The sequence below is a fragment of the Balaenoptera musculus genome, chromosome 9 (assembly GCF_009873245.2).
Source record: "Balaenoptera musculus isolate JJ_BM4_2016_0621 chromosome 9, mBalMus1.pri.v3, whole genome shotgun sequence".
Lineage (NCBI taxonomy): Eukaryota > Metazoa > Chordata > Mammalia > Artiodactyla > Balaenopteridae > Balaenoptera > Balaenoptera musculus.
In genome coordinates, this window is record NC_045793.1 from 12709064 (window position 1) to 12781152 (window position 72089).

Here is a 72089-nt window from a genome sequence, read left to right on the forward strand (position 1 = left end):
ACCCTGTGCTGGAGGCTAGAAATCCCAGAATCTGATTTCTCCTTGCGCTCCAAGGTCTCATCCATTTCCAAAAGACAAAAAGGCCATTCCCCACAGAAGCCCGACACTCACTGTGGGATGGGAGAAGGAATAGGTCTTTTTCCAACTGTAGACAGCCTATTGGCTGTTTGCCTGTGATGTCACTGTCTCTGCCCACACCCAGAGCTCCACATCTACAGAGATGGAATCTTTTCTTCCCTTCACAGAGAACCACCAGACGTTGGACTTTCCTGATCAATTCAGATTAGGAAAAACAATTGCTCTTTGAGGTTAATACATGGTATTCCTTTGCGTTCTTTCTGACTCAGACTTAATTTTTCATCCATGACATTTCATGGAAGGCTCTAGAGGGAGACTGCCTGGATTTGAATAGTGGTTCTGTCACTTACTCTCTTGAGCAAGTAGATGAACTGTTTGGGCCTCAATTTTACTATCTGTAATTTGTGCTAATAAAAGTATGTACCTTATAGTGTTGCTGTGGGGATTAAATAACTTTACATGTTAAGTGGTTATAACAATGCCTAGTATACAGTGAAGCCACTTGAGGTTGGGGTACGGGATGGGAAAAATGAGCGGGCTACTCTCTGCTGGTTATAAAGAGAACCCATTCCAAATTGAAAGTCCCTCAGGGGGTTACTTCCTGTGCCCCTTTGTCACACCTTCTTTCTTTCCTCTCAATAATAGCATGAAGTTGATTCCTGTCATTATGATGGCCCACTCAGTGTCAGGGAGGGGACTCTCCCTGGAGAATAGCTCCTTGTGGAACCCAGGGATCACTGTGGAGTCCCCTGATGGAAGATTCTATCCCTGAACCTGTGGAGGTGTGACATTTACAGAAGTGGGCCAATTCTGGAGTTATCTGCACTTAAAACTGGAATCACCAGAATAACAATATTGTTTATTTCCATGCCTCTTTTTCAGCCTTTTCCACAGAGGTCTCTTCATCATCCTCCCATTTTAAGCTGCTTTGCAACAGGGCCTTTGTTTATCTGGGAAGGAGGATGAGACCTGAGACATGAGAGACTTGAGCAAATAAATAATTTGGGTGGGTGAGTAGACGATAGTGGGGCACAAATTCAGGGTCAATTCCATAAAGCATATTTGAATCTTTCATTTATTTATTGAAAAAATATTTATTGAACACTTACTATGTGCCAGACATACCACTAGATGTTAGGATATAAGCATGAACCAAAAACAGGTCTCTGCTCCCATGGAACTTATACTTTTGTATCCAATATATCTTGTACAGCCCAAGATCCTGGGGCTACAATGTAAAAGGATATGAAGTCCAGTCTCTCAAAGGCCATACTTGCCTATGAGGACTCAGACATGACCAAAATGACAAGCCACATGGCAATTACAAAAGCTGGGGTTTCTTTAAATTGGCGTAGGAGCATAAAGGAAGGGAACACCTTATCTTTCTTGGAAGATAGGGACGACTTCACAGAAGTGGTGTGGTTTTAAGTAAGATTTGTAGGAAAAGAAATAATTCTCAGGTAGGCAGAGGGACAACAGATGAAGACTTCTTGTGTCGGGACAGTGGTTAATGGAAGCATAGAAGTCAGCCCCACAGGCGAGAAGAGTAGATCATGGAAGGCAGAGGAAGAGCATGTGCAAAGGCACAGGTAAGAAAGTGCCAGTTCAGTAATGCTGGGAAAACAGCAGGGATGAGGGGATTGAAGATGAGCTAGGTTTCCAGAGTCCAGATCCTGAAATACCTTTAAGCCAGGTTAAGAAATCTAAATTTTACCTTGAATGTGAAGGAGAAGCACGGAGAAATTGTGTGTGTGTGTAGAATGATCAGATCTGAGTATTATGCATATCACTCTAGTGGCTATGAGGAAGAAAAGCTGAAAGAGGCCAAGAGACAGTGAAGAAGGAAAAGAAGGATTCTTAATCCTCCAGCGATCCTGTAAAAACACCTGACGATAGGAGATAGGTCTCCCCGATCTCAGTAAACTGAAATGCAGGAACTTCATCGATCTTTGTTATTGTTGTTGTTGAAATTTAGAGCAACATATTCCCAGTTAAGGGAGTTCTTGTCAACCGCTGATGAGAGTCTTAAGAGGTACCATTTCTTGTATGGTCAGACATAAAGTGATTTTACAGATCCTTGGCAAACAGTTTCTTCAGTCAGGTAACTGTTATTTACGTCCCAGTTCTGGGGACAACAGGTGATTAAGGCACATCTAATTCCTTCTCTCAAGGGACTTGTAATCTAAAAGGGTACCCCGTTTTTTTGTTTTATTTTTTTTTTTAATTTATTTATTTTGGCTGTGGTCGGTCTTCGTTGCTGCGCGTGGGCTTTCTCTAGTTGCGGCGAGTGGGGGCTACTCTTCGTTGCTGTGCACGGGCTCTAGGAGCACGCAGGCTCCGTAGTTGTGGCTCGCGGGCTCTAGGACGCAGGCTCAGTAGTTGGGACGCACGGGCTTAGTTGCTCCGCGGCATGTGGGATCTTCCCGGACCAGGGCTCGAACCCCTGTCCCCTGCATTGGCAGAAGGATTCTTAACCACTGCGCCACCAGGGAAGTCCCGGGTACCCAGTTTAACTGCTGTAATAAGGAAAGAAGGGAGAAATAGGCCGAGTGTAACTGAACATATAATCTTGAACCTCCAACCTATGCTTTGAAATCTCAAAATTTGCTGAAAGGGAAAATTTAAGATCTTTAGTCCCGGACCATTATTCTTTCAACAAGATACAAAAGTTGGAAGAGAACTGGGACAAAGAAGACTGGCAGCTGGAGGAGGTAAGTAAAACAGTATGTGTGTGAGTGTGCATGTTGGGGGGCGGGGGGAGCATCGTTATCTAATTATCATACTATATAAGATAAAATAAAGTTACAGATATAACTGTTAAGACTTGGAAGATAACTAGTATCAAAATAGGAATATGAAAAAAAAATAGGAATATGCAGTAAAACTTACAATTACTAGGGAGGACAAAAGGGATTTAAAAAAAATAATAATTCTAGCAAAAGAAATAGGAACTGGGGTATAGTCTCAAGCTGAGGAGGTTGGGGGATGTCTCTGCTATATGACAATAAGATTCAAACTCAAGCTCCCTATATCATTGATAGTGTGGTATGTTATTCATCTCTTCTACTGGAAGTACAGTAAATATTAGGACTGGATGTTTCCACAGTGAAAGTTATGTTTCCTTGAAAGAGTCCAAATAGGAAAAATGACTTACCATTCACATATTTTAGATGAGGATACTTCATATCTTTCCTCAGTGCCAGATCCTAGAACACTGCCTGGAAACCTGAAGTGATGTACGGTTTACAAGATCTATAAAGGCTGACAAGAAGCTTGCTCTTGGGTCTTTCTTCATTGTGATGGGTGTTTGGTTGTTTCCACCAGCCCTCCAAACTGGCCCTTCGAAGCAAGGGGAAAAGAGTTCTAGGCACTCATACTCCTGCTCCCCCCTCAACATTTCTTTATTTCTGGCACATTCTAGGTCTTTGGCCTCTCTGATGTCCCTGTATACTCCTCTCTTAGCATTTTTTGGAATTAAGCACCATTTCATGGTTTTAAATTACTCTTGCTTGCCCTGGTAGTATCAGGGCTGAATACATCCCCCTAAACCTTAGTTCTTCTCTTTAAGCATCCTTCTTCCTGCGCTGGGTAGGGGGATCTCAGCAGTGACTGGATGTAAAATCTATATCTCACAGCACAAGTGATTAAAGAAAGAGGGAAGAATGACAGGGGTAGAAGTTGTGTTGGGAGTAGGTATGAGAGAGGTTCAGGTCCTACTCAAATGAAGGGGTGCTTGAAGGCAGAGATAAGCCATCTGCCCCTTGTTTCCCAGTTCAAGAATAACTCATGCATGGCTCACCTTTCTGATATAGCTAGGGAAGTCTCTAGAGCAGCTGCTGAGAATTTCTAAATGTCAACATTTGAGGATACAGGAATCATCAGAGAGAATTGTTACACATCTCTATACATTTTTTGTCCAGTAAAAGCAGCCTCTCTCATTTTCCAGTCTTCCTATATAATTCTGCTTAAAAGGACTTATAGGTCAAGGGGTGTAGAGGACTTAAATACACACGCACCGGAACTCAGAAAACATGGTACTTGGAAGAAAATCCTGAAGAGCTACTTGAGACATATTTGAGTCTATTTTCCTTTCTTCTCTTCCTCCCTCCCTCCTGTCCTCCCTTTCTTCTATCTTTTCTTCACTAAGTCAAACATTGTACTCAGTCTAGGGGTATATAATTGGAGGGACATCACTCTCAAATTAAAGAATATGGAATCTTGGGAAGAATGAGTAAGAAAGAATTATGAAAGAATACACGAACTATAGTAGTTTTGGAATGAATAGGAGCTGAGTCTTCACTGTCTGTAGGAGTCAGAAGAGCCTGTATGGACAAGCTAACCTCTGAACTCAGAATGAAAGGATGTTCAAGAGTGAGGCAGGCAGTCGAGTATTGGTCACCCATTTCAGGTAGAGGAGAGAGCGCTGGCAAAGGTACAGCTGTGCCATTTGGCTTGGTCCATTCAGGGAAATACAAAACATTCAGTAGAGCTAGATTCTAAAGTGCTAGAGTGGCTTTGGAAGACCTGGATGTATTTCTAGACAGAGACTTGTTTGTGAAGGGCTTTGTGTGCCAGACTCAATCAGGCTGGTAGGAATGTCCAGGACAGAAGAAAGCAGATGCAGTAAGAGGCTGGTGGAGCAGTGAGAAAGGTGTTGCATTTCTTCTAGGTAACAGGTAATGAGGGCCTGCATGAAACAGAAGCAACGAGGAAGGAAAGGAGCAGCTGAATCAGATAAACTTGTGTATCAGAGACTGTGTCTCTCCCTTTAGGCATGAAGGACGTTTCCCCCCATTGCTAGGAGTGCCGCTGGCTGACGGCCCCCCTTGTGAATTGTCTTGGCTAAAGAGGCACCTCTTCCCCCGAGGGCATGCCCTTTCTCAGGGCCACCGTGTCCAACGACACGGCTGCAGTAAAGTGGGCATGAGACCTGGCCCCCTCACCTCAACTTCGGATGATTGTAAGGGCCATCCCAGCTTCCCAGCACCCTGTGGACTCAGCTTAGGCCTTTGTTGAGGCTGCAAGACAGACCCACTTCCCCTCTGCCTCTTCCGACTTCCTTCTTTTCCCTTCTATCCATGTGGATCATAAGGGCACTTTCTAATAACCTTTCTGTACACTAATGTCCCCTGCAAAGACCATTTACCAGAAAAGCAAATCTATGACAATGTGCAATATAGAAGTAATAGATTTATAAATGGATTTAATGTGAGGACTAATGGAAAAGAGGAACTTACAACCATCATTCAGGTCACTGAGATGGAAACACAGTATATGGGCCAGAATGGATGCAGGTAGGGGTGGCGAGGCAATAAATTCGGCAATAAATCACTTGAGTTTGAATTGTGGAGCATCCAGCTGGAAGTGACCAGTAGAAGCCTGAATTTACCAGTTAGAACTAATGAAAGAAATTGTCATAATCCTGGGTGAGAAGGTTAAGGAAGAATATTTATACTGAGGAAAAAAAGAAGGCAGAAGAAAAGTATAGGGAAATCTCCTAAAAATGTCTAGTACACAAGTAAATGGAACAGTTATGAGCTCATGAGGGAAGAATTATTGTTACAGATGAGACTGCTGATAAAGTGTGCATAGAAAACCTGGCAACAAAACTCCATAGAAAATGGATTTTTTGAAGGGATAGCAGATGAGATAGAACTCATAAAGGAGACAGGAAAAAAAGAAGTATGACTTTTTTCCAATTAGAACAGGTAGAAAATAAAAGAAATTGGGTTCTCTGTATCTGAACTGTCACCAGGTCCTGTGGATTCTTCTGTGGAAATAATCGAGGTTTATGAGTTAAGAAGACAAAGCACATGAGGAAGGCTTCAACCTGATTCTCAGGCAGACTTTTACACCACGCTTGCAGCCCTTGATTAAGTATTTTTGTGTCTAGAGTACACTGGCTCCTAGGAGGGTCCTCCCTGCAGGGCAGTCAGGGTTATTTCCCAATGCCTTGAGAGAAAAGGGAATCTCCAAGCTCCTAGCTTTGGTTCTATGCTGGACAGCAGGCAAATGTTTTGGAATTCAGTGCATCCAGAAAATGAAGCAAGTCTATCTGTTCCTGCAGGTTAAGATTGATCTCGGTAGAGATCCAGGTGTCGGGCCATAGATGAAAGATAACTTTTATAGATCACAGTCTCTGGTACTTGAATTTCACCTTCTGAGTCAGATTTAATGGTGATTAAATTTGCTTAGAATGAAGTTTTAGAAAACAAGGTAGTTTGTTTTTGGTATAAAGGCAACCAACTACAGAGCTAAACAGTAGGACTTGGAAGGACTGGGATGGGACAGGGCTGGCAGGATAAAGGTGACATCAGCAGGAACAGAATGGTCGGGGATGTTGCAAGGTGGGTGGAGACAGAGGCCAAAGGACCATTAAAAGCCACACTGTGGATGCGCGAATAAGAAATGCTTTTATTGCAAATCATGATGGTGTTCCCAAATGCTCAGGTTCATTCTCTTGGGAGGACAGTATTGGGCTAGCCCCACTAGAATAGATAAAGAGCGTCAGTAGGCAGGGGAGGTAGGTTCAGTCTAGCTTGTGGTTTCGGAGTCATCCCATGGCCTGGGGACACTGACCCAGGGTGGCCCTAAGTTCAGACTGAGGCTCACACAGCATAGAACGACCTCTAAGGATCCCACATCCCACATCTAGGAAGACTCTGTGCCCTTATGAGCAAAGTTACCCGTCTTTCTGTGTAGAGAGCAGGTGGCCAGGAAGCACTGTGCAGATACTGCTGGCACAGAAGTAAAGGGCTGTCTGGTTGGGGGTGGCGGGCTCTAGGAAGAGGGAGAACTTCGCCCGCTCCTTACGAGAGACATTGTACCCATCGGAGACATCTCCTTTGTTAATATCATCGACACCGTTGGAGTAGTAGATCAGCCGGAGCCCCAGCCCTGGGTCTTGTCGATACCAGTACATAGACTCATGACCCTTAGTCTGAGAACATTCCAGTACAGTGTTCTTTCCTGTGTTTGCGATCCTATTCCTTGGAGTCTGGGTAATATCAGCATCCATCGAACCTGTGAGGAAACAAGACAAAAACTGGAGACAGAACCTAGGAAGGGTCCTTGCCGCAGTCTTCAGGGAGAAGCTTTGGCCACGACCCGGAAAATTTAAGGCAGGGATTCCCCATGTTTCCTAAACTCACCTGTTCCCAGGAGACAAAAGACCACACAGCAGAGGAGCATGGAGCCCATGGTGACGAGAGGCGGGAAGAAGATGGTCTTAGCTTTGAGTGTTGGGGGAACAGGACACGGAAATAGGAAATTGCAGGGATTCAGTCAGTGATGTCCTCGTCCCTCCCGACTTAGTGGGTTTTGGAGAAAGATGCAGCCACACCCCTTCCCACCACATCCCCCAAGGATCTAACCTTCTTCACTCCCTTACTCCTTAGGCGGGTGGTGCTTTAGCTTAGTGTACATCCATCAGCAGATGCTGAAACCCTTACTCCCTCCTCTTCTCTTCATGCTGCTTCTCTGCCACCTATCAGAGAGCAGTCTCTCTCCCTCTTCTCAGACCTTATCTATTTAAGTCATTCAAGGAAGTATCATCCTCCCAATTGGCTAGGCCACAGAGAAAACTGAGAATCCTCTCAAATAAAAGGAATCTAGTCTCATTGGAAGGTTGTGACACTGTCACATTTCTATTTTTTCTGCACTTATTTATTTTTCTAACTCAGGTCTAGATAAGCTATGCAATTTGCACATATGCACTGCAAAGTTTGAGATTTTTTTAAAAAGAAGGGCAACACTATAACTTTGTTCCAAATTGACACTGTTCTTTAATGGCTGCTGCCTTTTTGGTCAATGTTTTCAGGATGCAGATCTTTACTGAAAGTATTGGCTCATTGCAGGAAGATATTCATTTAATGTGTGTATGGATTTCAAAGAAATACTAACACCTTCACTCATGTCTTGAATTAACTGTAAGTGGTTCCTTAAAGACAGGTAATTTTAGCATAACATAAATTGTTCCTGATTTTAGGAGGAAAGTGTTCAGTATTTCAAGGCAACAAATTACAAATAATAACACAGTTAAACAACAGTGGCATGAAACCCTTTGTGATGTAATAAGGAAACTGTTGTGTGCCACTTGTGCTTGTCCTGGCTCCACCCCATCTGTGGATACACCATGCCATCCCACACCACTCAATCCTGCTGCACCTCACATTGGGAAAGCCTTTTCAAAAATATTTTTCCTTTTGATTATGAAAATTTCTAACATACTCCAAGTAGACGTAATCGTATAATGAGCTTCCACGTCCCCACATTACCTGGCTTCAGTAATTACCAACTCATGGCCTCTCTCGTTTGTCCCCACTTGGCTTCTCTCTCTCCTGTGTTATTTTGCAGAGTTCCTGATTTATTTAGGAGCACCCAAGCGCATTTTCAGCCAGTGCATCATTCCATATGATACAATCCAGTGTTCTCTCCCTTCTCTCTCTTTCTGGTAGAGGTCTCCATTAATCATATCAATAGAACGGTGAATTTATTCCAGTAAATCGCTTATCCTGGGGTTCAATGAACACAAACAGGGTAATTAAAAAAAAGACTATCATCTTGGGTTTGTCCTTAATGGTAAAATATAATTGCACTCATTTGCAATTCTTAAATGTACTGTTTTGCTGCCCCCTGCTGTAGGCAGTGATTTGAGCAGAAGAGAGGTTTGAGAGCTGAATATAACCTATCATTGGGGGGGGCGGGTCACAACAGTCGAGAGAAGAGAGGACTCAGGTCCAGTGGAGTCCTACAGGGGCAGTTTGGAGATGCATGGCAAGGAGAGAAGAAGCAGAAATCATCTGGGAGCAGAATCTATGCCTGAGGAGGAGTGAGAGACTATTATCAGAGGAATGAATGGAAGAGACACCTATTGGATGGGAATGGAATGGAAAAAGACACTTATGTGTGGGCAACCAAGAGGGTCCTTGATGGCATGGACCAATATTCCCCCTACTCTGGGTAGCTCGTATGGCTCTCAAGTCTTTCTTATAACCCACTTTTCCTCTGACTTATCTTCAGACCTCTCAGAGCACAGACCTCTCATTCTCACCCACACGCCGAGTTCTTTGCCAGCTGTGTGCTGTGTATTCATGGATGTGATCCTCTGGACGCTGAAAACACTCTTATTGGGGAATTACTGATCTGTATAACAAACATCCTCTGGCACAAAGGATGCCAAAGGAGAAACGACTTTTTACTACTGGTTACTGCTTTCTGTGTCATAAGAAATTTTTGCCTACCTTCAACTCAAAAAGGTGTTTTCCTCTAGAAGATTTGTAGTTTAGCCTTTACACTTAGGCCTTTCATCCACCTCAAACTGATTTTTGTTTATGATATGAGGTATCAGTAAAGTTCATTTCCTTCCATGTGCTCATCCATTTGTTTCAACTTTATTTGTTGAGAAAATTGCTACCTTAATGCACTGAAATTTTCAATCCATAAACAGATATCTTTTCATTTTCAATATTTTCTTTAGTTTCCCTTTGTGACATTTTGTAGTTTTTCATTGAACATCATTTGCTAAATTTGTTTGTTATTGATACTATCGTATATGGAATTGTTTCCTGAAGGTTATTTTTCTGTTGTTTGCAACTCGTATAAAGACACTTGATTTTTTAATATTGACCTTGTATCTTGTGATCTTTCTAAATTCACTAATTATTTCTAGTTGTGGTTCATTGATTCCTATATAAATAATCATGTAATCTGATAATTTCACCTCTTTTTTTTAAAATATTTAGGACTTTTATTTCATTTTTGCTTGGCCCTATGATACTGGTTAAGACCTCCGGTATAATGCTGAAGAAAAGTAGTGAGAGAAACATCATGCCTTGTTCCCTATTATAGGAGGAAAGTGTCAAATATTCACCATTAAATAGGATGTGAGTTGTAAATTTTTCGCTGATAATCTCTACCAGATTGAAAAAGCTCTCTTCTATTACCAGTTTGCTGTGAGTGTTCATTTTGAAAGAGTACTGGATTTTGTCAAATGTTTTCTCAGCATCTATTGAGATGGTCAAATGATTATTCTTCATTATTTTGCTAATATGATGACCTACATTGATGTTTGAATGCTAACCCATTGTTTCTCTTGCAATAAATCCACTTGGTCGTGATGCATTACCACTATATATGTATAAACACATACACACGTGCATACATACATATACGCATATTCATTTGGATTGGGTTTGTTAATATATTGGGAAGAATTTTTTTCATCTGTGGTCATAAAGGATATTGTTCTGTAATATCTTTGTCAGATTTTGGCATTAGGGTTTTGCTGGCTTTATATAATGAGTTATGAAGTGCTTCTTCCTCTTTTGTCTTCTAAAAAAAATTAGGTAAAGTTGACCTTGTTTTTTTCCTTAAATGTTTGATAGAATTCACCAGTAAAGGAATCTGGATTTGTAGTTCCTTTGAGGGAATGTTTTTGATAAAGAATTCAATTTCCTACATATCAGGTTCTTCATATTTCTAATTTCATGTTGAGTCAGTTTGGTAAATTGTGCTTTTCAAACAATCTCACTTAATCTAAGTTGTAGAATTTTTTGGCATATACTTATTTATGATATTCTATCACTTTAATGTCTGTTGTGTCCATATTTTCTTTTTTCATCATTGATATGGTAAGTTGTGTTTTTTTCCTTTTTGTCTTGATTGTTATGGGCTAAACACTTTTATCAGTTGATCAAATTATGATCATATTTTCCTCTAAATTCTTGAACATATTTTTATAATGGCTCCTTAAAATCCTTGTCTGAAGTTTCCAACATCTGTGTTATTTAGGGTTGGTTTCTATTGCCAGTTTTTTTCTATGTACAACTCATATTTTCCCATTTATTCCCACGTCTAATACTTTTTTTACTGCATGATTCAAATTGCAGATGCTACATTTTTGAGAGTCTAGATTTTTCTTTTGCCTTTATTTAACAAGTGCTGTGATAATTTTCTATAAAAGGCAGTTAATTTATTGGCAGATCGGGTAGATCCCTTTGAGGCTTGTTGAGCTTTGCTGGGGCAGTTCTAGAGTGGCTGTCACTCTAGGACTTGGGTAGCCCTTCTCCCGAGGTGTGACCCCCACCAGGGGTGCCAGGTGTTTTCCCAGGGTGTCAGCGAGGTCTCTCCACTCTGGCTGGTCAGGATCCGTGTCTCCCACGACTGTGTGATGCCAGAATCTCCATTTTTCTCACAGCTCCCCAGCAACTGCTCTCTGCCCGGACTTGGGGGAGGGGCGCGTTCTCTGTTATGCACCTGCTGTTACCATTTGACCGAAGAATAAAGGGGACTCCATGCAATGTTGGGAGCTCTGTTTCTGCCCAGCTCCCTTCTCTACAGCAGCTGACCCTGCAGTATCAGCAGCTTCCACAGCCCCGAGCTCTGGTCTCTCTCCCCGCCTCAGCCAGACCACTATGCTCTGCCTGGTCTCCACGTGCTTGTGCCTCAGTCCAGAAACTGTACTAAGGCAGAGACTTGTATGTTTCCTCTTCTAAGGGATGACCGCCCTCTACGGCCTGCTGTCTAAGGTCTGAAAACTGTTGCTTTAAAACTTTTGTCAGGTTTTATAGTGGCTTAAGGATGTAGGACAAGTAAGTAACAACTATCCATTTTGACCCAAAGCCAAATTCCCAAGTTATCCTTATTATAATTATAGAATTACTATAATGCTTGCTGCTTTTTTAAGGTTCTTGATCTCTATTGTCAAACTGACACCATTACAAGGAGTTTATAAGTGTAACCCTCTGGCTGGGCTCCTGATCAAACTGGATAACATAAGTCATTTTTTTTTAAAAATTGTTTATTTATTTATTTATGGCTGTGTTGGGTCTTCGTTTCTGTGCGAGGGCTTTCTCCAGTTGCGGCAAGCGGGGGCCACTCTTCATCGCGGTGCGCGGGCCTCTCACTATCGCGGCCTCTCTTGTTGCGGAGCACAGGCTCCAGACGCGCAAGCTCAGCAGTTGTGACTCACGGGCCTAGTTGCTCCGCGGCATGTGGGATCTTCCCACACCAGGGCTCGAACCCGTGTCCCCTGCATTGGCAGGCAGATTCTCAACCACTGCGCCACCAGGGAAGCCCTCTTTCATATTTTAATACTTACGTGCAGGTGCATAACTAAACAAAATGGTGTTTACTGTTGCATGCTTTTAAACTTTACATAAACGAGACATTGCTGTACATGTGTTCCCCAATGTAATTTTTCACTCAGATTTGTGAAGTTCAATCATGTTGATGTTTAGTTTTAGTTCATTCATTTTTATTACTGTATAATTTCTTCATAGCCATATACCATCATTTATTTATCTATTTTTCTTTTGATGTACATTTAGGTATTTTTTAGCTGTTTTTTTCTTTTTTTGTTTGTTTTGGCTGTTTCAGGTAACGTTACACTGAATATTCTAATACATGTGTCCTAGTTTTCACATATGAAAGATTTTTCTCAGAGGGTGTAACTGCTAGGTAATGAGTACACACATCTTAAACTTTAATAGAGAATGCCAAATTGTTTTCCAAATTAGATCCACCAACTTACACTCTGTCTAGTGATTCAAGAGAGCTCTTGTTGATATGTTGTCTTTCCTTGTTATAGTCTTTTTTTGCTGTAGTCATTCTTGTGTGCATATATTTCATTGGAGTCTTAATTTACATGTCCCTGATAATAATGAAATTTACCGATGTTTGCATGTTTAATGACCAAATAAATTTCTGCTTTTGTGAGGTGCTTCTCTATGTTTTTTATCCATTTTCTATTGTTATCTTTGTTGTATTAATTTGTAGAAAAATTTACAGTAACTTGTAGGTGTCCTTTATGAATTCTATTCACCAGCCTTTCTTGGATATATAAATATAAATATGGCTATGGATATAAATATAGACATATAAATTATTCTCACTATGCAGCTATTTGTTCACTCTTGCATGGTTAACTGTGATGAATTACGTATCTTAAATTTGATATAGTCATTTCAATCAATTTGTTCATTAATGATTAAGGAGATTACAAATGATTTCCCTGCCTTGAGACCATGAAGATATGCTCCTATCCTAAAAGCTCTGTGATTTTACTACACTTATGCTCTTAATACAGCTGGAATTGATTTTGGCTATTGTGAAATAACTGTCCGGTTTCATTTTCCTTCATACATACAAACCCAATGTTACCATCCCCAATTTGTTGGAAAATCTGTTCTTTGACTTCCAGAGTACCATCTCTGTGTGTATATGTATCACTGTCCCTATGCTAAACTACCTTTATTATTGTGGTTTTATAATAATTCTTGACATTTGTTAGAGATCTCCCACTTGGTTCTTCTACTACAAGAATGTCTTAGCTATTCATTGCCCTTTGCAGCATAACATAAATTTTAGATTTAACCTAGCAAGTTCTATCAAAACCTATTGGGATTTTGATTGGATTCTGTTAAGTGTTTTAAAAACACTGAATCTATCCAACCTAAAACATAGGATCTCTTCACTTATTTAAGCCTTCTGTAATGGCTGTCAATAAGGCTTTATATATATATGTAGATATATTATTTTTTTTCATGGAGGCATTTCATTGCTTTTCTTCAATTTATTCTTAAGTCATGGATATTTGATATCTTTATTTAATTTTCTAAATCTGTTGCTTGTATATAGGTATTTATGTCTGGAATATCATTCATGTATATACTTAAGAACAATATATATAGTTCTGTATATGTATATATATATATATATCCCATGAAATATACCTGGTTGGGAAAAATATTTGTGTACCTAATCACTCCGCCCTTTTTGGCACCATTTATCTCATACATATCCTCAGATTCTTCCTGTGGCATCAGCCATTGGTAGACAGACTCACACTCCATTTACGGAGGCTTCCCATTTCCTGCTTTGGTGGTTCGCTGGAATCTTACCTCTGTCTCATGTCTTTCTAAAGATATCTTGAAGAAACTACAATGTAAAAGCTCTTATTGTCCAGAATAAGCTAATATATTCATACCAGCTTCCCCTTTTCAGACCAGCTACCCAAGAAGTGTTTGTGGCTTTTTCTGTTGGGATTACCGTTTTTTTTTTTTTTTTTTTACAAATAGCAACATTAGACAACCCAAAGCTCGTACTGTACTCTCTCTTAATTCCCTCTTTTTTTTTTTTTACATTCCATACCTTGGTTAATCCCTACACAGTCCACTTCTGTCTTCTTTTATCTCCTTAAAGAACCAGAATACCACAGTCTATATTTCCAACTATATTATCTCTACATAAGTCTATATTTTGGGTGGACTTTTCTGGTCCCGTAGTTTAAGCCTTTATACACTGAGTTCTGCAGAACCTATATCCCTAGCCCAGCTCTATTTACGTCTGTATATACAATTGCCTACTTCCAGTTTTTATCACATTATCCAATAAACAATTCAAACCCTACTATCCCAAATGGGAATTGCTACTGATAACATGGTCCCATTTTATTTGAAGTTGTGGCTTTGTAAGGAACCAAAATCATACAGAGACCATTGAAAAATTATATTGATGGCCTATCTGCTGATGACAACTGAATATTTCTCTCAAGTTTCAGCTCCCTTTCTTGAGCAACAGCTTATAAGACACTTCTTTACTTACATCCATGAAACCGGAAACTCGACCTGTTCAGAAACTCCATCCTGTCAACTCTCTCAAAATTGTTCTATTGGATAAAATTAATATCCGTTGACTATATTTTCTCTTCTATAATTTTTTGCAAAGTATGACCTACTTTAATATGAATGTCCTACTCACAATCAGATGCATTTGGTGAAGCTCAAATTCTCTTAGCTTTCTCTGATCCAACTGGACAGAACTGGCTTGTCTTCCCCAGAGCCCCCAAAGAACTTCTGATTATAGTATTATATGGTATTATGTTGTGATATGATATATGCTATTACAGTGTATTATATTTAAATCCATTATAATTACTTTCTTACTAGTCTGTTAGCTCCTTAGATAAATTATCTGTTTTCTATTCAATTTTTTACCCTTTGTATTTGGAAAGGTAGCGGGACTTAGGAAAATGTCAAGAAAAAATACAGCTAAGTGTACAAGAAGTGATGAAAAACCAGATGCCCGAGGAGCAAAGTGTATCCTCTGGGTCTATTCTCGTGAGTTTTTGTTTTTTTTTTTAATGTATTTATTTTATTTATTTATTTTTGGCTGTGTTGGGTCTTCATTGCTGCACTCAGGCTTTCTCTAGTTGCGGCGAGCGGGGGCTACTCTTCGTTGAGGTGTGCAGGCTTCTCATTGCGGTGACTTCTCTTGTTGTGGAGCACGGGCTCTAGGTGCGTGGGCTTCAGTAGCTGTGGCACGTGGGCTCAGTAGTTGTGGCTCGCGGGCTCTACAGCGCAGGCTCAGTAGTTGTGGCGCAGGGCTTAGCTGCTCCGCGGCATGTGGGATCTTCCCGGACCAGGGCTTGAACCCGTGTCCCCTGCACTGGCAGGCGGATTCTTAACCACTGGGCCACCAGGGAAGCCCCTCTCGTGAGTTCTTGATTAAGAATTCTGGGAGTGCAAGGAAGGGACGTTGTTAACAATTTTAGAGAAAGGCTATGTTGGGAGCTGCAGGGCTGGAGCGGGTTTGTGCACAGGTGTGGTGTGGCCGTGCTCCACTGTGACGCTACCAGCACAGAGGTACAAGGCTGTTTGGTTGGTGTGAGCCGCCTTCACAGTGAGAGGAAACAGCCCCTTCTCCTCTCGAGAGACACTGTAGCCTTCAGATATGTCTCCTCTCTGAACATCCTTTTCAACCGTAGAGTAGTAAATCAGCCTCAGACCCTGCCCTGCATCCTGCCGGTACCAGTACATGGCGTTGTAGCTCAGATCCTGTTTACACTCCAGGGTCACATCCCGTCCAGCCTCAGCGAGCAGGAATCTCATCTGGTAGATTTCAGCATCCATGGGTCCTGTGGGGTAAAGACACAAACGTGCAGAAGGGAGCCTGACACTATCGTGAGAAGAGGGTGCTGGAGTGGGGATCTGCACCTACAGGATCAGATTTTACTGTCTGGGTGTTGGGCTCACCTGCTCCCAGAAGACAAAGGGCCACGTAGCAGAAGGTCCAGCTACCCATGGCAAGGACTAGGTATTTGTAAAAGTCCAGACACAGACTCTGAGAGAGGCCAAGGGAAGGGGCTGTGATCTAGGGCTCCCCCTGGCTCAATATGCAGAATTGGTCATTGCTATAAGGTGACTGACGGTCACGGCTGATTTTGCACATGGGGAACTAAGGCTAAGAAAGGTCAAGACACTTGCATCTTCTCTTCTGCCTAACAGAGCTCTTTATATCCCTTCTAAATGGACAAGTGCCCACATGATGAAGATACTGAATCCTCCATTTCCTGGTCAAAGTCACACTCAGAATGCCATGTGCCTGTGCACTCATTGTGATGAAAACTAGGAAAGGAAATGCCTACAATTTTCAGAGTCTATTGCCTGTCTATCAACTGCTCTGTTTACCACCAAACTGCCAACACAAGAAGAGGTTCAAATGTTGTTTTATAAAATAGAGCCAATTCTCTCTGTCCTCTGTATTTATTACAATTGGTACAGTAGAGATGGTATAGAGGCTACTCCAGCAATTTTAGCAATAACAAAGGGCCCTAAACCCACCCTCCCCCTATGGAGGTGGATTAGAGCAGGGATTTGGGAGACAGCCTCGGCTTGAGTTCTGGCCCTGCCAAGTAGCAGCTGTGTAACCCTGGGCAAGTCTCTTAACCTCCCTTTGATTTGGTTTTCTCATCTGTAAAATGGGTATAATGAGTATCTACTTCAAAAGTTATTGTGAATATTATATAAATATAGAATTTAGAACAGTTCTTAACACAGAAAAAGCACAATATTTGTGTTTGCTATTATTACTTTCTGGACCTGTTATTTAATCCAGAGGATTTAGGAAGTTAATACTATGTCAAGGGAATTCAGATATTTACTGACATAGGATTGTGCAAGCTAAAAAAATTATCATTCCCCAGCACTGAACTGAAACTTATACAATGAGTTGTGATGTTCATTGCATAACATCATTTCTTCTCAAGAATCTTAGATAAATAAAAATACAATCATAGATTATTTCTCATCACCTGTTGTTATGTTGGTAGAAAAATGTTTTATTTTTATTTCTGGGGTCATCTGTAATAAAAGACACTTTTATGATGAAACTTGGTTGGAGTCTGGTGGCTCAGACACTGTTGCTTCCACTTTCTGGAAGAAAGGTGTCTGTGTGTGAGAGAGAGAGAGAGAGAGAGAGAGAGAGGAAATGATGTAATGATTGAGAATGAGAATCATTAGAAAGTGCAGCCCTGGGGGAGAACTCTGAGAAAGAATGCTGGCTGACAGGTTGCTTCCAACCATTGGGTGCAGGCTTGAGGCTGTCAATCACATCTGCAAAGTTGAAGATCTCACTCCTCACACATGGACCCCTTTGGTAATTCGGTAAATCCTAAGGACCCATTCTCAGAATAATGTTTTAAACTCATAAAATAGAATACATAGTAATACAAAGGACACCAATTATTTTGAAATGCAGTTATCACAGTATTTTAAATGAAATTTATGATATTAATATATATATATACATATATTAGTGTATTTATGATATTAATATATACACATCTTTAAAATTCATTTGATAAAATATATCCTGGTGAGTCTGAAAACTGCCATGATTTCCAGTAGTGAGTACTGAGAGTAATGACATAGAGTAATGACATTACTCTATGTAATGTGATATGAAAATACCTGGGACTTTCATATCAACTGTAATCTATATCAAGTGTAATAACATGCAAATAAATTTATGCAAATATGTGCACATACCTGTGATTTCTTTTACTGACTTTGTCACAGGTTCTACTAACATTGCTATGGTTATTTACCCATCATGAACTAAATGCTGTGTTTTTAGTTACAGACTAGTGAAAATACAGATACATTTTTCCCAGTCAAATTCATGGATTACTGAATGCTATCATTGCACCCCTTGGAGGTCCATGGGCCTCAGGTTAGAAATTTCTGCTCTAGAAGAGAATATTCTTTGTGCTGAAATACATGGATGGGAAGCATTAGGAAGTTCATGTATCCTCAGGAAGATTTTGTCTACAGTGCAAGTTCAGATTTGTTAAATGTGTTCTGTTTTTAAATATTAAACTGCTTTTTAGACTGATGTACAAACCTAAGGTATGACAAGAACAGGACTTACTATGATTGTGTTCTAGTCCTGGGAATATGATTCAATTTCTCTATGTATCTTCCTATAGACCATCTTTATTATCAGTTACCTTCATCACCACTGTTGTCCTCATCATCTTTGTTATCATGATGTATGTGTGATTCTTGAGGGGCATTATTGGAATAGAGAATGACAGGGACACAGTGTGGCACAGATAGACTTTCTTGCATGAAACAGTGAGGTTTATTCTCAGAAACCCTGTAACCAGAAAGAATATCCCCTAAATGGAGTAGTAAAAAGATTTACAAAGAATATACTTTAAAATCATCCCTTGCAATAGCATGTGTACTAATTCTGAGACACTTTAGATCCCAGTTCTGTCTTGTTGACAGAATTTTAGACACTTCTAGTGGATTTAAGATCCTTGTTGCATTCGTTGTTAAGTAGTGTCATGTTTCAGAGGTAGCTCAAAGGAGTAAATAATAAAAAAGTTTATGTTGTTACAAACTTTTTCCCATATTGCAAAAGATTTCACAGCCTGCTCCATTTCCATGCCCCTAATGCAGTTATTTCATATCTGGAATGCTTATATATTTCCAAGAGAAACCCTGAAAAAACCAAGAAATTAATAAAAATGGTTACCTAGAAAGGCAATGAAGAAATAGGGTAGAGACGACAAGCTGAAAACAAGAGCAAGAAGAGGCATTTTCATCCGAGTATATGGCTAATCATATTAAAAGCAAGCAATCTAAACGATCCAATCAAAATAAGGAGATTTTCAATCTGGATACTGAAAGCTAAGGAACATTGGATTCATTTGGTAGCAGGACGAGGAGAAAGTTGTAGGACTAGAAACCTGGATGAAAAGGTCCATGGGAAGAACAAGAAGAGAACTCACAGACTGACCCCCAAAGCTGCAACACCCAAATGTTCTCTGTAAGTCATGTGGTTCACTGTCAAATATTCCCCTTACTTATTCTTAACTCAATTGTTTATTTCCATAAGGAAACAGTAAGTCTTCTTATAGTGTACATTGCAGAAGTTTCATAACTTTTTCAGTATGTTTGAATCAGTCACTTTTACTTAAAAGCAGAGCAGTACTAACAGTTGGTCACACAGAAAATGAGGCTGGTGTTGTGATCTCAGGTACAGATGCTGGTGAACACTAACTTCTGGAGAAGATATTTTTATATAATATACTGAGGTTGAGACATCAGTTGAGAAATGTAAAAACTAAATGGAAGTGGGCTAATGTGAAGTCTTGGCAGAAAATATTTTAGTCAATAAATTCCTTGTGAGTATTAAAAGGTACATTCATAATACATTTCTTAAGGTAAATTTAGGAAAAACTTAGGAAAAAGTCAACAAAATATATGTAAGACATGTTCAATAAAAAATACAGAGCAGGGCTTCCCTGGTGGCGCAGTGGTTAAGAATCCGCCTGCCAATGCAGGGGACACAGGTTTGAGCCCTTGTCCGGGAAGATCCCACATGCCGCGAAGCAACTAAGCCCGTGTGCCACAACTACTGAGCCTGTGCTCTAGAGCCTGCGAGCCACAACTACTGAGCCCGCGTGACACAACTACTGAAGCCCGCGTGCCTAGAGCCCATGCTCCGCAACAAGAGAAGCCACCGCAATGAGAAGCCTGCGCACCTCAACGAAGAGTAGCCCCCGCTCGCTGCAACTAAAAGAAAGCCCGCGTGCAGCAACGAGGACCCAATGCAGCCAAAAACAAACAAACAAATAAACAAACAAATAAATACATAAAAAATACAGAGCAATGCTGAGACAATTTAAAGACCTAAATAAAATAGCATGGGGGGATTTTGGGGGGAAGGGAAAATATTCTGTATCTTGACCACCATGCTGGTTACATGGGTCTAAAACTTTATCAAATGTATTGAAATATATGCTTAAAATGGGTGCACTCTATTGCGAGTATGTTATGCCTAAAAATTCCTTTTAAAACTTGTGTAATTGTAGTATTCAGGACTGAGAGAGTTGCTGAGTTTCTTGCTAAGTTGCTCTGGCAGGGACAGCTGTGAGAAGCGGCCGTGAACCCCTAAGGACTCTCTGGGTCTGGATCAATGAAATTTGCTGAGCCAGGTGATCAGGGGCCCCACGAAAGACAGGTGACTTGCTGATTATCCTTAACCCTGAAGGCACAGCTTTGCCAGGTGAAAAGCATAGAACTAGATTTTAAAATATTGTTAGAAACCCATCAAGCTTATATCCTGTGTCTTTCCTTTGCCAGATACCCTGCAAACGGGGGAATCTGAGCCCTCTTTACAGCTGCCTTCCCCTTCCTTCTGTTTATGTTTCCACCAGCTGTTTTAAACATCCCTTTCTGCTCACCCAGAGTTACCATTTACAGATTTTTCCTTCTGGTTCATGCTCTTTCAAGGTGGGTTTCCGTTAGTTCCTACCCTCCTAATATACCACTTATTTCCTGAGCTGGGTCCGTGATGAGTTTGTGTTCTAAGGAGAGCTAACGTGCAGCACTGTGGATTGGCTGCTGGCACAGAAATACAGTGCTGAGTCCCCTGCCTCAGTGGAATTGACTTCCAGGCTGCAGGGTGAGTTTTGGGGGCAGTGAGCTGAAAATCGCTGTTTGAACACATCTGTATCATCCACAGTGTCTTCGTTCTGTAAGTAAACCAAAAACTCGAACCCTTCTTCTAGCTTCTTACGATACCAGTAAACATGAGTATGTCCTTTTCTGGGGACACAATGCATCTTTGCTTTCTGTTCTTTTCCTTTGACCAGATGTCCAGGACTCTGGGTGACCTCAGTGTCCATGCAGCCTGTGAGGAAAGACACAGAAAGTTCAGAAAAAGCTCAGGAAGGAGCCTGGATTTGCAGCCACAGGAGAAAGTTCTGAGACTGGAATCCAGCAACTTCGCAACATGACCTTACCTGCTCCCCAGAGAAAAAGGGCCACACAGCACAGCAGGCTGAGGCACATGGTTGGCTCAGGGGAAAAGCAGGGCAGGTGGCTTTTTCTCTAAGGCTCCTCATCCCCCATCAGCAACCTCTTTGTGACGTGGTCGCTTCCCACGGTCATCATGGTCCCCATGTACCTGAGACTCTAACATCACATAGGCTGGGAGGGCAGGGAAAGCTGGTGAAACAACTAGGGTGAATTTCAAACTGTCTTTATTCTCTTTTTCCTGATTCTGCTCTTTCATTATTTAAATAAAATCACACATCATTAATTTATTTGCTTTCTATATTTGTCAGTTTGTCTCCTCCCCTCCTCCCTTCACCCTCAGGCAATGAACAGTACAGCTGGCTGTATGTCAATCATAGCTTCCACTGCACTTACAAAATCATATAGCAACTACTTAAGTTAAAAAATTAAATGTTGAACTATACAAAACAATATTTACGTTGATGATGCAATGCATCTGAGGAAACACAAAAAGGAATGATCTTGCCTGAACCAATCAGCTTAGGAGTTAGATTATCACTAAAGATTAATTCCCTGTGTTATTTTTCTAGATTTTTATTATTCTTTTTCCACCTCATCCAGGTAACCATAACGTTGAAGTTTATACTTTTATTCACTTGCTTTCCATTACTGTTTTTAGAACTTATGTAAGAATCTGTAATTTATATATTATTTAATGTTGTATGTATTTGAAATTTATGTAAGGGGGATAATTCTGTTCATATTTTTTTCTGGGACATGTTCTTTTTTTATTCAACATTATGTCTATGATATTAATTCATGTTGTTGCATACAATTTTAGATAATTCAATTTCACTAATATGTAGGATTCCATTCTATTTGTCAGAATTTATTATCCATTGTGGAATTAATGCACACTGGTATGTTATTTTCCCTAGATTTTGCTACTGCAAATAGGACTGCATTCTTATATATTTATATAAATATATCTTATATATATATTTAAGATATATTTCTTTACATAATTAGGTGAAAGATTTTCTCTATACCTGGTAATGTAGAGATCAAGCATTAGGGTCACCATGTCAACCTAACATAATAAAACAAAATGCTTTCTAAACTATTTAACTCAAGTAAATATTCATGAGTGTTTTCAAATGTTCTACATCTAGGACTCAATAGGCATGTAATATTTCTTGAATTTTGCCAGTCTAATAGGTTAAAATGGTATCACACTGTAGTTCACATTTTTATGATTGCTAAGGAGGCGGAACATAATGTTTGTATTTATAGGCCACTAGTGTTTTCTGTACACTACCTTTTCCTTAAATTTCTTTTTGGTTGATTAGCTATTACTTATTTGTAACAGTTCGTTATATAGTCCGGGTACAAACTTTTTCATTTATTTGTGTTGTTAATATCTTTTCAATTTGTGACTTGTGTTTCAGTCTTTGTAATACTTTTTTGTTGATATTCCTTTTTTAGGAGAGTCTATCATTCTTCTTTGCGAGGGTATGCATTCTTTAATTCTTTATAAGCAGTGCTCCTATAGCCCAAGTTCATAAAGATATACTCCTATATTATTTACCAGACAGTTAACATTTTGAATGTTACATTTAAGCATTTAATACTTTTAGAATTTATTTTTGCTCGTGCTGTGTGAAAGAGTTTAAGTTATTCTTTCTTTCTGTGGACAGCAACTTGTCCCAGAAGACCTTATTATATATTGCATTTTTTCTCTACATACATGCAGTGATGGCTCTGTCATATAAAAAGTGCCTATATATGCACGGGCCTATTTTTAATCTATTATTTTCCATTTGTCTATTAATTTTTACCTTTTTCATTATTCACTTCACTTTGTAATTCAATATTATCTTTCCTATTCTCTCCTTTTCCAATTAAATTTCAGCTTAATTTTGTCAAATTTCATGAAAATATCTTCTGTGATTTTGCTTGGTGATGCGTTGAATACATAGATGATAGTGCAGAAATTGGAATACTTTTAGTATTGGTTTAACTTATTCATGATCATGGTATATGTCTTCACTTATTTCAGATTTTTAAAATGCTTTCCTCTAAAATTTAGTAATTTTCTGAATTAAAGTCTCATTTACCTAATAGATTTGTTTTTATGTATTTTTTGTTATGTTGGTATCTGTAAATGGTCTCTCTCTTTAAAAAATATATTTTTAACAGTTGCTCATATATGGAAATAAACTGACTTTTTATACTTATGTTAAATTCAGTAAACTTATTAAATTTGTTGTTATTAATAATGCAATGCTTCTTTAGATTCCTTTGGTTCTTCTTCTAAATTTGCCATCTGTCTTTAATCACTTTTTTTCCTCTTTTTCTCATTCCCACCATTTTTTCTTGTTCTACTGGCTAGAAATTCAGTACAATCTTGATTAGAAATGATGGTGGCATTCATTTATTTATCAATTATGTTTGGGACAACTACAGGTACTGGACATGTGGTACAAGCTATGGGGGTTACAAAGTGGAAGATTAAATCCTCCTATTAAAGGAGTTATTGGCATGCCAGGATATCTGCAAATCATTCTCTCAACTGTTACTGGACCAGGTTCATCTTGGCTGATGCACAGGAAGCCAAACTGCTGAGATGCCCAGGTTTGCAGCAGAGAAGAGGTTTGTTTACAAGGCAGCCAAGCAAGGAGATGGGAGAACAGATCTCAAATCCCCTCTCTGAAGCCAAGGGGCTCAGGGCATGTATGTGATAAAGAAGCAGGGCTGTCTCAGGTGTGAGGAGCTTGGGGCTCATGGGGAAAGGTGATTGGAAAAAAGTGTGTTAATTGTTATCCTGCACAGGGGTAACTAAGCTACCAGCCTCTGTAGGTTCATAAATGAAAGCTCTTAGCATGATCTGAGGGTGAAGTTTTTGGTCCTGATGTCAAAAGTTACCAAGCAGCAACGTGCTCACTCCCGGTTGGAGGGTCTCTGGTTCTATCCAGTCTTAACCAGCTCAGCTTGGACCAGACACAGCTGACTCTGGGCTCAGCTGAATTGCAGGCAGCTGACTCCAGACCCTGGAGAATAAGTGGGACAAAACATCTCCTGTTTAGGCTTAGGTGCCCCTTGGAGGCCATGCAAGTCTTGAAACAATCTTGATTAGTGAAGGCAGGTGAACTGGATTTGACTAATCATTACCCACGGTTCCACAACCTCTACCTAAAGGTATCTACCTGAGTTCCCTGAAGCATCAAACAACTTCTCAGATGAAGGAGGTCTGTGCTGTTCTCTAGGCTCAGAGGTGTTTTACAGAAAGACCCACATCACCCCCTAGTGGTCAAAGTTGCAAATCTTCTTCCCACTTGGTCCTTCTAATCCATGGTGTGGCAGTTCTCTCAATCCTCCCCATCTATGGTCTCTTGTGTCTAATCAAATACCAAGTCCTTTGATTTTATTTCCTGTGTTTTAAATCTCTCATTTCCCAGTATTTTTTCACCACCACCATCATCATCGTAGCTACACTGTCGCCTGCCTGCACCACTGCATTTATAACTCTTTTCTCAGCCACTGCTTTTTGCACACTGTCCATTGTTGTTTCACACTGTAGCCAGGATGATTAAAAAAACACACGTGCATGCACACACACACTCATAAACTCAACAGTACACACTAACGTGATTGCTACAGAAGTCAAATACTTAAAACCTCAATGGCAGGGCAAGGGGCATCTGAGAACACCCTGAACATTCTGCTCCAATTTGCTGTGAACCTAAAACCATTATTAAACATTAAGGCTAAAAAAGCTCAGTGACTCCTATTAAACCGTGTGTTAAGCTCCATATCATATACCTTGATTTATAAGGTCATGGAGGGTCTGATGGGTGATGTCTGCCTACCCGTCTCCTGTCTCACCTGTGTTCACTTCCTTCCTCACCCTGCTCCTGTCACATTACTACATCTTGTCATTCATTAAACACACCAGTTCTTTCCTGCCTGAACAGTTTTTCACGGGACCTTCTATCCATGCTTATTGGTTCTTTATCCCCGGTCCCACTTAATGAACTCTAGCTCGTCTTTAGGATGTCATCGTAGACATGACATTCTCTAAGGAAACTGCTCTGTGACTCCCTTAGGTCTCCCTGGGTCATAAAAAGGAGCAACTGGGTTCATATAATACCCTGCCCGTGCGCTGAGATAAGGGCCGAGACACCAGATCCCAACAGATATTATTTTTCCCATGAGTTTGAAACTTTAACAGAGCCACAGAGACAGAAGGTAGTGGTTGCTGAGGTCTTTTATGCCTGTCATTTAGAAAGAAGACTTAGGAGCTCCTATGCCTTAAGGACATGGGAAGAGGGGTTCCTTCTCACTAAACTGCAGTTGATTCTCACGTCCCTCTAAGCTCAACCAGCATCCATCCAACCAACTCCCTTTAATACATAAGTTACTGTTTTAAGCAGAACTTGTTAGATTTTTGTTCCTTTTATCCATTTTTCACAGCTTTATTGAAGTATAATTGATGTACCAAAAACTGTATATATTTAATGTATACAGTTTAATGAGTTTGGAGATAGCATACACCCATGAAACCATCACTAAAATCAAAGTAATAGACGTATCTATCACCTCCAAAAGTTTCCTTGTGTCCCTTTGTTTCAATTTATTGTCTTTTCTGGTAAGAACACTTCACGTGAGATCTACTCTCTTAAACTGTTAAGTGTATAATACGCTATTGTTAACATTGTTAATATAGGCACAATGTCAGATGTAGTATGTCCTAGAGCAGATCTCTAGAATTAATCTTGCATAACTGAAATTTTATATCAATTTAATATCTCTCCATTTCCCCCTTCCAATTGACCTTGGCAGCCACCAAATGGCAAAATTTCATTCTTTTTTTATGGCTGTGTAGTATTCCATTGTATGTATATACCACATCTTCTTATATCCATTCATCTATTGATGGACATTTAGGTTGCTTCCATATCTTAGGTATTGTAAATTGTGCTGCTATGAACATGGGGGTGCATGTATCTTTTCAAAGTAGTGTTTTCATTTTCTTCAAATATGTACCCAGGAGTGGTTTGCTGGATCATGTGGAACCTCTATTTTTAGTTTTTTGAGGAACCTCCTTACTGTTTTCCACAGAGGCTGCACCAATTCACATTCCCAGCAAAAAGGTACTAGGGTTCTCTTTTCTCCACATCCTTGCCAACATATGTTATTTGTGGTCTTTTTTATGATAGCCATTCTGACAATTGTGAGGTGATATCCCATTGTGGGTTTTGATTTCCATTTCTCTGATGAGCAATGATGAGCATCTCTTACATGCCCATTGGCATCTGTATGTCTTTTATGGAAAATTGTCTCTTCAGTCTTCTGCTCGTTTTTTAATTGGGTTGTTGTGTTTTTGATATTGAGTTGCTTGAACTGTTTAGATATATTGGATAGTAACGCTTTATTGGTTATATAGCTTGCAAATATTTTCTCCTGTTCAGCAGGTTGTCTTTTTGTTTGATCAGTGGTTTCCTTTGCTGTTCAAAGCTTTTAAGCTTTGTTGAGCTTTGTTATTCAGTTGAGACATCAGTTGAGAAGTGTAAAGACTAAAATGAAGTAGGCTAATGTGAAGTCTTGGCAAAAAACATTTTAATACATAAATTCCTTATGAGTATTAAAAAGTGCATTCATAATACATTTCTTAAAATAATTCAGGGAAAACTAAGGAAAACTTCAACAAAATATGTGCAGGGCATGTTCGATAAAAAAAATACAAAGCCATGCTGAGAGAAGTTAAAAAGAGCTCAGTAAAGTAGCATGCGGGGATGTTTGGGGAGGGGGAGATATTCTGTGTCTTGATTGTCATGTGGTTATGTGGGTGTAAAAACTTGTCAAAGTGTTTTGAAATATATACTTAAAATGGGCGCAGTTTATTGTGGGTATGTGATGCCTCAAAATTGCTTTAAAAACTTTCATGATAATAAGTGGTGCTGGGAAACCTGGACAGCTACATGTAAAAGAATGAAATTAGGACACTCCCTAACACCATACACAAAAATAAACTCAAAATGGATTCGAGACCTAAATGTAAGGCCAGACACTATCAAACTCTTAGAGGAAAACATAGGCAGAACACTCTATGACATAAATCACAGCAAGATCCGTTTTGACCCACCTCCTAGAGAAATGGAAATAAAAACAAAAATAAACAAATGAGACCTAATGAAACTTAAAAGCTTTTGCACAGCAAAGGAAAACATAAACAAGACGAAAAGACAACCCTCAGAATGGGAGAAAATATTTGCAAATGAAGCAACTTACAAAGGATTAATCTCCAAATTTACAAGCAGCTCATGCAGTTCAATATCAAGAAAACAAACAACCCAATCCAAAAATGGGCAGAAGACCTAAATAGACATTTCTCCAAAGAAGATATACAGATTGCCAACAAACACATGAAAGGATGCACAACATCACTAATCATTAGAGAAATGCAAATGAAAACTACAATGAGGTATCACCTCACACCGGTCAGAATGGCCATCATCAAAAAATCTACAAACAATAAATGCTGGAGAGGGTGTGGAGAAAAGGGAACCCTCTTGCACTGTTGGTGGGAATGTAAATTGATATAGCCACTATGGAGAACAGTATGGAGGTTCCTTAAAAAACTAAAAATAGAATTACCATACGACCCAGCAATCCCACTACTGGGCATATACTCTGAGAAAACCATAATTCAAAAAGAGTCATGTACCACAATGTTCATTGCAGCTCTATTTACAATAGCGAGGACATGGAAGCAACCTAAGTGTCCATCGACAGATGAATGGATAAAGAAGATGTGGCACATATATACAATGGAATATTACTCAGCCATAAAAAGAAACAAAATTGAGTTATTTGTAGTGAGGTGGGTGGACTTAGAGTTTGTCATACAGAGTGAAGTAAGTCAGAAAGAGAAAAACAAATACCACATGCTAACACATATATATGGAATCTAAAAAAAAAACAAAAAAAAACGGTTCTGGAGAACCTAGGGGCAGGGCAGGAATAAAGATGCAGACATAGAGAATGGACTTGAGGACACGGGGAAGGGGAAGGGGAAGCTGGGACGAAGTGAGAGAGTGGCATGGACATATATACACTACTAAATGTAAAATAGATAGCTAGTGGGAAGCAGCCGCATAGCACAGGGAGATCAGCTCAGTGCTTTGTGTCCACCTAGAGGGTTGTGATAGAGAGGGTGGGAGGGAGACGCAAGAGGGAGGAGATATGGGGATATATATATATGTATAGTTGATTCACTTTTTTATACAGTAGAAACTAACACACCACTGTAAAGCAATTATACTCCAGTCAAGACGTTTAAAAAAAACCAGTCCAACAGTTCATGAACTGTTTTCAAATGTTAAACATGTAGGACTCAATTGGCACTTAGTATTTTAATTTTGCCAGTGTATTAGGTTAAAACGGTATCTCACTGTAGTTTTAGTTTGCAGTTTTAGGATTGCTAAAGGGATTGATATTTTGTATATTTATTGGCCACTAGTGCTTTTCTGTACACTGGTTGATTAGCTATCATTTATTTGTAACAGTTCTTTATATATTCTGGACACCAAACTTTGTCATTTATATATCTTGCTAGTATCTTTTCAATTTGTTGCTTGTGTTTTTACTCTTTGTAATTGTTTTTGTTGATATTCCTAATTTAGTAGAGTCTATCATTCTTTTTTGGGAGGATATGCATTCTTTAATTCTTTATAAGCAATGTTGCCATAGCTCAAGTTCATAAAAATGTACTACCATATTATTTACAAAATAGTTAATAATTTAAATGTTGCATTTAAGCGTTTAATCCTTTTAGAATTTATTTTTGCTTATGCTGTGAGAAAGAGTTTAATTTTTCCTTCTGTGGATACCACTTGTCCCAGAAGAACTTGTTGTATAGGGCATTATTCCCCTACATACCTGCAATGATAGCTCTACCATATATTAATTGCCTATATATGCATGGTGCTATTTTAAACCTATGATTTTTCATTTGTCCATTCATTTATGCCTTTTTAATTATCCTAAAATAATTAAAATATTATTGATAATAATTAAAATAATTGATAATAGTTAAAATAATTTGATGATTAGACGGGAAATTCACGTCACTTTGTACTTCTTTAATATTATCTTGAGTATTCTTTCCTCTTTCTCTACTTAAATTTCTGATTACTTTTGTCAAATTTCATGAAAATATCTTTTGTGATTTTGCTTAGTGCTGCATTGAATACATAGATGATAGTGCAGAAATTGGAATGCTTTTAGTATTAGTTTCACTTATTCATGATAATGGCATATAACTTCACTTATTTCAGATTTAAAATGCCTTCCTCTGAAATTGAATACGTTTCTTAATTGCTTATCTTCTAATAGATTTGCGGGGTTTTTGTATTTTATATATTATGTTACTATTTGTAAATGATCTCTCTTTAAAAATCTATTTTTCAACTGTTTGTTGCTAGTATATGGAAATAAAATGACTTTATTTTAATTTTAGTTAACTTACTAAATGTTGTTATAAGTAATGCAATGCTTCTTTAGATTCCCTTGTGTCTTCTAAACTTGTCATCTCTCTATAATCACTTTTTTCCCCTTCTTTTCTCATCCTCACCCTTTTTTCTTGTTCTACTGGCTGGGAATTCAGCACAAAGTGGAATAGAAATGGTGGTGGCATTCATTTACTTACTTACCAATTACGTATGACTAGGACAACTATAGGTACTGGATATGTGGTACATGCTATGGTCGTTACAAAGTGGACGATTAGATCCTATTTTAAGGACGTATTAGCATCCCAGGATATCTGCAAATCATTCTCGCAACTGTTACTGAACGAGGTTCATTTTGCCCTAAGCACAGGGAGCCAAAATGTTGAGACTCTGATGTTTGCAACAAAGAAAGGGTTTATTCTCAAGGCAGCCAAGCAAGAGGATGGCAGAAAAGACCTCAAATCCACCTCCCAAAAGGCAAGGGGCACTGGGTATTTATAGGGTCATGAATGAAGAAGCAGGATGGTCTGACGTATGGGGAGCACGGGGCACTCGGGAAGCTTGGGGAAAGGTTATTGGAAAAAGGTGCATGAATCATCTTTCTGCACAGGTGTAACTAAGCTAAAGCCTCTGCATGTTCATAACAGAAGTGCTTAGCAGGATCTGAGCATGGAGTCTTTGGTCCTCTGAGGTCAAAATGTCACCAAGCAGACGCTTGTGCATGCCTAGAAGGAGGGTCGCTAGTTCTAACCAGTCTTAACCAGTTCAGCTCAAACTAGACACAGCTGACTCTGGGCTCAGCTGAACTACGTGAAGTTTCCTGGAAAATAACTCAGGCAAACATCTTATTTAGGCTACGTGCCCCTTGGAGGCAAGTCTTAAAACAACCTTGATTAGTGAAGGCAGGTGCAATGGATTTGACTAATCATTACCCACGGTTCCAAACCACTACCTAAAGGATCTCACCTGAGTTCCCTGAAGTATCTAACAAGTCTTCTCAGATGAAGGAAGGTCTGTGCCTGCCCTTTATGGTCAGATGTGTTTTACAGAAAGACCCACATCACCCCCTAGTGGTCAAAGGGGCACATTTCTCACAGGCCCTCTGGTCTCTCAGCGCCTTCACCCCCTGCGTGGTGAGTGGGGAGTTGCTGGTTCCACACTGTGCATCCAGGTCCCCCGAGTATCAGAGCAGAACTAGGAAACACGTGGCCATCGATGCGGCGACCTGCTGGGGTGCTGCAGAGATCTACTAGTATTTAGTTATGCAAGTAGTCACTAATCCCATTGATTGGTATTATTGATCAGTATCAACCTCTTGCAGCCACATTCAAGGTGAGTGGGCTCCTGAGATCTCTGTCCTAAGTTCTCTGCTCTTTTGTTTGTATATTCTATCATCAAGGGATCATATACACTTTCATTCTTCCAATTATGGAAATTGTCCTGAATTTTCACCTTCATCCAGGTCCTTTTTTTTGAGTCCCTGACTTGTACATACAACTGCTTTCTGCATATTTCTGGTCAGATTTCTGTCTCAAAGGCACCCCCAGTGTGAAGTGAATCATGATCTTCTTTCCACTGGGTCCTCCTAGCCATCTGGCTGGTGGTCACAACCATCCTCCCTATATATTGCCTCTTGTGTCTAATCAATTACCCCATCCCTCGATTTTATTTCCTAATTATGTTTTAAATCTCTCATTTCCCCATATTTTAGCACCACCATCATTGTCCTAGCTTCATTATTGCCTGGCTGGGCAATGGCATTGGCTGACTCTATTCTCTGCTTCATCCTTTCCACACTGCCCATTGTTGTTTCACACTGTAGCCAGAATAATTAAAAACAAAACAAAACAGTGCACACACACACACAGCAAGAACAGCAAACAACAATTACAAAAGTCAAATACTTAACAATACTTAACAATTACAGAAGTCAAATACTTAAAACCTCAATGGCAGGGCAAGGAGTATATGAGAACTCTCTGTATCTTCTGCTCAGTTTTTCTGTGAACCTAAAACTGTTCTAAAAAATTGTCTATAAAAAAACCTCAATGGCTCCTACTAAATTTTATGTTAAATTCCACATCATATATGTTGAGGTTCCTCAATAATAACTTAGACTAAAATCTTTCTAAGGATATATTCAAACATCTTTTGCCCTCTGTGTAATGAGGAGAAAGTAATGTTTCTGGTAAAAGGACACACAAATCTTTATGTAAAGCATATAAGAATAATTTTTAGTGTTTTCGCTCATACCTTTCCCAAAGGGAGGATAATTTGATCGTCACCAGCAGTCAATTAGTCTTAGTCCGTTTTTGTTAGAAAAACAAAAGAATCTTAATTGATTTTTAAAAAATGGAACCAGAGAGAGAATTATAGATTAAAAAAAACAGTAAGATATTTAGAGACTATTTGAAATTGACTCTTGATCACTCAAAAGTGTCCAATTGCTTTGCTTTCCGTGTTGCAGAATGGAAACACAGGGAAGCAACCAATCAAATGATCACCTTCAGACACCTAATGCATGTTATATACTGCAGCAATTGTGTTGAGAGTCTTGTAAACCAGTTCCAGAAATTATTTTTGTGAGATGTTGAATTTCAATGCCAGTTGACTCACAACTTTGCCAATCTCTTATGTGTAAAGTAGGGTATTGAGTAAGAAATGGACATTCAGAATGGTGATATCCAAGGATATGGAAGTCTTAAAGGCTCTTGACTCCCTCAAAGCCTCTGAAATTCTCCCCATGGCCTCTCTATTACTGGAGAACACTGTGCCTCTGTTGTGTGTGTGTGTGTGTTTGTGTGTTGGGGAGGGGGAGATAAGAGTCTGTCTCTTACTCCATCCATCACTGGCTCTCAGAGGCTAACTTGGTTTCAGATACAACAGAGCCCAGAGAGTAGAATATAGACTCAGAGCACGAAGACGAAGCATTACACTTAAAAAACTTCCCACTTGTATCATGAAAAATTTGGAGGTAATGTAAGATTTTATTTTCATGGTCCTATTTCAAGGAGGACAGGACACAAATTTGGACTGGATTATATTCAGTACTACTATAATAGTAGTACTACTACTATTATATTCAGTATACCATACTCCCCTAAAATAACACAGGTGAACAGCAGGCTGACTCTGATAGTCAGCTGGATTGGAAAAGGTAAGTTCGGATGCAGCACCCATCCATGCTAACTGACACTGGAATATGATCCTCTTATGTTTAATGTAGAGGAAGGAAATAAATGACAGCTTGAGATAGAGATGTTATCACTTTCTAACTATGTTTCATGCCAGAGCCTAAAATGCTCTTATCTTTTGCTTGCTGTTGGTGAAGGAAGCAGTGAGATATTTAAAAAATATTTTACTAGTTCTCTAGGCTGGAAATGCTGACACAGCAGGGGGCTGCTACTAAAATAGGTCCCTGGTTTCAGTGGAAATGAACAAAGTCTGAGGGCAGGTGACTGAACTTACGTGGGGCATTTAATCACAGTAACAAATGGACATGGTCATCATGTAGATATAAAGTGGCAGCATGTCCATTGCTGAGTTGGTTCCCATTTTTTCTGTTCAGTCCCACCTGGTCAGGGACAAGGTCTTATCTTCATGTCTTCATTTTCACACATGGTGTCTAAGCACCAACTCCCTGGTTCTCACTATATAATGTCCTTCATCCTGCTCTTTCACAAACTGTAATCCCTTCAGTTATTTGTTTTATTTTTCTCTCCTTTTTGATCTCATAGACATAGGATTTGATTGGTCTTAACCCTTGGCTCATAACACACAGGCATTGTTTATTGATGCATGTTATTTATTTATTTAAAAATGTAGTGGGTACTTATGAAACATCTCCCCCACTCATCCAATGATGTGCAAGGTAGACCTTGACAATATTTAAATATTGAAACTATGTGGTTTACCCCCATCCCATCTCCTGCCACTCCCCATCCAAGTCCCATATTAAACATCATCCTGAACTTGGGTCATCATCCTTCCTTGCCACTGTGTGTTGGTAAATGTTTGACAACCAGCTCTCTCTGGAGGAAAATACAACAAGCCCTGATTTGTGGTGTCTGTTGATTACTGTGGCGTAAGCATCCCTGCTATGGCTGATTTCAAGCTATTAGCATGATGTCACTGACGTTAAAGTTGGGAAGGATGTGTACAATGGGCCCTCATGAGTTGGTAAAAGCCAGTTCCAGCAACAGCTGTTTCTTGCTTTACTTTTAATGTAATCTTTTTCTAATATATTTGAAGTTGTGAAAATGATTTTCTTGATTCAGTTGTTTTTAGCTTTATAAAAACTGTGTCATGCTTTACAAAATCTTACCAGGGTTAGTTTCTGTAGTTGGTATTATATTGCTAAGATAACCTATAACATTGCTCATCCCTGTACTGCATTCATTTTGACTGACGTATGTAGTTTTCCACCACATGGATATACCACAGTTTATTCATTCACTCTCTTGTCAATGCGTATGTGCCTTGGTTGCATGTTTTGCTACTGTGAACAGTGCTGCTGAGAACAGATTTTTATTTATGTCATCTGATAAGCACATGCAGAAGCTTCCTTGATGTAGTGGATTTGTTGGGTCATGGAATAAAGGAATGACCAACTATATGAGATAATGCCAGTGTTTCCAAATTGTTTGCATCACTTATGCTCACAGCAGTAATCCTGTGGATCCAGACCCCCTCTAACAGTTTATATTTCTAAGCTTTTTATATTTTGCTAATCAAATGGGTATCAACTTACATATCATTGCATCTTGCTTCATGTTTCCTGATCACCAGTGGAGTCAAATATCTCCTCATGTGTTTATTGATCACAGATGATTCTTCTATTAAGTGTATGTTAATATCTTTTGCTTATTTTTATCGGGCCATACAAGATTTGTGGTCAATGTGTGATTTTTCCTAGAAAAGGATTTTTTTGAGGAGTTTACACTCACTACTCCACTTACTATCTTGTGGCTTCCGACAGAACTTTCTAGTTTTGTAGACAAGAGTTGTTGTCTGAAGTCTTTATTTACTTTGTCTTCTCTTCCCTCTGACACCTTTGTTGAGAAACAGAAACACATTCCCTGTGAAGGTTCGGGGCATGCTCTGTACCTGAGTTTAAAGGGTGCACCCCATCCAGTCCTACCCTATTCATTCATCAACCCCAATACTATATATAGCACATCCCTGAATTCTTTCAAGAGTGAACATCTCTACTTGGCCTCCTCATGATTCTGTTTATCTTGAGGGCCTAGGATGGTGATAAGACAGTGCTGAATTTTCTTGGAGAGACAAATGCCAGAGTTTATTATAAAAATACACAGTGCATTATAGAAGCATTTTGAGATCTGCCTATAGGATTATGTGTTGATTTATCTAAGAAGATATGATTAACATATGGCAGAGTCAGAAGAAAAATCCAGGTTTTATAATTTTCAGCCCAGGGAACTTTCCAGGTTGGTTGGCCATTTATAGGACCAGGTCCATTCCCATATGGCTAGCTCTCTAACACACACCATACTTTCTCCACGCTCCGTACTCAGATATTTTCTCTCTCTCTCTACATACACATAGTCACAGATGACTCAGTCAGAGAGGCTGTGGGTTTTTCTCTCTCCACACCTCCTTCCACGGGGCTTCATGTGTTTGGTGGGGTGGGGAGTGGGAGCTGTTACAAAGGTTCTTGTTTGGGTCTCTGATCTCCGCCCAGCGCTGTGTCTCTGGCACCACAGAAGTAGAGGCTGCTGTCTGCAGGATGCACATTTGTCACCATCAGAGATGAAAATGTGAGGTTTGGGTGGCTGATGGCGTACTTGGCCTTGGTATAACCTTGTTCGTATGTGGCATCAGAGCCCTCATTAGAAGTGGCTATCAGCACGAGGCCCTGTTTTGGGAACTGATGATACCAAAGCACAGTTGAGGCTTGAAAGTCCACTGAATGGCACTGGATGGTCACAGACGCTCCACTCTTACAGATAGCCCTGCTGGGATGTTGAGAGACGAGAGCACTGAGCCCAGAGCCTGCTGAGACAGAGGTCAAGGAGGTGAGAGGCCAGCAGGACAGACAGACATGACCACAGGCAGAAAAATCACAGCCACGCTCGCTCACCTTTCTCCCAGCTCCCAGAGAATCCTGTTTGTTTTGTGAAATCTTCCTATCCTAATCCCCCGTCTCTCCTGACTGGTGACTTCTCACCTTACCCTTTACAGCTCCAGAGAGCAAGGATGTCCTCTCTCATTTTGAGCAGTGTAAAAAACCCACAATCTCTGGCTGTCACTTCACTCATGCCAACACACACGCACACTTGCCCAAACTACTCAGATAATAAGGCCCGTACTGGGTCCCAGAAGCAGCAGAAACACCAGCATCTTCAGGACCCAGCCTCACACCACACGTCTCTGAAGAAAGGTAGGACCTTGCTCTTCAATCTTCCTTTTTCCACCCCTAGAAGGAGGGATGACTGTTTACGTAATCCTAAAGATGCTCAAATCTGCCTCCTGGTGGTCATCGTTGCCAATGATGCAGGACCCATCACTCTTTCTGAATAGCAAAGAACCATACAAACATTGCTGGGAGGGGCCTCAGAGATGTTCTAAGTCAACTCCCAATTTTATAGAACATAAATTGAGACCTAGATCATTGAAATGACTTCAGTTTCTTAGTCTTATATAAGGAAAGGGCTATATGTTTGTGTAGTAAATGACATTATAGTTAATTCTTTACTTCTGTAACATATCCTTAAAGTAACCGAGACAACTCACTAGAACTAGTGATTAACTATGTTAATCACTAGAACTATGGCTGAACATAAGAAATCCTAGACTAGAAGCTCAATGTTTCTTCACACTGATAAGGATACTTCCTCATCTTCTCAAAGACGTATGTATTTCATGACTATCTTTTGCCAGGCCCCTCATACTGATGGACTTAATACTAAACATATCTATTTATTACAGTCTGTATGTCTGTGTAAATCAACTTGGAGGCTATGAGGATAATTTATAGCTATTTCATCATGATACAGGTCGTAAGCTAAGCATTGCACAATGGAAATAGCTTATAGGAGATCTAGGGAATTATTTCTGTTTTGAACATGCTAGAATATCTTCTAAATGGCTCAGGCTTGGAAATGTATAGCAATTTCAAAGAGGTTAAAGATTTTTCTCCAAGGCAGTATACTTTCATTTTCATAACAACCTCCTAGTTGTGTTTTCACTTAATATTTAGTTCTTTTTAACTGGAATGGGTAACTAAAAAAAGGTGGAATTAGAATTTGATCCATCAAATTGTATTAGTACTATAGTGACATAGATTTTTATCATGGAAATGACTGCATACTACATATTACTATACACATAATACTGATATATGTATTAAAGTCCATCTGACATGCCCTTGTGGTTGGTTTTATTTTTTTATGATTGGGGTAGATCACATTAGAATGGGATCATCTCCCATTATAACTGTACTTTTTCTGCTAAGAGCAGGTGAATGTGCCTTGTAATGGATTACTTCTGGCAAAATATTATAACATATGGGATTAAGTGGTCGGAAGCTCCTGGGTCAGAAGACAATCTTTCTACTCCTTTTGACGACCACCAGCCATTAGGTATATACCTGCAGTGTTTTATATTACTGTATCAACTTAACTAAGGAGGAAATAAATTTCCCAGAATTTTCTTCGGGTTATAGTTCTTGATTAGAGTTGACCTCAAAAACAGTATTTGCAAATGAAGCAGCTGTCATTACACTCTGAAGTCATCATTGGTCCAAGGCAGTGAGGAATAGGATCAGAAGTACCCATTTTTCATGCTATGGTAGCTACTCTTCAAAGATGGCACCAGATGAAGCACACCTCCCAGTACCCACATTCCTCTAAGTCCCTTCCTCTTGAATCTGGGCTTGCCTGAATGGAGGTGATGCTATGATTTTCCAAGCTGGGTCATAAGTAGCCTTGTAGATCCCACCTGGGTCTCTTGAATTCTCACTCTCGGGGAAGCCAGCCATTACTAGGTAATCATTTTCACTACCCTGAGGCCACCATGCTGTGAGGAAACTCACCTAACCACATTGAGGGGCTGTGTGTAGAAAGAGAGACATGCCAGGCTGGTCCACAGCTGTTCCAGTCACCTCAGGCGAGGGATCAGGCATGTGCGGAAAGAAGCCACCTTGGATGTGCAGGCAACTTGAGCCTTAAGGTGTCTCCAGCCTCAGGGACTATCTGACCATGACTGCATGAGAGGCCCCAAGTGGGAACTGCCCAGCCGAGCCCGCTCAGCCCACAAATCATGAGAGATAATACATGTTTAAGTCACTATAGTTTGAAGTGGTTGTTGTTATCATGGTTTTTCTAAGCTTTTAAAATGAGATATAAAGTACATATAATAGACTGCACAAATCTTGAGTGTACAACGTAGTGAACTTTCACAAATGAGTACATCCTATGGAAAAACCCGAATGAATTTTTTGGCCAACCCAATATATAACTACCACCCAAATCAAGATATAGGGGCTTCCCTGGTGGCGCAGTGGTTGAGAGTCTGCCTGCCAATGCAGGGGACACGGGTTTGAGCCCTGGTCTGGGAGGATCCCACACGCCGCGGAGCAACTGGGCCCGTGGGCCACAACTACTGAGCCTGTGCGTCTGGAGCCTGTGCTCCGCGACAAGAGAGGCCGCAACAGTGAGAGGCCCGCGCACCGCAATGAAGGGTGGCCCCCGCTCGCTGTAACTAGAGAAAGCCCTCGCACAGAAATGAAGACCCAACACAGCCAAAAATAAATAAATACATTTATTAAAAAAAAAAAAAAAAAAAAAGATATAGGACATTTTCAGAACCCCAGAAGCCTCCCTCATGCTTCTCTCCAAGTAAATTAAAAATGCCCTCAAATGTAGCCACTATTTTAACTTTGTATAGTGTGTACTCTGGCTTCTTTTTTGTTTAACATTATGTGTATGAGATTCATCCATGATTGTGCAAATAATATTTGTGTTTTTGCTATATTTTATCCTATTACTAAGTGTAACTCTATTCATTGCATGGTTGATGGACAATTGGGTGTTTTCTAGCTTGGGGTCGTCACGAATAAAGCTGCTGGGATAGTATGTTTTTCTCACATATCCTTTTCTATTTCCTCAGAATTCTGGAATATTTCTTAAGTTTGTGTACAGTTAAATTGGTTTTCTGACTTGCCTAATTTACTACTGATTGCTTCCAGTATATTTAAATTCAGAAATTTGATTTTATTTTTCCATAAATTTTTCTTCCTAGGTGATAGATGCAATGGCTTCTTAAAACTTGCTAAGAAAGCATTTAGTGATACTTTATCTTTTTTGACTTTCATTTCATACAGTAACTCTTTTACAACTTGGTCATGGGAATGGGGGCTATTATGAAATTTCACAGCTAAAGTGTTCTTTTTAGTACTAGGACCACTCTGAAAAAGTAAATGGTTCAATAGTTTTAGAGTGGACGTTTTAAAATCAAGTAAAGTCCATCTGCTTTGTTTCATAAATTCTTCCACTGACAGGAAGAAAACTGTATCCTTTCTGGTTATGCCCAAGATAAAGAAAAACAAGATTACCTATCTCTTTTTTAAAAATTGTTTTTATTTTTAACATCTTTATTGGAGTATAATTGCTTTACAATGGTGTGTTAGTTTCTGCTGTATAACAAAGTGAATCAGCTATATGTATACATATATCCCCATATCTCCTCCCTCTTGCATCTCCCTCCCACCCTCCCTATCCCACCCCTCTAGGTGGTCACAAAGCACCGAGCTGATCTCCCTGTTCTATACGGCTGCTTCCCAGTACTATCTATTTTACATTTAAGATTACCTGTCTCTTACTGTCCTCCCTTTAATTTCCTTTCTCTCATTGGACAGATAGCCTCACCCTTTCCCAGGATTTCTGGAGCATGGCTTCTACACAGGCAGCAGAGAACTCGAGGGGCTGTGTCTCCTACTGGTCTATGACTGCATCAGCTAGCTCAGGAGAGGACTGGTTTGGAGGCATCTGTGAGCATGGTCTGGACAAAGTAAAGGATCTTAGATCCATCCATTCCCAACTATCTCCTTACTATTTCAGAGAACACTAGCTGCAGTGAGGGCTTGGAATTCTCATCATGTCACATTTTAGTGTTTTAAATCCTATTCAATGGGTTAGTATCTCTTTTCCATCTCTGTTTCTCAGTATTTTGGTCCTAGTGTGAATATGTGGGAGAATATATGGGAGAAGAAAGCCAAAGTTAACACAAAATTCAAGAAGGAACCCGAATAAAATGCCTAGAGCCAAGGCTTGTACGTAATGGTCAGGGACTCCCCCCATGTTCCCCAAAATTGCTTGTCCCAAGAGACACAGGGTCACACCGAAGAGACTGGGATTCTTAAATGCTTCCAAGAATGATTTAAAAATATGTTTAATACAGCATTTTTAGCTGTATGTAGTGGGACGGTTAGTCTGAATAATATGGACTGTCAATCTTTTCTAGAAACAGAATTATGTGATTAAATAAATATTCATGACAAAATGAAGTCCCAAGAATTAACACACTTGCCTCCTAATTTGATAGATTGGTGGCAGACCACAAAAGGAGAAAATATACACAAAACGTAAAGACCATTTGCAAAATAATACTGACCACCTGTCTGCTTATTAGTCATGCAAACATTTCTCTGAAGCCTGACCCTCTCTTCTAAGTGCCAAGCCTACATTTACAAGAGCCTGGTAGGTATATCTATGCACACATCCAAGGAAGGCCCACTAGAACTAGAAGCCCAATTTTGCTTAATAATTTTGCTCCACCCATTTTTCCAAATTTTCTCCTATTGCCATATTCCGGGGAGGGGGTGGTGATCATCTTTTCCCTATTTTATCTCATGATTTTCTCCTGCCGTAGTTCCCTAAGCCTGTATCATTACGCTGGCGTTTGTCCATCTGGTGAAATCCTACTCACATTCGAGTTTCATCTCACATTTCGCCTTTTCTTTGAAGCCCTTCCTGATGTCAACAGACAGAACTGACCGTGTTATTTCCTGCACTCCACTAATACCTCTGATGAAAGCACACATTCTATGATACTTGATTACAGTATGTTTCTACACATTTCTCTCCCCACTAGACTTTTATTGTCTTTCTGAAGGAAGGGACCATTTTCTGTTCATTTTTTGTTTTCCAGTATTTGGTAAAAAAAAAAAAAAAAAAAAGCTGGGCTGTGAAATTACCCTCTCCTCTCTCTCTGATGTAGGTAGATATAGATAAATAGGTTTATGTAATTTTAAAAGTCAACTTAGTGGATCGCTGAATTGTGACGGTGCCATTCCACAACGTGTGCTGTTGCAGCAGCTGCTGTGTCTGCCTGGTTGAGGAGGAAGAAAGGGGGCTGACCAGGGTACTAAAAACAGAAAAGCCCCGCCACCTGGTGGGGAAGCAGGGCTTGGGCCGCATTTATGCGCAGAGAGGAGGTGGCTTTGCTTCACTGTGTCTATATTAGTGGCACAGAGATAGAGAGCCGTCTGGTTCTTTTGTGTCGATGTCAAGGTGAGAGGAAAGAGTGACTTCTTCTCCCGGGAGGCACTGTATCCTTCAGCTATGTCTCCTTTCTGAACATCCTTTACAGTTTGAGAGTAGTAGATCAGTCTCAGCCCTTGTCCTGGGTCCTGTCGGTACCAGTACATGACGTCGTAATCAAAATCCTGTTCACATTTCAGGGTTACATCTCGTCCTTCCATTTTGAACAGGTATTTTGGGGTCTGAGTGACCCCGCCATCCACAGTGCCTATGGAAGAAAGGGAGTGGCTCTGGAAACATGGCCCAAGAGGGCGTCTAATGCTGCTGCCATGAGGGAAAGACTTAGCTCTGGAGCTCAGCCCCTTTGGAACAGGAACTTGCTTCCTGAACCCAGGACTCACCTGCTCCGAGGAGACAAAGGGCCACACAGCAGATCACCTGGTTGCCCATAGTGGGAAGGGGGTCTCCTTGTAGCTCTGAGCACAGACAAATGAGGAAAGAAACTTAGCTCTGGGGCTCCCTCTGGCTTAATGGGTGGAATCTGTCATAAGGCCAGAAAAGATAGTTGGATAGAATCCTGGAGATATTCAAGACAGGCTCCCTAATTTTGCAGATGAGGAGATTAAGAACAGAGATCTGAATCACTTGCCCCCCCCTTGTGCCTCCCTCCCCAGAACTCTGCATTTTGTCTGGTCTGGGTGGGTGGTACCACCACATTTCCAGGCCAGAGCCTGGAAATGATTGGCCCACGGGTTTTCACCTTCCTGGTTATGGTAACGTTTGCTTACTATGGGAGCATAGTAGGTGCTCTGGTCACACAAGCATGCAGAGTTTATTTTTAATCCCCTCGCTGCCATAGTTACTGCTCCAGATCTATAGCAGAGGAGGAACAGAGCTACCACCAGGTTGAAACTGCCTCCCTTACTCTTTAGCCTATGTATCCTATTACTTTAGCCCTGCACATCAAGAGTTAAACATTAGAGAAATGTTGCTTGTGCCCAAATAGCTCATTAAGTTCCCTTAAGAAAGTCCCTATCCCACAGTCCCAGGTTCCTTATGGCTATTACTTGTTGTAGATAAGTTTGCTTTCAGCCTAGAAACCTTGTGAATAAGCAGAGATAAGAGTGGTAAAGTAAAAATAACTGCTAACAACTTGAAGTTTTGCAGGAGCCTGGTGATCCAGCCTTGTGAGCAAGCAGAAGAACAAAGAAATGTTATGCTTCCCTTGACGCCGGGTGGCTCCAAGAAGTCTGCAATCTGCCTTTACCCTTTATTATTAAACCCTCCTGCTTCCCCTTTTTCCTTAGCATAAAAGCAGCCTGAATTCTACCACAAAATGTAGGACATTAGTCTACCATCTTGTTGTTTTGCTGGCTTTCCAAATAAAGTTGCTATTCTTTGCCCCAATACCTTGTCTCTTGACTTACCGGCCTGTGGTGCATGGGTCAGTAAGAGCTTGGACTTGGTAACAAAATTTGACAAGCCAGCCAGGAATCTTGCTGCTCGTGGCCAGCTGACCCTGGTCAGGGAATTTTGCTTGGCAGGGCCCTAGCAGCAGTCAGGACCTCTTGTCCTGGGGATCCTCCTTCAAAGGTCCTCAGGGCAACACCAGCTGCCCTAGCACTTAGCAGCTGGAGCAAGGACTTGACATTTGGGAGTCAACAGTCTCAATGCAGTAGGGCAAGTCACTTCAGTGTGTACAACCAAAAACTCCCTTCCCCTCCACTCTGGGCTTTTCCTGTCTGGAATAAGCCCATTTGTTTTGCATTTGTGTGGGGTACCCTGTTGAAGAGGTAAATAGTTGTTGGATTCTACCTGATTTGTGAACCAGTTCATTTGTTTCTTTAGATGCTAGTATTTGGTTTTGGGAGCACCACTTGTGTTTTGTTTTTCTTGCCTTTCTGTTTTTTAAAAGACGGGAAACATTTCATCCATCCCTAAAGAAAACTCTCTGGTCGCATTTGGAAAAATTGTCTGATTATAGCTGTGAACCTAGGACAGAAACAGATGACATTTTATTGCAAAAATATCTGGCCACATTATTCATCGGCATCTGAGGAATGGTGGCCTCTGAATGGTTCTCTGAATTATTATACAATCTTGCAGTTAGAGTTATTCTGTGAAAGAGCGGGGGAAATGATGAGATTCCTTACGTGCAAGCGTTTATGTTGTTACATCAGGATGAGAAGAAGTCAGACAGTTGCTACCTTATGGGACAAGGGTCTGAAAAGAAACCCAAGAGAAAATCTGTTCCACAGGAGGACAAGGAAGGGAACGACAGTGAGGATATATTGCTGCAAACCTTAAATCCTCCTCTGGCCATGCTGGCTGTCCCTGAATCTGCTCTAACCACCCTCATGCAACTGATGTCCATCCCTTCCATCGCCTCCTGTTTCTATACCCCAGCTCCTGACACTGAGGTGCGGGAAGTAGTCAGACTGCTCCCCCTTCTTATAGGATCAATCGGAAAACCTTGTGTTGGTTTCTAGGGCACAGCGACGTGGTCTGGTATCGTCACTTAAGACCCAACTGGGCACTCAGTTTAGACCCGGAGCCACTTCCAGGGCAGGGCAATTTCCCATTATCCTGTAGGGAGCCTCAATGAGAATGGCCAGCCAACTGGGTTTTTGAGGATGCACAGTCCATTTTCAACCTCAGATTTGTTTAACTGGCAGGACTGAAACCCTCCATATAGAAAGGATCCTTTTCAAATGACAGAATTGTTCACTTCCATTTTCACTACCCACCAGCTTTCACCGCAGACATTTGTATTCCCAACGTGATGCTTACCGGGCGATGAGAAGATGATGGTCATGGATAAAGCTAGAGAGGTAGCACACCAGCTCCACCTAGTGGATCCAAATGGCACACCCAAAATCCACTTGGCAGTACCCACTGCTGAACCAAACTGGGACTCCAGAGAAAGAGGGATGCTCTTAACAGAGTACTACTGTAAGTGCATCTTGGCAGGGCTTCAGAAAGGGGCACCAAAACAAAAGCGTGTAAACAAAATTCAAGAGATTCAGCAAAAACAAAGTAAAACCGCTCTGAGTTTTTGGAAAGAATATACTGCATCTATAAACATTACACTGATGCAGACCCTGAGGCCCCTGAAAACACTTGAAATGGTAAACATGAACTTATCAGACAAAGTGCCCCAGATAGCAGGAGAAAATTACAGAAACTAGATGGTACATTTGAAATGAATCCTTCTCAGTTGGTAGACATTGCTTTTAAAGGTATTTAACAGCAGAGAACAGAAGCAGAAAAAGGAAAACTCAAAGAATATTACTCAGCCATAAAAAAGAACGAAATAATGCCATTTGCAGCAACAGGGATGGACATAGAGATTCTCATAGTGAGTGAAGTTAAGTCAGACAGAGAAAGACAAATATCATATGATATCACTTATATGTGAAATCTAAAAACAAGGGGTACAAATGAACTTATCTACAAAACAGAAATAGAGTTACAGATGTAGAAAACAAACTTATGGTTACTGGGGGAAAGGGGGTGGGGAGGGATAAATTGGAAGATTGGGATTGACATATACACACTACTATATATAAAGTAGATAACTCAAAAGGACCTATTGCATAGCACAGGGAACTCTACTCAATACTCTGTAATGGCCTATATGGGGAAAGAATCTAAAAAAGAGTGGATATATGTATGACTGATTCACCTTGCTGTACACCTGAAACTAACACAACATTGTAAATCAACTATACTTCAATAAAAATTTAAAAAAAACAAAATGCTACTTTTCTGGCTGCCACATTGGATTCCAAAAGAAAGGTCAGCTATCACTAGGCAAGGAAATATTCATGTATTATAAAGAGGAGGAACATTGGAAGAGGGGATGCCCCAGACCAAAGAAAAAGAGGATTGAGGAAAAGAAAAGGGTTGAGCCCTCCCAGATGGTAGAGAGAGAGGAATGCTCAGATGATGAATAAAGCAGCCCAGGGGCTCCCCTGGATTTGTGGCACCCAATTCAAATATCCTCACCAGAGCCCCAGTTAAAACTGACAGTGAGGAACAAATTGATTGACCTTCTAGTAGACATGGGTGCAACCCATTCCATGCTAAAACACCAAAATGGCACACAGAACACCTCAGTCCACCCCTGATCATTTTTACAATCATTGGAACGTCAATTAGGAGACCTGACAGTTTCTTGTATGTGTCTGAACGCCCTATGTCCCTCTTGGGTTGAGATCTCCTTTGTAAACTAAATGCTCAAGTGACTTTTTCACCAGGACAACTTGATATATGGGTCCCACCAGAACACATTTTTAAAAAAATAATTAATTAATTAATTAATTAATTTTTAACTGTGTTGGGTCTTCGTTTCTGTGTGAGGGCTTTCTCTAGTTGCGGCGAGCGGGGGCCACTCTTCATTGCGGTGCGTGGGCCTTTCACTGTTGCGGCCTCACCAGGGCTCGAACCCGTGTCCCCTGCATTGGCAGGCAGATTCTCAACCACTGCGCCACCAGGGAAGCCCAGAACACATTTTTAAACCTACAGATGGCTCTCATAGAAAACCCAGAGAAGGAGATGGAACTTCCTCCCCCTGAGGTCTACGAAAAGACCAAAAGTATGGGGTGCTGGCGCCCCAGGAAAGGCCAAAAATGCAAGGCCAATACAAATCCCATTAAGAAAGGATGCTGGGACACCTAACCTAAAATAATATCCTCGGATGCAAGAGGCCCAAAAGGGAATATAGCCAATTCCTGAGAGATTCTTAAAAATCGTACCAATTAGATCTTGCAAGCCCCCATACAAGACCCCTATCCTCCCAGTTAAAAAGCCAAACTCAGCAGAGTGTCACTTTGTTCAAGACTTCAGGGCTATTAATGAGACAGTCCAAGATCTGCACCTTGTCATCCCTAATTCGTACACTCTGCTCACAACTATTCTGGGAGAATATGGCTGGTTGTCAGTTTCACACTTGAAAGATGCTTTTTCTTTGCATCCCTACTGCAGAGAGTCACAGCAGCTATTCACCTTCGAATGGCAGGACCCAGAAACGTGGGTAACCCAACAACATTGCTGGACAGTCTTACCTCAGGGGTTTAAAATTTCTCCTACTTTTTTTTTGGAGAAGTGTTGGCTAAAGACCTCCAGAGCGTAACACTAGATGAAGGGTCCTTGCTCCAATATGTGGATGAGTTGCTGATAGCGAACCCCACGTATGAAAAGTGTCTACAAAATATCATTAAACCTCTGAACTATTTGGCTGAATATGGATATAAAGTCTCTCCAGAAAAGGTCCAGCTATGTAAGCACCAGGCCGTGTATCTGGGTTTTGCTCTCTCCCAAGGACAATGAGATCTATTGCCTGGCAGAAAAACAGGCAAGTGCAGTCTTAGGAGTACCTAAGACTCACAGACAACCAAGGGGGAATGGCAAGATTCTGTCGGATTTGATCCCGAATTATGGGCTCACAGTAAAACCCCTCAAAAAGCTTTAAAAGAGTGCCAAATAGCCTCTGAAACAATAAAAATGAAGTTAATCTCAGCCCCAGACTTGGGGCTACAAGATTTGAAGAAACCTTTCAAATTGTATGTCCATGAAAGTCTTGGGGTATTAATTCAAGCTCTGGGAAGTATTCCTTGATCTGTTGTCTACTTCTCAAAACAACTAGATCGGACAGTTAAAGAATGGACCCCTTCATGGTATATGTCCCTCACCATGTCCTTTGTTTGCTAGAACAAGAGGGGGACTATTGGCTGACTTCTGGGAGAATGGGAAAGTATCAAGACATTCTCCCAGATAATCCCAGTGTAAGACCACAGGTCACTTCGGCTCTAAATCCAGCCACATTGCTCCCAGTTAATGCTACACAATCCTCAGAGCGTGATTGCTTACATGTCATCGAGCTAGTATACTCCAGCAGACCAGACTTAACAGGCCAACCCTTGGCTGAGCTGAATTTGGAACTTTTCACCAGTGGGAGCAGCGTCATGGATCAAGGGTAGGCAATGCACTGGGTAAGGTAACCTTAGAGAAAAATATTGAGGAAAAAGGCTGCCCCAGGGGAGGTTGGCTCAGAAGGCAGAAATCATTGCTCTGACAAGTACCCTCCTACTCACCAAAGGGAAGAGAGTGAGTATACACAGACTTTCGTTATGCATTCTCTGTAGTACAGGACAATCTGGAAGGAAAGGGAGCTTCTTGCTTCAAAAAATAAAGATATAAAACATGCTTCTGAAATCCTGTTACCACTAGAAGCGGTCTATAAGCCCTCACAAGTGGTCATAATGCATGGCCCAGGCCAGCACCAGGTGAGACTCATAATTAAAGGCAATCAGTCAGCTGACCAACCGGCAAAGAAGGCAGCAAAGAAAAGTGATTACCAAGCCATGATAGCTCACTTCTCCCACAAACTGATTTCTCAAAATATCAGCCAGTGTATTCAAAAAGGGACAAAGAAAGGGCCAAAGCATGGGGTTTCCCTTTTGATTACACCTCCCCACGCTGGAAATGTAACGCACAAGGAATGGTTTTGATCTGTGAGGCCCTTTTGAGTACCATGTTACGACACATTCATAACAGTTCCCATTATGAAAGAGATGTCGCCTAACAATGCATTCAGAAGTATATAATGAGGTCTAATCTGCAAAAGGGCATCCAGCAAGTCACTCAGAATTGCATGATAGGCCCCCTCAAGTGGGAACTCAACATAGAGGAACCTGACCCACCGAGGATGGGCAAATAGACTTTACTCAAATTCCCCGAGCCCCAGGAAATTTTAAATCCTTGTTAGTGTTTGTACCTTTTTCAGGATGGGTGACAGCATATCCCACCTGGACAGAAAAATATCTCTGAAGTAGTTAAACCCTCCTTATGGAAATCACTCCCTAATTTGGATTTCCTAACACCCTTCAAAGTGACAATGGACATGCTGCAGTCTCTAGCATAACCCATCAAGTGTCTAAAGCATTGCGTATTGATTAGAAACTACATTCATCCTGATACCACAATCAACAGGAAAAGCTGAGAAAATGAATCATACATTTAAAAAAAAGAGTATTGCTAAACGATGTCGAGACTAACTTCACTTGGGATAAGGCCTTGCCGGTTGCCCTGCTATGGGTTAGAGCGGATTCCAGAAGCAAGCTTAAATTAAGCCCCTTTGAAATTTTGTGTGGCAGGCTGTTCCAGGTGTCTACCCAGGCAGGAGAATCCAGTGATGTTTTCAAAGGACCTACTACTGCTAATTATGTCAAAATTATAGCCACTATACCAACCTCTGTTCATAAGCTTGCTTCCAATAGGTTGCCTATCCACCTGAAGTGCCCCTGCACCCTATTCAACCCAAAGACCTCATCGTCCTCAAAAGCTGCAAAGAGAAAGGACATGACCATCAGTTGGCTGTGAAGCGTACAGGATGGGGCCACATGAGGTCTTGCTAACCACTTATGAGTGGTTATGAGTGAAAGCAGCTGGGGTTAAGCCGTGGATCCACCACATCTGTGAAGGCAGCACCCACAACTTCAAAGCACCAAGGAGCGCCTCTAAGCTAGAGGGAACTATAGTAGACAGTGGACTTGTGAGCCTCTGAAGATCTAAGATTTCTGTTCAAATAAAGATAAGTAATAAAACACATTATGTTCTGTGTTTTGACTATCCTCTGGGGACTTTCCTCCTTTTCCCCAGCTTGGGAAATGAATTCTTTAGTCAGAATTTCTCAGTCAATAGTCTCTTCTGCTAATCTATCCCATGGCTGGGTATACTATCCCAAAGCACATTCTGTTCGTCATCATGGGGATCACTTTGTTCACCCCATTTACGATTTTTCCAGTGTCCCCTTGTGTTGGTTTAGAAATCCATAGAGCACCCGAAGAATAGTCTATTGGGTTCGGCTGGTACATATACTAAATGAGGCTGTGACACCTCCTTGTTTTTATTTAGGACTCCCTTTTCCTTACTTCATCAAAGATGCTTTTGAGTTTCTAGAAAGTGAGGGTGATTTCAGCTATAAACGAGAAACTACATTACTGATCTGCACTAATCACACTGATCCCTGGTTAAAAGAGAGCCATGCAGAGATTCTCTTCCAACGATTTTGTAGCCTGTGCCCCAGAAGGATCTTTCCTTGTGTGTCATTAGGAAAATGTGCCATGGGCATATATTGCCTATGGAACAAACGGACAGAAGCCAATGTCTATTAGGGATTCCTACTACTCCTTTTCAATCTACAATACATCAGAAACTGCTCATTGGACTAATTCCCTCCAGCTGTATCCTTCCGAGTTGCTGGAGTCCTCCCTGGGACATTCCTGACAGTTATTTCTTCGGATGTACTCTTCTTCCATGGTGGGGTGTAGTACAGCCCACCTTAGGAATTTGCCAAAAACCTTGGGAATCATTGCTAATGAGACTGCTTCTTTTCTTGCTAGTTTACAAAAGTCTTTAAATTCTCTAAAGTTGTGCTTGATAAATCCCATTGCATTAGGTTATAGGCTTGCTGAGCAGGGAGGGGTCTGAATGGTAACAAATTCCACATGCTGCATACCTGTATTAATTCTTTCTCTGGTATAGAGATCCATATTGGCAGAATTCAACAGCAGACTACAACAGATTTCAGACCATCAAAATGGAACTCACTGGGGAGACTGGTTTTCTGGACTCTTTCCCTGGGTCCCACAAAGGGTCCAGTCAATATTTTCAGGCATCTTTAAGCTTGGCCTGTCCCTTTTACTAATTGTTGTTCTTGTCTACCTCCTCTACTCAATGTCATTAAATGCGGGATAAGATGTTGCTCAAAAACCACAGATCAGAGTGCAAGAGTGATGATACCTAACATAGGAATATTTTCAATTTCAGGTTGATCAATTTCATTCTGCAGTCACCCCTTCATCACCCCATTCAGAAGGAAGTAGCCGAGTGTTGCCCCATTTCCCACTAGATTGTGGAATGGTATTGACAGTGGAGAATTGTAACAGAAGAATAAAACTAACACCACCTTGAAACTGCCTCCCTCATTCTTTAGCCTATGTATTTACTTTAGCCCTGCAGGTCAAGAGTTAAACATTAGGGAAATGTTGCTTGTACCTAAATTGCTCATTAAGTTCCCTTAAGAAAGTTCCCATCCCAGGTGCCCAATTAGTTATGGATAAAATTTGTAGTTAAGTTTGCTTTCAGCCTAGAAACCTTGTGAATAAGCAGAGATAAGAGTGGTAAAGTAAAAACAACTGCTAACAATTGATTACAGCTAGCAACTTGAAGTTTTGCAGGAGCCTTATGATCCGGCCCAAGTGAGCAAACAGAAGAGCAAAGAATATTATGCTTTCCTTAAAGGCCAGGTGTCTCCAAGAAGTTTGCAACCAACCTTTACCCTTTAATCTTAAACCCTTCTGCTTCCCCTTTTCCCTCAGCATAAAAGGAGCCTGAACTCTACCCCAAATTAAGAAGGTTCTTTAGGACATTTGTCTGCCACCTGCTTGGTCTGCTGGCTTTCTGAATAAAGTTGCTGTTCCTTGCCCCAAAACCTTCTCTCTCAAGTTATTGGCCTGTGGTACAGTGAAAAATTTGAGCTTAGACTTGGTAACAGACCCATTCTGCATTCACACCGAGGCCTCACTTTCATTCCCCCACCTTCTCACTGGCTGGTTTTACTTCTGTCATTTTCACCCTCTTCGGTATTTCCCTGCCTACCTTCAATGCCCTCGCTAAGCTTCCATTCTGGTTTATTCTTCCTTGGGTATCTTAATTTAGCCTTCATTTCTTAGATAACTATCTTTTTCTTTCCTCGCTTTCCTGAGTTCAATTAAAAAAGAAATTTCTCCCTGCTTTTTCCATTTCTGTTCTTAATCTTTGAACTTTTGGTTATAGGTGGGTAATCCTATCTTCAACTGCTCCTGTTACCGAACTAGCTTTAAGCCTTGCCTGACGTGCAGCAAGCCAAATGCTAAGATGCTAAGGTTTCCAGCAGTTTCTGCCTAAAGCAGCCTAGAAAAAAAACAAACCAACCCCACCGAAAGGCAAGGGGCTGGGGTATTTATAGGATGACCAATAAAGAAGCAGGGTGGTGTGAGGTGGTGGGGTGGGGCATCCGGGGGCAGGTGATTGGAAAAAGGTGCGGGAATCATTCTGCGCAGGCAAACTAAGCTATGAGTCTCTGCAGGTTGGAAAGGTCACCAAGCAGCCATGTGTGTATGCTCAGCTAGAGTGTGGGTGGTCCTAACCAGCCTTAATGTGCTCTGCTGAACTAGATGCAGCTGAGACTCCAAGTTCCTGGGCAATAACTCAGGCAAACATCTTGTTCAGGCTATGTGCTGCTTGGAGGACATGCAAGTGTTCAAATGACCTTGATTAGTGAAGGCAGGTGAAAGGGATTTAACCCACTTTCCCTTGTTGGGTTATTTAATTCTGTTTGGAGTGTAGACAGATATTTTTCTGACTCATGATTTTTTGGGGGGGGGTGGGGCAGAGGGTGAGATATGGGGGGTTTCCTCTATTCTATGAATTTTACTTTCCCCTTGTTCATTTTCCTGATGTTGTGGTGTTTCACAATATACCCAACTTCATGGTATCCTTTCCCATTGTTCTAGCAAATGGAGACACATTTATAGTTTTGCTGCTTAGTTTTCATCTTGGGCTGGTTCTGGAGTCCTCTTATTTTGTGATTCTCTTAAGTTTTGCAGGACTCGAAGTTTCACCCCTTTTCTTTTTTCCCTCACTACCCAAGTGCCAGAGAACCCTTCTTCCTAACTTTTTACTTTTTTTCCCCCCCCCCCCTGGAAGCTATACATTTGGAAGAGGATCCCTTTAAAACACATGCCAGGTGATTTTAAGGGAGTTGTGAGCACTTGGAAACCTTCCTGCAGGCCTGCTCAGGTCTGCTCAGGGGCTTCTTCTTCTGGGGGTTCCTCCACCTTCCCCCGAGCCCCCACTCCTTCCCCTGCCACTGGCCCTCCTGCGTCCTCCTAGCAGTTTTTCTGGTCCTCCTCCTCCAGGACACGGAGGGGAGGGACTGGAGTGTGTGAAATAATTTCAGAAAATCAAAAGGCAGAAAATGCAGCAGTCACATTGTTCCTGCTCCATCCTGGAGAGCGTGGACTTCCTGGCACACATATATTTGAAGTGACTGCATTCATCTGCTTTTTGATTTTCTGAAACTGTTTCATCAAAGAAAATGATAATAAACATTGTTCCATAGGTGCCCAACATTTGCTGCATGATGAGAATAAAAAAAAATTCACTGAGTTAAAAATTTGAGGTGATATATTTCTAACGCACAATATTTGTAGACCAGACCTATCTCTTAAATTCCAGACAGATTTATCCAACTCTATTTCCACCATCTCTGGGATATCCTACAGATATTTTGTTTTTAATCCTGGCATCCACACCTACCTGCACGGGCACTAGGCAAGGGACAAAACCAGGATTATTCCAGAAAGAGTAAGAAGCAGCACAGCATGGTATAAAAAGCATAATGCTTTTGGCCAGACAGACCTGGGTTCTCTCTCATTCTCTCTCTCTATCTCCACACCCTCCCTTTTTTTTTTAGTTTGAGAAAGAAAAAGTGAACTCCTGGATCCATATTTTCTTTTGTTGAAAATGAAGAAAATATTCCCTTTGCTTATCTTGGTGATTAAATAAAATTCTATATTTAAAGCATGCAATAGAGAACTTGAAATAGAGTTATGAAGTAAAGAGAACTATTAGTCAATAAATATCTAACATGAAAAATTATGCTGTTTTAAATTATGTTCCTGTTTTCGGGTAACAGAGTCTTAGTTCCTGAGCTTGGGCTGGGATGTTCTAGTCCTCTCCTATTTCCATCTTCATCCCACAAAATGTTTTATAGCTGATTTAACTAATCCAACATGTCACCTTTCCCAGCTCCACCAGCTGTATCTTTAAGACATTTGGTCCCTCTTTAGACAATTTGGCAGAAAAGGCTTTCATTGGCATTCTTGACTCCTCTATGATTTTTTGCTTCCTAAAGGTAAATCATGAATTTCAGATCTTCCTCCAGGAGCTGCTGATACCAGTAAATGTAACTGTGTTCTTTCACTGGGCTGCATCTCAGTATTGCCTCCTGTACTTTGCCCCTGACCAGGTGTCTTGGGTTCCGGGTAATGCGAACATTCGTGGGACCTCAGAGCAGAAGAGATTGCATGAGACAGAGTCTTAATAGTAGAGGAAGTGAGTGCCTTACAATGAAGCAACCCAAGGGGAGCTCTCAAAAATCTTTGAAGTCTCCTGCATTCATTTAAAAATTCACAGGAATTTTGCTTTATCCTCCATAATGCAATTATGTCTTTTTGTATGAATGTCAATACCTTTCAGAAAATCTCTGGGCAACATGGCGGTCCAGGGCATATTTGAGACACAGCTACAGAGCCACAGATAAAGCCGAGTGATACTGACCCATCAGCCCAGAACTGATGGAGAGCTCCGGTTATCCCAGGAGCCAATAAGCCCCCAGCACAGTAATCTGCTGCCCGTGGCAGGGTTGGGCAGGAAGGGTGTTTACTGCATCAGCTCATGGAGCTAGATCTCAAAGCTGCCTTTTATGAGGCGGATCTTCCTGTGAGGTCACCATTTCCAGTGGATCCTATTGTCTCTAGAACTAATCTTGTACATCAGTTGAATGGAACATCTTTTTTTCTTATCTATGCACACAACCTGGTTTAGAATGTGTCAGTATGGGGCATAGTGTTCAGAGATGAGTACCTTCATTATTGGTCCTTAGCTTCTGAAACAGTTTGTACCGCTTCCCTCTCGACTTTTTCTTATCTTTCCTTCCTTTATTTTCTTTCATTGGCTTGTATCATCTTTCCATTTTCTGTTACTGAGTAGAGGTAGTGAGTAGAGGTGACCACATGTGATATTTAGGTACACATATTGAGAGACAGGGAAGTGGAGACCAGGATTTCTGGCAAAAAAATTAGAGATAGGAAATGATTTGACTCACTTTCCTTCTTGTCTCCACCTCAGCTAAGCAATGGTTTCAAGCATCTTGAGGGAACATTATTTTATGGTTTATAATTCACTCTTCTCATCTTTTGTTATTCTACTTGAATTTTTGATGTAATTCAAAGAACAGTTGTTAGAGAAACCATAAACTCTCCCTCTCAAACCTTTTGTCCCCTGTTTCTATTTATTTGTATTATTCTCTTCAATCATGAATGGAATACCTATGTGTGAGGGCTCTTCCTTCTTTCCATTCTTCTTTCCTTCTTTCCTACCCTGTGGTAGTAAATGAAAATTATATGAAAGGAAGTTGCAAAGAGGAATAAGGCACAATCCCACCCTATTAGAACATACAGGCTCCCTGGAGGAGATGTAACCTGTACATCTAGGATGTTTCAAGGCTTCAAATAATAAATAAGATCATGGTAAATTTTAGTGTCCAAATAACCATGGCTTAAGGCCTTCTTTTATTAATTGCAAGATCCTAGGGCCTCCTTCAAAGGGTCTCTGTTATTTGGGGAGGTATTCAGTAGGTTTACCCAAATGTACACTTCAATCAGAACTCAGCTGCCATCACCACTTAATCAGCTCAGTTACTTCTCCTGGAAATTCTCCAAGTTGTTCATCAGTGCTATTGACGAAAATGACCATCACTGAACACACACAACTAGCCTGAAGGGACTCTTCCTGGGTGCTGCCAGACCCAGAATCCTCAGGCTGCTCTAGGGCGGTGGGTGAATGCGTTATCTCCCCATCATCTCTGAGGTGCTCTTGTTACCTAGGGTCCAAAGCAACTCTGCTTACGTGCAGAATCTCACCAAGCAACTTGTGAATGTTTCCATCAGCTGCCGATGATCAGTCTTCCCTCTTTCTGGGTTTAAGCCCAATCAAGCGGGTAAGATAAGGAGCAGGTGCCTTAGCATTCCTTTTCACTCCCTCCTGTTCACTACTGCATGTTCCAAACCCAAACTTGTCGTTCTGGTCTTAGTTACCAATCAAACATCGGGATGAGTTATCCATAGATTTAAGCAGTAAACTGTGTGTTGGAATAGGAAGCGTTAAAGAGCACTGGTCCTGATGTTCTGGTGGGAGTGACGGTGATAATCTGGTAGACTCTGACAGCTCCGATGTCTCAACTCCGCAGCTCAAAAGGCTGTGGAACAATTGCTATAATGTATGTAATTGCCTTTGGCACTTGAAACTTACCTGGTCAAAGCATCACTTTCAGACCTTCAAACTTGGCTCTTCTGACAAAATAGCAGGTACTTCCCCTCCACCACAAGCACACAAAGGGCTAAAGATTCATTTCAATGCTAAAACCTCAGAAGACAGCCCTCACTTTTTCCCCTCATTCCCTCTCGTTTGAAGCCCTGATAATGTGCCCCTACTCTTCAATTGAGGGAACATTTCTTAACAGGGTCCAAGTTGACTAAACTACAGACAGGTGGATAATAAAAGTTAATTTGGGAAATACTGAGTAAGTTTAGGAGATAAGTCGGGCCTAAAATATCATTTAATTTCCCTTATCTGTCTCCAAGCATGTCAATTATTGGCTTAAACACTTTGCCGAACACTTTTGGATTTCCTTTCCATTGTTATTAGTATTATAAACTTCAAAGTTGCTAAGAGACTAGCTTTTAATTGCTCTCATCATTAAAAAGAAACAATAATTATGTGATGTGATAGAGGTGTTAGCTTGACATAACAGTATTATAACTACAGTAGCCATATTGTAATATATAAATGTATCAAAGCAACACCTTGTATATCTTATACAATGTTATATGTTAATCACACCTCAGTTTAAACACAGTTTTATTGAGGTATAATTGACATACAAATAAACTGCACACACTTAAAAAAGTTTCACATACGTATGCAAATGTGGAACCATAACCACAATTAAGATAGTGCACTTATCCATCACCTCAAAAGGTTTCTCTGTGTCATGTTGTAATCTTTCCCTCCCAACCCTTCCCACCTGTGCTATCCCTAGGCAATCGCTGACCTGCTTCCTGTCAATATACATGTGTTTGCATTTTCTGGATTTTCATATAAATAGAAAAATATATTGATAGTATGTATTCATCTGCATCAGGCTTATTTCCATCATCGTAATCATTTTGAGATCCATCTATACTACTATAATCATCAATAGTTGGTTAATTTTTTAGGCCACCTAAAGAGTGCATTTACTGAGAAGCTTGTAAAATGTTTTATACTTTTAGAAGATTGACAAGTTCATCAGTAAAGCTGTTACACAATACAAAGTAGACAACACATTCTCCTATTCACAATGATATCTCTTGAAAACATACTCTTTTTCTCTGAAATTCAAGCTAGAATATTTGAATCTTTTTAGGCTGAGTGATGTGCAACCATCACTACCATGTAGTTCTAGAACATTATCGTCACCCTAAAAACAATCCTGTACCAATTAGAAGTCACTCCCTGTTCGTTCTTCCCTGAGAGCCCATGGCAACCATTTGATACTGCCCTCTGCTGGGGAAGGTGGGGGGAGGAAAAGCTGATGTGTGCCTTTACATGGATGTGTGTACATATGTGCATGTCCACACATATGTGTGCATATGTGTGCATGTGTGTGTGTGTTAGCCTTGAAATGTGGAACAGCAGTGGGTGAGGCCACAGGTCATGAAAAAAGGAAAAAGATAGGTTTTGTTTTGTTTTTTTCATTATAAGGATATCCATGTGGATACATCAAATGTACCTCAATTTCAAAATGATCCAAACTGAATTTCTTCACTGAATGTTCTCTTTCATCTCTGCTCCCTAGATGTGTCGATCATCTTGTTATTCTTGAAACCTAAGGGTTATCTTTGTCTCATTATTTTCCTTCACCTCTTACAACAGATAAGTGTTAAAATTCTGTCCGTTCTCCACCTCAAGAATCCATTCTCCTCTTTTTGAACTAGGCCCCGTTCTTGGGCAGTCCTCAAGGGCCCAAATTTAGCAAAAATCCTGCTAAGTCAGTTAGCCAGAATCTCCCACCTTCAATATCTGGCTACCCTTAATATCTGACCTAATTCCTCATCTCCCCCTGCCCCCCAGATGATGTCTGATCATCCTGGCTTGCCTTCAGCAAGAACTCAGGTAGCTCAGTTTAGCCAGAAGCCCTCTTAGTGTTTCCTGGTGTTTCCTCTTAGTAAATCTCCATCTACTGACCCCCTCCACCTCCCTGCTCCTTGGCTATAAATTTCCACTTTTCCTTGTTTGAGTTGAGCCCAATCTGTCTCCCCTACTACAAAACCCCATTGCTGTAGTTCCGCTGAATAAAGTCTGCCTTATCATTTTAATAAGTGTCTGAGTAAAATTTTCTGTAACACAATTCACTGAGATAATAAACAGTTTGCTTTTCACAGAGAGATGCTGCAGTTTGTGTCATGATCTACAATGGCCATATAATTTGTTGTCCAAAACGAACCCTTTAATATGTGAAATAGGGTACTCTTAATAATGATGCCAGGACAACAGGCCTGAATCAGGGTCGCTATGTAAATCAGAGTGTTTGATCTCCTTACATGGTCGACTTTCTGACACGCTCCTTTACTGCCAACTGGCAGCAGTTGGGGAGACTTCAGGAAATATATACTAGTTTCTGTGACAGGAACACGTTTCAAGTCAGCATCCATGTTGAGGCACATAGCGATGTCCTATAATGCCCCTTCCAAGCAGATGTTCTCTGGATTGGTGTTGTCTACCTGTATAATTATGCTCAGTTATTGTCAGATGGTCATGTCATGTCTTCCCCAGCAATCCCTGTGGTCACAGGTGTGGGAAAAAAAATGGAGATATATCCTGAGTCAAAAAATCATAGTCATGTCGGATCTTGGAGATCCAACAGATAAATGGATCTTGCAAATAAATGGTGCAAGTCTCTAATTTGAAAGAGAACACTGAGTCTCAGGGAGTTGAGGGCATCTGCCGACGTCTTACAGCTTAAAATAAAAAAGCCAGAATTGCGATTAGGAAGCAGGTTTCCTGAATTCCTAATGTGTCTGTGGATCTGGAGCCTATGAGAGAGAAGCGAGGAGTTGAGGGGTTGAAATCATAGAGTATAAGTTCATGCTCCCCTGGGCAGCTGTACCAGGATGTGAGATTTGAATTTCCTACGTAATCTCTGAGTGGGGTGTTACTAATCAGTTTCTCTGTCTTCCTTCCTCTCCAGAAGACTGGTTGCTCTTTCCTCAGTTATTCCTATTTAACCATTTTAAGTGACTGTCGGTCTTGGAGGGGCCAGACCTGTGATAAAAGGACTATTATAAACCCCTGGTAGTCTGCATTCTGTGGTTCCACATAGAGGTCACCACCTCCGGAGGGTACGTTGATGGAGAAAGAGTTTGCAGGGCAGTTGTCTTCGACGTAAACTCAGAAGGAATTTCTTAGCATTTTTGAGATATCAACCTCAGCTATCTGGTCTCTCTGTACTTGAATCTGGCAGGGGGCGGGGAGGGGTCTTTATTCCTAAACTCGCAATTCACAGACTGCCTAATTCTGCATTACTTTTAGGAATTTCAGAAGCCCGAGCCCCAAAGCATGCCCATCCTGATAATTTAAGCGATGGTTTATGGTCTGGCTTCCTACCGGCAGCAGCTGGAGCCACAGCAATCAAGCTGCTGCTTCTGAGGCAGGAGGACGGGGAAGCGCCTTTTCACACGTCTTCCTAGAGCTCAGGGGGAGGAGAGAAACCAGGGAGCTCGCACACTGGAAGAAACTGACTCCGCCACGCGGCGCCGCCCATGCCGCCACGGCGCAGAGATGCACAGCCGAGTCCCCAGCTCCGCGGGATGGAGCTTCAGGGTGGAATAGGTGTCATTGGGTCTTTCAGCTGAGAATCGTTCCTTGGGCATCCTGACTCAGCTGCGGTGGTTTGGGAATGAAAGGAAATCAGAAACTCCATTTCCAGCCCCAGATTTTGTTGATACCAGTAAACAAATAGGTGACCAGAAATTGGATCACATCTGAGACTCACCCCTTGTCCTATCTCTCTGCTCCAGTGGATGGGGTCTGACTGACTCCAGGGACTGCATGTCCTGTGGGAGGAGATGGAGGCATCAAGAGTGGTCCTACAGTAGCTCCAGGAAAACATCTTCTACACAAGTTCTCATGCACTCCTGAGCTCACCTCCCCTAGGAGGCAGGGGGTCACCCAGTAGAGGAGCCGGTGTCCATGGCAGGGTCAGGGCAGGATGAGCTTTCCCAGCACTGGTTTCTGAGGCACAGCAGCCAAGAGGAATGGAGGTTCTGGGCTCCCCTGACAACACCCACAGACTCAGGGGCACCTTCTGCAGGAGATGGGGAATCCTTGATCCAGATGTTCGGTGTCTCGTTTATTTTGTTACATGGATGATGTAAGCAGGCTCCAAACCCACTTGAGAGCTCTTAGGGAAGTTGAAGTTTAAGGAAAACATAAGAGGAAGTGGAAAAGGGAAAAGAAGAGAGCGAAAATAGAGCAAGAAGAAAACGATAGAGCTCTACACAAGTTTGCAATTCTATCGATCTTAGAAAGTTCTCTTGGCAGAAGTTCTCAACGTTTCACATGAACAAAAATCACCAGGGACTAGGCAAAATTATATGCATTCCTATAACCCTCCTCCAGAAATTCTGCCTCTGTCCTAGAATTTACCTGTTTAACCTAACACTCAGGTGAGGCAAGTTGTCTCAGATCACACTTTACAATTCTTTTGAGTAGAGATTCTTAATAGGCTAAACTAACCAAAAACAGAGCACTTAATGCATTAAATTACATGTTAAAATGTAAGTAGAACAAGAAGAATTATCCTGGGAAAGAGAATATTTACTGGATAAATTTAGGTTCTGAGAATTGCATTAAAAGAAAAGGATCAATAGGAAATGAGAAACCTAATTGAAGACGATGTAAATGAAGCTGAGAGAAATTTCCAGGGCTTAGGGTATAGTCAGTACTGTCAAATGCTTCAAAGAAATCAGGCAGGCAGAGAAACAGAAATGTCTTTTTTCCAGCATGTATATAATTTTAATGTTTAGGAGAATAGTTTCATAAGAATGGAAATATTCCCCTAAAAAGCTGAAGATAACATTCAAAGGAGTGACTCTTTTGCAACAAAAGCAAAGGTGTTGGTGATCAAGAGTAAGACTGGATTTGGAGAGGAACACAAATGGACAATATGGGGCACTTATTTTTGAGCTTCTGTTTCAAGGGGTCAGAATGAAATTTTGCCTGAGAAAAGAAGAATTATATCTGGACTTCTGGGAGTAAAGCAACTGGGTTCATCTTATACTGAAATAAGAGCAGATGTGACTAGAAAGAGTGTATAAAAAAGCCTCGTGGTAGGTGGTGTAGAAATGACCAGTTTTGTGAAAGGAGTGGATCATCAAATTTTAACAGAGGGATTTTGAATTCTCTCTCTGCTCTATGTCATGGCAATGACCTCCCTAGGTCCTCTCACTTACACTGATGTGGAATGCATTGTCCCTCATTACACTTTGGATCAGATACCTGAGGATTCTTCAACTGTCTGAATATCAGTTTTCAGTTGTCTGCACATCAGGTATTTTTCCACTGAGAACATATTAATCTGTCTCCGCCCTCAACTCCATAGAAACGAATTAGTGACTGTGGGGTCTGACATGGTTACACTTAAAATTAACATGCTTTTTGTGTTACCTGGATTTAACTCCTTAAAAAGAAAGTAACCAGTGTTTTCGCTTGGTCTGACATTATTCTAAAGACTAAGGATTTGATCCCTTCTCTAATTCTTTCTCTTTTCCTATCCAGCAAATGCATTGATTATCCTTCACACCTCATGTGTGACGGACATCTCTTGGGTGACCCGGCTCCTAATTATAGAATTCCTCTCTTTGGAATCCTTGATCCATAAGGCCAAAGTGACAGACCCTCAGCTGCCATGTTGTTCAAAATAACTCAACTCATTTGACTAATGTACTTTCCAAAGCATGTTTCTGAGTAAAACAGGATCTTTTTTTCCCCCTATTTTCTGGATTTGGAATCTAGCATGAGAGAAGGTTGGTTCTTCTCAATGTGGCTGGAGGGCTGACATCTGAATCTAGAATCATCTGCTACTATGAAATCTAAGAAATAGAGGACAGGGGGCAGGCTTGCCTGCACGGCCGGGCTGGGGACCTGCGTCCCCCGGCGAGCAAGGCTGACTCCTTCGGCTTCATGAGACCCCAGGCTTCGTGAGACCCCAAGCCGGGACGCCAGACCCCTCCAGAATGAAGGTCTTCCTGCCCGTGCTGCTGGCTGCCCTCTTGGGTGTGGAGCGAGCCCACTCCCTGGTGTGCTTCTCTTGCGTGAATAAGGACAGCAACTGGTACTGCCTGAAGCCCACCGTCCGCTCCGATACGGACAGCTACTGTGTGACCATCTCTGCATCCGCTGGCATCGGGAACGTGGTGGACTTGGGCTACACCCTGAACAAGGGCTGCTCCCGGATCTGCCCCATCCCGAGCGTCGACCTCTGCGCGGCGTCCGTGGGCAGCCGCTGCTGCCAGAGCTTCCCGTGCAACATCAGTGCGGCCGACGGCGGGCTGCGGGCCAGCGTCACCGTGCTGGGCCTCGGGCTCCCGCTCAGCCTGCTGTCGGCTCTGCTGCGATTTGGCCCCTGACCGCCGAGACCCTGTGCCCGGCCCAGACTCCCAAAGCTCAGGAAGGAAGGAAAGCCCAGCCCCTCCGAGACGCAAGAGGATCTCGAAGCCTCCTCCTCTGATTCCTCACCTGCTGAGCGCCCCCTCTAGGCCCTGGGGCCCCCTAGGCCCCCCCTGCCCTCTGCACCCACATCCCTGCCAGCTACCCTTACTTCCCGGTCAGCCTTCCAGGGGGAACCTGGGAATGGAGCCTGAGGGTCCCGGAGTCAGAACTGAGTCCCAGGGACGTGCTGGGAGGGACACGTGGTCCCAGGCCTGCCCCCTGTGCAGGCCCTGTCCACCCGCAGGTGCAGAAGATGGGCTGTGTGGACAGGCGTGTGGTCCGCGTGCCCTGCCGGGCGTGGGTGAGTGTGTGGCCAGGTCTCGGCCTGTGTCGGGGGGAGGGGATGGGAGTAAGCGCCAGGACCCCGGCATCCGCAGCCCCTAGAGCCCCAAGCGCCAGGACAGAACCCCTTTCCCTGGCACCTCTGCCCACCTCATTTCACTCACTTCAAGGGCAGCCTCTGGGGAGACAGGGCTGTCACTGTCCCCAGGTCTAGGCTGCTGACCCAGGAATCTGCTCCCAGCCCGAAATCCAGCTGCGTCTCGGGCCCCTCCCTCCACCGCCACACCGGAGCCCTCCTGCGGCTCCAGTGCCTCAGATAAACACAGGTGTTCCCACCCTTTCCCGCTCTGGGTGTGGCCCAGAGCCTGAGACCGCCCCTCCCATCAGAGTCCTAACGGCGGGGAGGGGGCCGCAGAGATCCAGAGCCTCAGGTGTAGGGGGTCCGGGGGTCCCCTGCGATCGGGCACCGCAGTGAGGCCCACTGGGAGGCAGTGGGGAAGAGAGTTGCCTGAGTCCACAGCTAGCTGCCCTCGGACGGGCAGCGTTGTTCGGGAAGTTTATCCTCCGGACAGGACTGGACTGGACAGAGAAACCAGCGGAGGTCAGCCTGCCGCTGGCTGGAAGGCAGGACTCTGCAGAGGGAGGGATGGGGTTGGGCGGGAGGGGACCCCCCCCCGGGGGTTCTGGGACTTGGGTACAGGGTACCTGGGCCAGTCAGGCTGAGGAGGACACAAAGCACAGCGGGGGGGTGAGGGCGTGGGGGGAGGAGCTCAGTAAGTGGGTGAGCGAGTCATCCATCCCGAGGGCCTATGGGAGGAGTCGGGGGGGGGGGAACTCCCCTGGGAAGGCCTGGACCCCGGCTGGAGGGCAGGGGTGCTGCTGCCGGAGCCGGCAGCCCTCCTTGCTGCACGCCTACTCCCCCGGCAAGCCCGACTGTGGTCTGTGGCTAAGCCAGGGGTTCCCAGCATCTGCAGTGGGGGAGTGTCTGAGTTCTAAGCCAAGGGGATGCTTTCATTGGGCTGGTGGCCGAGGAGGAGCAATGAACTGAGAGCTGCAGCTGGGTGTCCTGTGGAGAGTGATGTGTTTATCCCTCAGGAGGCTGTCACATCTCCCGGGTGGTGGGAGGGAATGCAGCAGGGCTGGGTCCGGGCTGGCCAGAAGCTCTGACGTGCCCAGGTCCAGGGTCCAAGCATCGCTGTGCAGCAGGGCAGGACAGTGGTCACTGCGGAAGCTTGGGCTCTGGCCCATATCCCGGGTCCTGGTCCCAGGGGCAGGTGAGCAGCTCTGCACAGGATGGGCCCTGTGACACACATGAATGCAGCGGCCTCAGTGTCACTGCCACCAGCAAGATGCCAGCCAATACACGGGCTTGAGCACCAATGCAGTGATAGAGCTCCAGGGAGGGACGGGAGGAGGGGTCTGCCCGGGGAAATCAGGGTGATCCAGCGGGACAACGAGGGGAAGGAGATCCAGGCCCAGCCAGCATCTTGTGGAAGGGTCCAGAAGCACATCACAGCAGTCTGGTTGAGACTCATGGGGTGGTGGAAATGTTGAGATTCACTTGAGTGGGTCAGACCAGCATTAAAAACCAAAGCAAGAAAAAGAATTCAAGGGGATGAAATCAGAATGTCCCCCAGGAATGCTGGTTACCCCTGGAGTTCGGAGTCCTGTAAACAGAACGTTGCAGGGACTTCCCTGGAGGTCCAGTGGTTAAGACTCCGTGCTCCCACTGCAGGGGGCACGGGTTCTATCCTTAGTCGGGGAACTAAGATCCCACATGCCTGCCTTGCGGTGAGGCCAAAAAACAACAACAAAAAATGCTGCCCACCATTCCAGTTCCACAAGGATTAAATTGCAAACCCCTGCAGTCGCCCAACTGCAGTGCGCCCTGCGGCGAATTCAGGATGGGGGAAAGCAGGAGGAGGCATGCTGTGTTTTGGATGTGGGCCCCTAGTTAAGATGTGGATCTAAGGGAGAATTTCAATGACCACTGATTCTTGCGTCTTCCCAAACACAGAAAGCACTAAAATCAGTAACTTGAGATGTCTGTCTTTTGTGATTAGCAGTAATCTTTTACCAAGATGTATACTTGACCACCTGTACTTCCCAATCAAAAAACTCATATATATCCTTGCTCCTCCCCTACCTCTTTAGAGCATTTCCTCAGAGCTACTGAGAGGCTGTCTCCCCAGGCCAGAGTCCTCAGTAAAGTCCCTGCGAAAACTGGAAACTCACTGTGTAAGCAGAATAGGTTAGGGGGTCCCCAGAGAAAGAGAACCAGGAATGGCTTTCTTGACATAAGAGAAGCCATTTTGGCCTAAGCCATTCTGTGATCTAAGCCTGGCCGCAATGCTTCTCCTTGAACAGGTCTCGGTCATCAAAGGAATATACATAATAGTATATCTTTGAGTTCTGTAAGGAACTAAGGCCCCCCCCCCAGGAGGATTATGGGTGGAGGATTATGTTGACCCTTCTGACTTCAATCAGCTCAAGCTTGGACTCCGTCAACCTTTGCCCCGATTCTATACTGAATAATCCTCTGCTCAAGCCCCTTCATGAATATGCACAGACCCTTAGCTTAAAACTTCCCCAGTGTCGCTGTTGGGGAGACTCTGCTTTGGGTAGGATCCCTGGTGTTCTCCTTACGTGCTGCCCGTAATACATCCTTCTTTCTCCTGCTCTTTGGCTTGGTTGTGCCTTTTGGCTCCACACCTACCAAGAGGTGAGCCCAGTTTCCAGGCAACAACTGCTTTCACATTGTGCATTTTGTTTGCTTTGTTTATTGTTGACAGTCCCCATGTAGAATGCATCCACTGTGCTATTCACTCAAAATAAATCACAAGAGACTTTGCTAAAAGGACTGAGACCAGCAGGGTGTGGCAGTGGTGGTGATAGGGACAGAGTGAAGGGACAAAGTAGGTGATTAATAATTACTCCCACTAAGGGATCATAAGTAAAGATAAAAGTATGGGAGACCCCTGTAAGTTAATGATCACTCAAGAAAGCAGGCATGCTTAGCATGGAAACCAAGCAGGCCTGCCTAGCAACAAGACCTTGCAACAGAAGCACAAGACATGCCCCAAAGCAATGGTGGAATGAGACCCACATCCTGCCCAGTGATGTCAGTAAGTTAATGATCCCTAGGACACGTTACTCTGCGCACACTTAAAACAAAAATATAGGGAAAGGTGACATTATACTGAAACCTGAGATGATTTACTGCATTTTAGTATATGTTACCACCTTTTTGCCCATTTCCATAGCACCATGACAGTCCTGGTTTGACCATGTAGGGACAAGAAAACTTCCCTGCCTGACGTGGAGGAGGAGCTGATGACGGAAGTTTGACGTCTACTCAAGGATGAGGAAGAGGTGGTCTTCTTCCCCTCCTCACTTTTTCTACATTATAAAAATGTAGCCCACCCAGCTTTCATCACGGCTCTCCCTTGCCTGCCCGCTTGTATCTCTCACAAGCGTCCTATACTAATAAACATTTTCCTTACCTGTCAAAAAAAACAGAGGAGACAGTTTATAATAAGGGAGAATAAATGGAGCCAACAAGGTGGGAAAAAAAATGTTATCAAATCCGCCATGTCACAGTTCCAGGACTTCATTCCAGAGAAATGCCTGTGCTCTTGTTTTGAGGTTTTATAGGATATACGTTTAGCCTTGTAAGAAATTTCCATTTGGCTTAAGATAGCTCTAGTTGGCTTCTGTTATTTCCTTTCAACCTATTATACCACCTGCTTCCTGAGCTGAGCCCAGATTGAGTTTGTGCATTAAGATTAGCAAATATTTATCACTGTGGAATCACTGCTGGCACAAAGATACACGGCTGAATCCTGCAGCTCCGCAGCCTGGATCTCCAGGCTACAGGGTGAGTCTGGGGGGCACTCAGCTGAAAACCTCTCCTTGGGCATCTCTGTTTCATCCAAGACATCATTATTTTGGAAGGAAATCAAGAACTTGAACTCTTTTGCCAGGATCTGTCGATACCAGAAAACATAAACGTCTCCTTTTCTTGGAACACAATACATTTTCACTTTCTGTCCTTTCCCTTGGACCAGGTGCCCTGGAGTCTGGCTGACTTCTGCCTCAAGGAAGCCTGTGAAGAAAGCACACAGAAGTTGGAGACTTAGCCCTTGAGGGCGTCTGATGACATGGATGAAAGGCTTAGAGCAGGGGGCTGAAAGGTCAGAACAGGGACTTACCTGCACCCAGGAGACAAAGGACAATGAAGCAGGTGAATTTTGGGCACATGGCAGAAGTAGGAAAAGGGCAGAGTCAGGTGGCTTTCTCTCAGGTTCTTACATCCCGCATAAGCAGCTTCTCTGTGACGTGATCACTTCCTAGAACCCAATAATCTTTATATAAAGACATGTTGGCTTTTGCCACAAAGGAATCACTCCTTTAGATGCCATCTTCAGCTTTTTCATGGAGTATTTCCATTCTATATATTCTTATGAAAATATTCCCCTAAAGAATAACATTATGTATTTTCTAGGACAAAAACTTATTTTTGTTTCTCTGTCTGCTTGATCTCTTTCTAGCATTTGACAACACTAACTGTAGACTATCCACTAAGTCCTGGAAATTTCTCTTCCTTCAGTTTCATTCACATTACTTTCAATTAGGCTTCTTATTTCCTATTATTTTTTTAAATGCAGTTACCAAAACCTAAATCTATCCATTAAATTTAGAATCCTGCTGTGTATAAGCAAAAAAAATGTAGAATATATGAAACAACTGTACTCAATCACTGGAAAACAGGCAGCACAAGACTGTGATTCTTCTAAAACCAGAAAAAATGGGGAAATGTCTGTGCACAGTGAGGAGGGAAAAACAGAACATGTAAATTTTGTGATGAGACAGAGGTTAAAAGACAGAGGGGACAAAGGCCACTAGAATTTGTGAGGAAGACTACCAGAGAGGAAGAAGCTACACAAAGAACTCCAGAAATCTTCATAGGGATCATAAGAAATTTTTGTCTCAACAGTAACCTGTCTGTGTGGAATGAAACTAACAAGCATTAGAGAGAAACCACAGAAAAGATTCACCAGCACCCCCAGAATGGCCATGCTTTTGTAGTGGGACAAAATTAGGCTAGAGCAAGAGTTGGCAAATTATAGCCCAGGGCCTGGCCACCTGTTTATGTAAACCGTTGCGTTGGGATGGGAAGCACTTCCAGAATGGCAGCATGAGGAGCCTTGAATACCTGATTTCCAGGGAAAACAACATAATTGCTGAAAATTTAGAAACAAGCACTTAAAGCCTCTGAAAATTGTCCCAAGAGCATACAGCAAATGGAGAAACAGTTACTTAAGAAAATCCACTAAATCTCAGTAAGAGCCGTGAGTCTGTGGCATCTGAGCCATGACTCCCTCCCTCCTGCTCTGTGACAGAAGCTCTACCCCACATGCACGTGGTCCAGAACACAGGGATCCTCCAGTTTCTCCTGGGGAGGAGCCAGCTGCCAGCACGCCTTACCCCCACCGGCTCCACAGTGTAGAAACTCTGTTCCTGGCCAGTCCAGCCCAGAGGTCTGGACTCCCTTCCTCCACCCAGCACCGACTCATAGGGTGAACTCTCTATTCCAGAAACAACTGGCCAAGTTGTTCTGGAATCTTCCTCTTTCTGGCTTGCTCATAGGGTGGAGGTTCCACACTGGGAGGCACAAGTCAAGAAGACCAGGGCATCCCACCCCACCCAGGGACCCATTCAGACAGCAGAGGGGTATCATTCCAAGAGAAGCGAGCTGTTGTCCCTGCCCCCCCATGGCGAGGGGCAGGCCACGATGGCACTGAGCTCTACAGCTCTACTTTGACTTAAGGACCAGCCCAGCCTTGCTAAGATTTTCTTAGAACTATATTGCAGCCTAAGACCTACTTTTCTTCCTTTCTCCCTTTTCCTCCCTTTCCTCCTTTCCTCCTTCCCTCTCTCCTTACAAGGCCAGATCTGCATCACAGCTGGATGACTTTCCCAGCCCCCTTGGCTTCCTTCCCATTTTCCCCGACAGGCATTTTCTCTAATAAATCCCTTGCATGATTAGCCCAGGCTTGGCTAATTTACTTCTTAGAGGACCTGAACTAATGTATCTTTCTTAGGTGAGTTTGGGGCCTTCAGCAGGGGTCATAGTCAATGCTAAGCTCTGCGGAAATAACTGTCAGTTCTGGAAAATCGTTGGTTCCTGTAAATCCATCTGATGGCATTGGATCGTCACAGAAGTTGTACTCGTATAAGATGCCCTTGTATGGCTGTTGGGAAATAAAATCCCTGAGTGTAAATGAGAGAGATTAGAGGAGGCTGCAGCTGGGATGAGATGTAAGCCAGAAGAAACCACTCACTCCTGGATCAGTGGAATCTTGTAGCTCCTATCCTTCTGTGACTGGCTTATTTCACTTAACATAATGTCCTCAAGGTTCATCCATGCTGTGTCATATTGCAGAATTTCCTTCTCTTCTAAGGCTGAATAATATTCTACTGTACGTATATACCATATTACACTTAAAATGTTGTGAGGAGGGTTAAATGTTCTTACCACAATAAAATAAAAAATTTAAAAAAGACACCACTCACTCTTGCCCCCCTACTCTCTCCAAAGTCCCAAAGCATCCAACAACATGACTTCCAATTTTTTTCTATCAGATTCTCCCAAGATTTTAATTTCCTCCTTCCCAAGTGTGTCCTCACACTTTTAGTCACCTTCATATGCCCTAGAGAACAAGGGCATTCTCTGCTGCTCTGCTTATCAACAGCACACCATATCGATAGCCCCTTTCCTCCTCCTCCTCCCCCATCACACCTCCCAAAGCCGTCCAGGTACGAGGATCAGACAGGGTACCAGGAGCAGTGGGGGCATCTGCATCTTCAGCCCCGGTCTCACCTTTCATCTGGGCCTGGAATGAGCTGAGTCTGTGCTCTTCTTTTCTCCTCTCCTTTTATTCAAGAGGACATGGAGTGTTTACAGAATGGAAAGGAGCTCTCACCTGCCCCCTGGTGGACATCTGTGGCCATGGCACTCAGGATGCATCAGTTTTCTAGACTTTGCCATGGAACCATACAATGTGAGAAGAGGCCCCAGAGAAATCTAGCCCCAACATCTCCTTTTATAGAAGAAAAATCTGAAATTTAGGCAGATGAATAAAGAGACACAGGGTTGAATCAGATGTGCAGATGTGTGGTGAGCAAAGAGAGAGGAAAGCAGAACATGGAAGTTAGATGATGGGTGGCCCAGATGCCGGTTTTTAGCTTCTCTGATTTTTACTTAACATCACCAGAATTGGATATTGGGCAGTACTTCTTGGCCTCTTGATTAAAGAGTTGGACGCATGTGATGTTGTTGATGACCGTATGTCGTGATGTAATAAATTATCGCATACTGGGAATATCTCTGTGTTCTTTAAAATTAAAATAGAACACATTCTCATCTTCTGATTCAGGCATCTCACAGCTAGCAGATGCCAATTCCTTCTTGCCCTGACGAAATTTATTCCCTCATGCATCCATTTATTCAATCAGCCATCATAAATATTTCAATCTAGTAAAGTACATAAGATACCTATTGGCTTTTAGAAAGCTGTTCTAGTAGACTGCAGAAATCCCTTTTGTTTCAATCAAGCTGCAGTACTTAAAATTTTCTATTAATATTAAAAACATAGGGTAAACTCTAGTAATTTTAATGTATCTTCCACGGTGCTGCTTCTAGATTTTGACATGAGTCCTATTTGTGCCACTTAAATGGTTCATAGACACATATCAGGCAAAATAGCTAAAGGCATTGTGAATAATGCATGACCCAGGCATTTCATGTGTCTTCAAATCTGGCACGAATTTTTAGCAGTTCTAATTTTCCCTACTTGATCAGAAAAATGTGAGACTGCATTCACATGCCTGTGAGGGCCGTTTCTTCTCCTAAGTGCAAGGACTCAGGACAGTGGGGCTACCTCATGCCTGGGCCTGTCCTTTAACATGTTTCTGAGTCAACAGCTCAGACTTAAAAACAACAACAACAACAACTGAGAAAAAAAATTCCTATTTATCTACTGAAGAGAACAGAATGGGTGATTAAGGTGATCCTGGGAAATTACCACAAACTGAATGCAGGTAAGAGTAACCACTTTTCCCACTCTTGGCATAACTGTCAGTGGTTTTTGTAAGTTTAGGCCCAACTTCTGTCTGCAAAGGAGATAATGACAGCCATAAACCCACTTCCTCTTGTGGTTGTAGGAGGGGAAACAGGTCTAGAGGAGGCTCTTGGATCTGGGAAACAGAGGTTTATGAACAGAGGGGAGGTAAGGCTTCAGTTCTGTGTCTCGGCTGCTGGCACAGAGATGCATGGCTGAGTCCCCCAGGCCTGCTGAGCGGATGCCAAGAGAACAGAAGGAGGTGTTCGGCCAGCTGGACTGCAAGTTATCAGAGGTGTCTTTTTCATTGTTGAATTCTTTATCATAGTAGTAAAACAGCAGGCTTGGTGCTGGGCTCAGCTTCTGTTGGTACCAGAACATGACTTCATGATTCAGATTCTGAGAACAACTCAGGGTCACTGGTTTTCCCATCCTGGTAACAAGGTACCCTGGGTTCTGGATGACCATGGCACCTATGTGACCTGCAGAGGAGGTGGAAGATTTAGAGACAGAGTGAAGAAGGAGAGTCATGTTACCCATAAACGAAAGGCACAGACCTGGGGACAGGATAGCTTTAGTCAAAGATGTCCTTTCTGACCGGGACTCACCTGCTCCAAGGAGACAAAAGGCCACACAGTGGAGAAGCCTGGGACCCATGGCAGGGCCGGGACAGGAATGAGACTCTGATCTCTGGGTTGAGAGGTGGGAGTTCGGAGAGTCCCTGGTCCCTCATAGGCATATCTGCCTGTGATGTCGATTTCACCAGGGCAAGGGCACTCCTCGCTGTGATACTGTACATAGCTTCGTGTTTGGCAGGGGCATCTGGGCTTGGCTTGATCAGGTATAAAGCAGATGTGATGGTCCCTTATTTGCCTCTGTTCCTATATCTGCTCCATTTCATCCTGGCCTCTCCATCTCACTCCGCGTTTCTTTTATCCTATAAGATAGTTCAAGGTTCCTCAACACATGAATAACTTTTGCTAAAGTCTCACTTATAAACCTGTTGAGATAATGTCTGTTTTGCTATCCACATCACGGATGGATGACCGATGTTTGCAAGCCATCCTCACCTTGATGCAGAAATCAAGTCCTGGAATCCCTCTATTTATGTCCACTTTTCAGAGAGTATCAAGGAACTTTTCTACACCTTGTGGTCATCAGTGACGCCAGAACGCCTCCTTGTGGCCAGTAGAAATGTGCCTAGTAGCAGCCTTCCCCCACTGGCCCGAGGAAATCTGTGCAAAGGGTGATATGCATCAGCGCTTAGAGATGTATCTAGTTCTTCATTCTGCTCCGACTGGATCCAGAGCCCTCAGGCCACCACACCAGTACACCAGCAAGCCTCACCAACACGCCAGAGCCCTACTGTGGCAACTGGACCTGACCTCACAAATGTTCAGGATTGGCTGACACACATCTGTATTTAGTGCTAACCTGTGCTTTTTACGTTAAAAAATCAGACCCTACAGATAAAGCAAAATCAACTTTATGATAATTGACCTGGTTATTCCACTCAAAAATGGGGTTTTTAAAGTGTTTGGAAATGGATTTGTGCTAGACAAATGAAACTTAAACTTATTATCCCCATTACCACTATTATCAGGGAACAACCTAAAAACCAGGAGTAAGTGCATTTTGATTCACTATTCTTATTTCCATCAGGGAGACTTGTGTATCTTGCGATAAAAGGGCATATAAAGATGGGGCCACAATCAGCATCACAATTCCTTTTAGATCAGAGCAGCAAGATAGGCAAGAGTCTGCTGTGTTTTACACCAGGATAACACACACACACACACACACACACACACACACACACACACGCTAAAAAAAATAGATTTACATATGGATTGGGAA

The 72089-nt window shown here is 42.1% G+C and overlaps 1 protein-coding gene and 1 gene segment (V, D, J or C); one reads left to right on the forward strand and one right to left on the reverse strand.

Moving 5' to 3' along the window:
* Nucleotides 1–15638: 15638 nt before the first annotated feature.
* On the reverse strand, nucleotides 15639–41637 carry LOC118901195. The segment is given in 4 exon segments: nucleotides 15639–15994; nucleotides 16113–16200; nucleotides 41295–41455; nucleotides 41589–41637. Coding segments are annotated over 4 exon segments (654 nt in total).
* Nucleotides 41638–61328: 19691 nt separating this feature from the next.
* Nucleotides 61329–61798, forward strand: LOC118900482 (lymphocyte antigen 6E-like). The gene has a single exon (XM_036862855.1). The coding sequence runs from the start codon at nucleotides 61353–61355 to the stop codon at nucleotides 61743–61745; it is 393 nt and encodes a 130-aa protein (XP_036718750.1). The 5' UTR covers nucleotides 61329–61352; the 3' UTR covers nucleotides 61746–61798.
* Nucleotides 61799–72089: the final 10291 nt, after the last annotated feature.

What these genes read in the sequence shown, in the direction of transcription:
- LOC118900482 (XM_036862855.1), top strand. Translation starts at nt 61,353, where the DNA reads ATGAAGGTCTTCCTGCCCGTGCTGCTGGCTGCCCTCTTGGGTGTGGAG.